The 72,089-nt window shown below is 40.4% G+C and overlaps 1 protein-coding gene across 1 annotated transcript; it reads left to right on the forward strand.

The window, feature by feature from the left end:
- The first annotated feature begins 16,921 nt into the window (after nucleotides 1–16,921).
- On the forward strand, nucleotides 16,922–21,778 carry LOC147449465 (uncharacterized). The gene is made up of 3 exons (XM_086521572.1): nucleotides 16,922–17,161; nucleotides 17,255–17,356; nucleotides 21,686–21,778. The coding sequence occupies exons 1-3, from the start codon at nucleotides 16,922–16,924 to the stop codon at nucleotides 21,776–21,778; spliced, it is 435 nt and encodes a 144-aa protein (XP_086377698.1).
- The last annotated feature ends 50,311 nt before the right edge of the window (nucleotides 21,779–72,089 follow it).

Here is a 72,089-nt window from a genome sequence, read left to right on the forward strand (position 1 = left end):
TCTCATATGTTTAACACGCCTATCTAGCACTAAGTCTGGTTCTACTATCAATGTTCCGTCATCTTTCAACTTAGAGTTTTCCTGTAAAACATGATGCACGTTAGGAACATACTTTTTCAATAAACTCACATGGAATACAGGATGCACTTTAACATGAGAAGACAATTCCAATTTGTAAGCTAATGAACCAATGTGCTTCAAAATTTTAAATGGCCCAACAAAATCTAGAGACAATCTTCTATCCTTTCCAAGAATCAAATGAGACTTCTCAGGAATGACCTTTAAGAAAACCATATCACCAGTTTCATACTCCATAACACGATGTTTCTTGTCATAATACAATTTATGTCTCTTTTGAGCTTCTCTAATATTCCCCCTGATTTTGTCCAACTCGCTATCCATTTTCTCAAGCATATCACCTGACAGTTCTACCTTATTTCTCGAGTTAAGAAAATTAATAGGTGTGGGACAATTGTAGCCATACAATACCTCAAACGGATTCATCCTAATAGATGTATGACATGAATTGTTATATGTAAATTCAACCAAAGTTAGATATTCATTCCAATTAAATTGATTTTCATTGACATACGTTCGTAACATATCTTCTAAAATACAATTCACTCTCTCCGTTTTCCCATCAGTTTGAGGATGAAAACCAATAGACATGCATAACTAGGCGCCTATAGAGTCAAAAGTCGCTCTCCAGAAATGAGAAATGAACTTAGAATCTCTGTCAGACACTATACTCTTGGGCATTCCATGCAAACGAAATATCTCTTTCACAAACAAGCGTGCAATGGTCAATGCAGTATCAGTTATTTTTACAGGAAATAAGTAAGCTTGTTTTGTGAGTCTATCTACTACCACAAAGATCGAATCATACCCTCCACGAGTAGTAGGAAGTCTAATGATAAAATCCATGGATATAGACTTCCACTTCTGTAAAGGAATGTCTAAGGATTGAAGGTCACCAGGCATCCTCTTATGTTCAATCTTAACTTGTTGACATTGAAAGCATTCACGCACATAATTCTTAACATCCAATTTCATACGCGGCCAAAAGAATGAACTTTTAATCTTTTCATATATCTTATTCAGTCTAGGATGACTAGAAAAAGGTGAATTATGCCACTCATGCAGAATTTGACTCTTAAAAGCAGAATTTGCAAGAATACACAAGCGGTCATAATTAATACAGATTTCCCTTATACAAGTGATATCTGTTCTCATACATCTCACCAATATTTTCATGCAAGAATTTCAAAATAGGCATATAAAAAGAATCATTTTCAACTTCAGCATGTATATCATCAATCAAATTAGACCGCACAACAATCAACAAATTACACATAGGTCTACGACTCAATGCATCTGCAACTTTATTTTCTTTTCCACACAAATACTTCAAATCAAAGTCATACTCAGCCAGCAATTCAATCTATCTTCTTTTTCTGTTATTTAACAATGGTTGAGTGAAAATATAATTCAAGCTTTGATGATCAATACGCAATTCAAATTTTACACCAAGCAAAAGATGACGCCAATGCTTCAATGCATGAACAACAGCAAGCAACTCTAGATCATGTGTTGCATAGTTCAATTCATGTCGTCTTAATTTTCTAAACTCATATGCAACTACTCTTCCTTCTTGGGTCAAAACACAACCTAATTGTTCACCACTAGCTTCACAAGACACAACAAATGATTTGCCCATCTCAGGAACTTTTAAAACACAATTTTCCGCTATTTTAGCCTTCAGGTCTCAAAAGCAGTCTCACAGTCAGAAGTCCACACAAAACCTTTGTCTTTCTTGGTCAATTCGGTCAAAGGACTTTCTATCTTAGAGAAATCTTTAATGTGTGCTCTCTCATATTGTGCCAGACCCATAAAGCTTCTTACATCCCTTACTGACTTAGGTGTTGGCCACTCTACAATAGTCTTAACTTTATCAAGATCAGTGTGAATCCCCTCTTTAGAAATCACTCTTCCCAAATACACAATATGATCCTTTGCAAAAGAACACTTACTTTCTTTGGCATACAATTTATGTTCACGCAAAACTTCAAATGTTTTCTTTAAATGTAATGCATGATCTTCTTCATTCTTAGAATACACAAAAATATCATCCAAGAATACCATAATGAAGTCATCAAGATACCAATTGATACCAATGCTAACATCATGCATATCAATGTTCATGATATAGAAATAATCTTTATGCTTCCGACTCTTCAAAGAAAAAAAAAAACAAATTTTCTACTAACTCTTTCGGGAAACTATTATTACCACTAGTTAAGTCCACAAGTCTTTTAACTTCTCGATTTAGTTTCAAGTTTAATTTCCCAATCAATTTAGACGATAAGAAGCAATGAATACTATCCAAATCAATTAAGAAATTCAAATTTAAATCTCAACTTTTACGCATAAATTTGACCACAGAAGCTTTCAAAGCACGTATCAAAGACATAAAACATCACAAAGAAGGGGTAGATGACTTACCTTTATCGTACGCATTGCCAAAAGTCTCCAATTGAGCCATCTTGGTACGTATTGTCTTATCGGTCACCTTGCTCGAGCATTCGAAAGTTTGGTGGTCGTGTTCTCGATAATGAAAGTATAATCTAAATCTTTGAGTTCTATAATCCACGCTTCTAAATCTTCGCATAGTTTTCTTATGCCATCAAACTCTTTAAGCTTAGCATTCGTTAAGAATGATTTGCTTGTTGCTTCTCCCATATCGTCATCGTTTCTTTTTCGCAATGATGACCTCTACACCCACCACCACCATTCCCACCATCACCACCGCAGGTGCCCCCGTGCCGCCACAATGATTATTGTTTCCTGGTGGAGTAGCATCGTTTTCGCCTTCATGTTTACCATCAAGGTCCACATAGATATCAGACTCTCATGATGCTTTGCCCCGCAGAGCCTCAGCACGCTCCCGATTCGCTTGTTCCAGATCTTCTCATAGTCGCCGAATCAGGTCTTCTTGCTCCTTCATCCTCCTCTCGTATCCTTCCATGTCCAGAATCAACCGCTTGCTCTGATACCAATTGTCACAGAAACAGAGTAATAGAGATAGACAGCAAAAGGTAGAGAAAGAGATCTTTGTATTGATGAATCTTTGTAGACTTTTGATACAACAGAGGAGAAATTCAATATGGGCGCACTCCGTTGTACGGAGCTCGAACCTCCCGACCACCCCTGAGCTTCAATCCGCTTGCATGCAGCGTCTCACTCGCACTCGCAGAAGAGGAGATCTATGAATGATCCCCAAATGCACCATCCGTCGTGCTTTTATTCTTCTTTTCGTCAAAAAGCCTGCGACTTCTCAAAATAGCCGCTTTTAAGGCGTTCAGTCAACTCGATTTTCTCACCAAGTATACCTGCGAGAATAAGATAAGAACGTGATCGTTAAGCGATCTCTGAAGGTTAGATTTTTATCATGACACTTTGCACAGATTCTGTTTCACACATTGATTCCTGCAACGCCTACAAAATAGCCAAAATAACATACTCATGCAACCAATTCAACATGATAATCAAAGTAACAAAACATAATTATGTACCTTTATAATCTCAATTGCAATAGTCTACCATAAAGAAACAAATCCACTTCTTGGTTGATAGCAGGGAGAGTTGTATGATATTGTCTGTCTGCCTGTCCCTGTGTATACTACACTGCTGCTGCCTTCTGTTTGTTTTCATCATAACTTTTACAAACAAACTCAGAAGAGAGCAATTATCCAGGTACTCAAAACGACTGGAATAGGTATGTCTACAAGGCAACTCGGACAGAATTGCAAAAAACGTCTTTCTTTGGTTGAAAAGAAACTTTTAGATCGCGACTCTTAAAACCTCTTTTTTTGGATCTCCACTACTTTTTCAACTTATTTTAAGCCTACCCATGCATTTTAAGCTAAAACACATAAATATAAAACACTGATGTTAATAAAAATCTCAATTTTACTTTTCATAGACAGACTATCTGTTATTCATTAATCTTTATCAAATACGTCTTTAGTGTATTATTTAAAGAAAAGAATATATGTTCTCTCTTAATATCTCAAACTCATTCATATAAGCTCTATTTAATAGACTATTCAACAATCTTTCAAATCGTGCTAAACGAAAGATATGTTCTACTACATTCTTTTCTACTTTAAGAACTTCAAAGATTAGTCCTATTACACTCCATATGGGATCGATGAGGTCGAACCCCTTACTACAACCTCAACGACATCTCCCACAACATACACATTCTTGGACTCCTCTCCTTCCGCACCCCACCTTAACCAGGTGGCTTCTAGTAGCTACATTCTCATGCGATTAGTCGTCGATACATACACTGCTTCAAGCTTCTCTATCGTCCTTCAAGAAGAAATCCATTTTGACGTCCCGTCTGAGCCGGTAGAAGATATTCTACAAATATCTCTCGTCAATGCCCTATCATCTAGGGAAGGCAACTTATAGCATGTACCAATTGAAGCCGAGTTTCAAGCAATGGAAGAAGCTCATACTTAGGATCTAGTTCCATCCCTAGAACATCATAACATACTCACGTACAAGTGGATTCAAAAAAAAAAGTATTTTGTCAATGACACAATCGAGCGCTACGTCGAAACCCATCTTGTCACTTGCGGCTATACAAAGAGATATGGAGTTGATTATTTGGACACATATTCCCGAATTCTTGGCATGAATGTATTTAGGCTTCTAATAACTATAGCCGCAAAGTGAACTTTGCCCTTGCATCACCTTGACATTAATACTATATTTTTGCACGATCTTCTCTCTGAGCTTATTTACATGACCCAACCACCACACTTTGGAATCCCTACTATCTTTATTATGTTTGCAAACTAAATAAGCGCATATATGGCCTTAAATAGTTTTTTCAAAAATAAAACACACAATTTTTTAATTGCATGTGGTTAGGAGAAACTCATTGTCGACTTCAACATTTATATATGGCGTACAAGCGATAGCCTTGCCATTCTTGGTTTATTTGTGGATGATATCGCGTTGATTGGCACCACTGAAACAATGGTACTTCGTGCTATCGACTGTCTTCAACGAGAATTCCCTATTAGCTACGACAAGGAACCCATGACGTACTTCTTCGACATCAAATCTTCCTTGATCCCTATGGAAAATGGATTGAGCTCACTCAGATCAAATACATCAAAGATATTCTCAACTATATTGGCATGAGAACTTGTTCCTTTGAATTAATCCCTTTCCCTTTGAAACAAAACTTAGCATGTGAATTCCATGCACACACTCCCACCGACGAGATCTGTTGGCCCTCTCTTCATTTTCCTAAATTCTATGGCCAGCTTCGCTATCACATTTCATGCACCCGGTCACATTTTATCTAGAGCTATGTCACAGCCTTGCAAAGCACACAAGCAAGCCACAAAACACACAATTCATTACCTGCTCATCACCAAACACTACATTCTCATCAATGCTTATGATCCCACTACACCCATCTCCAATTGGGTAGGGGATGATCCTTGTTGTTTTTCTAGAGATTCTGTATTTTAGGTACACCCATATCTTGGCAAGTGAAGCAGAAATCTTAAATAGACTTTTCATTGATTGAAGCAAAATACGTTGTTTCCGCGCCTTGTTCTAGGAAATCATGATGGATTTATGAGCTCATTTAAGAACTTCAGCTCCCATACCCCATCTTTGAAGGACCAATTATCTTCTACTACGACAACCAATTTGTAATCTCCCTCGCTGCTTTCCCAAGTTTCTTCAGCAAACAAGCATTATGGATTTATGAGCTCATTCACAAACTTTAGCTCCCATACCCCATCTCTAAAGGACCGATCATCTTCAATTGTGATAACCAGTCTGCAATCTCCTTGGTTGCTTCCCCAAGTTTCTTCAACAAACTTAAGCACACAAAAAATCAATTATCACTTCATCAAGGAATTGGTGGCCACATGATTTCTTCGGATGCAATATGCGCCCACTACACAAAATTGGGTTGATTTTCTCACTAAGTCGGTATCTGCTACATCATAGACGACGTTCTATCGTTACTTGTTGTTGAGATGTAGAGAGAAAGAGAGAGAGACGAGACAAGAGACACACCATATACGCTCTCAAAGATTGATTCATATTGAGGACAAGATACAAATATATAGGTGAGACCAAGTTCAGTAGAATGAGCCATATATAGCTCCAACACCCCCACTCAAACAAAGGTCTCTAGCTTTGGATGAAAAAACCCTTGGGGAGTTAACGGGAAAAACCCAAGCCCCTATACAATGTGAAATATGAACCAACGGTGATGATGTGAAAGTGAATTGTGCATCTATGTACAAATATTCAAGTGACTTAGATATCACAAGGTGCAAATGTGGAGTGTGCATAGTGCATGGTACCTATAAGATTACAATGTCATATGTACAAAGCTATTACAATAGCAAAGAAGCTAATCTACAAAGAGTGAGGCCGAAGCAACTCCAAGCTCCGAGCGCAAGAGGATGAAACGTGACTCATTGAGGCCTTTGGTCAAAATGTCTGCAATCATCTGGTCACTTGGACAGTGTTCAACCATAATGGTTCCTTTGCGTACTTTATACCTGACATAATGATAATGGACAGCAATGTGCTTTGACTTATTATGTTGAACATAGTCTTTTGCAAGACTAATAGCACTTTGGTTGTCACACCGCAAGGGTGTGCTAGAAAGAGGAGAGTGACCAATATCAACCAGCATTTGTCAAAGCCAAATAAACTCACGAGCTGCAAGTGATGCCGCAACATATTCTGACTCAGTCGTAGAAACTGCAACACAACGTTGTTTCTTGCTGGTCCAAGAAACAAGACAACCATTTTTTATAAAGAAGCAATTTCCACTATTTGATCACATAGATAAATGTGAGCTTGCCCAGTCTGCATCTGTGTAACCCAAAAGAGAAAGAGATTTCATAGAATCCGATGTGAGTTGTCGTCGATAGACTAAACCAAAATCTGTAGTGCCTTTCAAGTATTTCAATACACGCTTTGCAGCCGACCAATGCTTAAGAGAAGGACATGCAAGATGTTGTCCAAGATAATTAGCAGCAAACAGAATATGAGGACGAGTGTTCATGCCAAAAAACTGAAGACATCCAATCAAGTTAGCATAAGGTTGATTTGTGACAAGTTGACCGCAATTGTCAGAAGTATTCTTCGTAGAGCTCGCAAGACAAGGTGTGTTGACTGAATGTGCAAATTCCATACCAAATTTTTGAATAGTATTTGCAATAAACATTGACTGTCGAAGGAATAAAATACCTTTTGTATGGTTCCGTTGGATTTGAATGCCAAGACAAGAGTGAATCTCTCCAAGATCCACCATATAGAATGCAGAAGACAATAACTTTTTCACTTGCTGAAGAAATCCCAAATCATTGGAAACAAGGATGGTATCATCCACATAAAGAGCAAGAATCACAAAACTGCTATCTTGGCGTTTTATGTATAAGTTGGGGTCTGACGAGCAAGAGATGAATCCTTTAGAGGTGAGAAAAAGATCAAATTTTGTATACCAGGCTCGCGAAGCTTGTTTGAGACCATAAAGTGCCTTATGGAGTTGAGCAACAAGGTCTCCTTTACCTGGAATAACAAACCCTGCTGGTTGTTCCATATAAATTTCCTCTTCCAAGTCACCATTAAGAAAGCAGTTCGCACATCCATTTGATGAGCTTCTAAATCAAATTGAACAGCAAATGCCAATAAAACTCGAACACTTGTAATGCGAACAACTGGTGAAAAAGTCTCTTGATAATCAACACCAGCTACTTGGGAGTAACCTTTTGCAACTAAACGCGCCTTGAACTTGTCAAAAGATCCATCTGCTTTTACTTTTGTCTTATACACCCACTTTCATTTAATAGCTGTACGACCAGGAGGTAATTCAGTTAGTATCCATGTACCTTTAGAGATAAGATAATCGTACTCTGCTTCCATAGCCTCTTGCCATTGATCCTTTTGTGGTGAAGAGATAGCTTCATCATAAGTAACGGGATCTTCAGAAGTAGAAAAAGCATTATCAACAATATCGTCATCATAAACATGACATGACCCATGTTCAAAATCAATAGGCAGATAAACAAAAATATCAATATCATCATTCGCAACATTTGGAATGGATGGTTGTGAAGAGGAAAGTTGCTCTGTAGGAAGAGTTTCATCTTCTGAAAGAAATGGAAAAGTTTGAAGCAATGATTTAGTATCATCAGAATCATCCATGGACCATGAGCCTCCCATAAGCTGTTCGTTAAAAGTAGCATCACGACTCACAATTACTTTCTTGGAGGAAGGGTCATAGAATTTGTAGCCTTTGGAAGTGTCAGAATATCCAATAAAAATAACTTTAAGACCAGGAGCATCAAGCTTTGTTCGTGTTTCTTTGGGAACATGAATATAAGCAATGCATCCAAAGGTTCGAAAATGAGATACAAAAGGAATGTCACCTATCCATGTTGTGATGGGTATCTTACCAGAGGGTGCAGTAGTAGGAAGATGATTCTGAATAAATGCTGATGTCAAAGTAGCTTCAGCCCAAAAAACACGAGATAAGCCAGAATGAATCAGCATACATCTTACAGCATTGAGAATAGTGCGATTCTTTCGTTTAGCAACACCGTTCTGTTGAGGCAAATATGGAATAGTGTGTTCATGATGAATTCCACTGTTAGCACAGTAACTCACAAACTCTCGAGAAACATATTCGCCTCCATTGTCACTACAAAGCTTCTTAAGGCGACGACCAGTTTGAAGTTCCGCAGCCTTGTGGAATTGTTTGAAAACAGATAAGGCTTCAGATTTTTTTCTAAGTAGAAATACAGTCGTGTACCTTGAGAAATCATCAATGAAAGTAATGAAGTAGCGATATTGTGATCTCGAAGAAGGTAGAGGTCGACATATATCAGTATGAACAAGATCCAATATGTCATGAGAATGAGTTGTATTTGAAAACGGAAAGGGTTTAGGATTGTGTTTCCCAAGAGCACAAAATTCACAAATTCCCATATGGGGATGGGCTTTAAGATCCATGCCATGAACAAGATCACGACGTTGAAGATCAAGGAGTTTTGAGAAATCAGCATGAACAAAATGGTGATGCCATACTTTGCAATCATGATCACCTGGAGCAGTGACAATATTTGCTACAGCATCGTTGAGAGAGAGTTCAAACAAATTACCGTTTCGAGGAGCAGTGGCTATAGTCTGTCCATCTTTCTCAATTTGGCATTTGGTATGATCAAATCCAACAAACAGACCAAGATCAACAAGTCTAGCAATTGAAAGAAAATTACGTTGAAGATCTGGTACATGTAATACTCCTCGCAAAATTCGAGTGGAAGAAGATAAGGTACCAAGATATAAGTCTCCAATACCCTTTACTTGATAGGTAGTATCATCAGCAAGATAAACAACACGTTGAACTGGCCGTGGATGATGGTTATGGAGCCACTTAGACTGATATCACTACAAGAGGCTATTCATATTAGCGACGCTCACACAGCGACGCTCAAAAATCAAAATTCCCAGCGTCGTTATGAGCGTCGCAAATTTACAAGTAAATTTTCAATGCTCATAGCGACGCCGGCTGGGCTAAAAAAAATAACAGAGAGAACCCAAAAACTCAGATCTCAGATCTGAGTTTTTCGGTGCCCTCAAGCAAGGAGCAGGTAATGCTCTCCCTCTCTCTCTCTCTCTCTCTCTCTCTCTCTCTTTCTTCTCCACACACACACACACACGAGGAGAGGAAGGAGAGCCAGGTATGCTCCTTCCCTCTCCTCACTCTCAGATTCCCTTCCCTCTTTCTCTCTCCCTCCCTCTCTCTCTCTCTCTCACACACACACACACACACATAGTGTTTTTAGAGAGAGAGAGAGAAAGAGAGAGAGAGAGAGAGAGAGAGAAAGAGTACAAACATAAACAAAAACGCACACGCACATACATAAACAAAGAATGCACACACACATTGAGAGAGGAAAAGAGAGAGAGAGAGAGAGAGAGAGAGAGCATGCATAAACAAAAAATGCACACATTGAGAGAGGAAAAGAGAGAGAGAACATGCATAAACAAAAAACGCACACATTGAGAGAGGAAAAGAGAGAGAAAACATGCATAAACAAAAAAACGCACACATTGAGAGAGAAAGAGAGAGAAACTAATTTAACGTCGTAGGAAACTAATTAAAATTAAAAGACCTAAAGATCTAGCCGACGAGGAGTTGAACTCAAGACCTATTATTCAAGAGGGAAATGGCATAACCAATCGGTCATACTTGGCATGGGTGATAGAAAGGTTATACCATTTATCTCTTTTTATTGGCACACACATCCACACACGCACACACACACAAGAAGAAGAGAGTTATAACGTCGTAGGAAACTATCATAAAAGACATTAAAGATTAGGTTAGATGTAGATTTACGTTAAATTAGATTTAGGTTTATTTAAGTTAAATTAGATTAGATTTAGGTTTATTTTTAGTTAGATTTACGTTTATTTACGCTAGATTTAGATTTACGTTAAATTAAATTAGATTTAGGTCTCCATAGACTACGATGCCTGCATGAAGCGGGTGAAGAAATCCCTCAATGGAATATAGGGTATTGCTGCCTTCACTCATGGTGGGCTCCGTCGATCCAAAAGTACTAGTGAAATGTCTTCAGAAGATAGGGAAGAAGGTGGATCTTTAGGGCGGCAAGAGTCACTACATCCCCGACACAATGACCATCTAGACAACCTCTAGTCATTCAACAGCAACTTCAATGTTAGTAACAAGAGCAAGAACGGTCCAAAGGGCCAATTGCTGTCGTTAGATGTGGATGGAGATGAGGCAGCGTCACCGCCGGAAGTTAACTCTCACATCTTTAGTGATGAGAATGCCAACTCTTGCCGAGTTATGTGGAAAATTATGTGTTAAATCAGTTTTAAGGTTCTTATAATCCCTGGTAGTTTAGTTCTTTGTTTTTAATATAACATAATTTACGTTAGATTTAGATTTATGTTATATTAGATTAGACTTAGGTTTATTTAGGTTTACCCACACACACACACACACACACACACACACACACACACACAAGAAGAAGAGAGTTTTAACGTCGTAGGAAACTATCCCAAAAGACGTTAAAGATTAGGTTAGATGTAGACTTACGTTAAATTAGATTTAGGTTAATTTTTAGTTAGATTTACGTTTATTTAGATTTACGCTTATTTACGTTAGATCGAGTCCACGCATGAATTACTTACAGTTTAGGGTTTAGAGTTAGACGAACAGTGAAAAGATCTACTGTGAAAAGATGTTAAGATGTTGTGAAGTGCTACAGCTAGAGAAGAAGCAAAGGGGTTTTGTCCACTACATGCAGTATCATGTAGACGTGGGTCTGTAGATTTCTTGTACCCACAAATATAGGTATTGACCAATAAAGACGAGATTATAACCCGGTGGTTCTGATCTCCGTGCACCTCTAGACCGAGGTGTTCGGGGATTGGACATGACTAGAGAATGTGAGGTAGAGAGAGAGAGAGAGATAGATAGATTGAATTATCGTCCATGGAGGTCATATATGACCTATAGGACCAGAACAAAACAGTACAAAGGATTTCGTCTCATACATATCAGTTAAGGACTGAGAGTCCATCGAGTGGGGAGAAAAAAGATAAGGTGGAATGAACAAAAGTCTACGATGAGGTAGGTGAGGAGGAGGGGGCCGGTTTGGGAGCTCGAAACTCTTGGATGATGGCTTTGCCTCCTCGGTAAACTGCCCATTTCCCTACTGTGCGCGCTTCTCACATCTTTTGGAGTTTTGTCTTCTTTTGTTTGAGTTGGGTGGGTGTGAGATCTTCGGCAAACCAAATTTTTGTGTCCTTCAGAAGCTTCGATTGCTCAAGGAGCTTGACTCGATCCGCTTTGCTCTTGAAGGTAAGAATTGCATGGTTGGTGCGATGCTCGTGAGCGAGAGTGGTGATTGTCGTTGGATCCAATTGTATCATGGGGGTTGTTGTTCGGATGCGATCGAAAGACTTGTGGAACTTGGGGTCCTCTTTTCCTTGCCAATCGCTCGGGAGTCCGCCAATGCGGACATTGAGAGCAATAGCATCTTGTCGTTGTTGTTCGCGTAGCGTAGACGCCACACGAACTTCGACTTCGCAAAAAATGACATCCTGTACTTGAGTTTTGACCTTCTCTGTGAGGGTGACTTCCGTCTTCGTATTGAGCTTGATTTCCTTTTGTTCCGTCTTCCCCTTGTTGGAGTCCTCCACTGTGGTGAGGCGAGACTCGATGGTTGCGAGTCTTTCCTTCAAAGCGTCATTTTCCTTGCGAAGTCTTTCGACTTCATGTTGAAGCCGGGCCATGCTGTCCACCTTTGGGGGTGTTGCCACGACGCCGGCGAATGTGGGCTTCACGCGAGAAGAGGCCCGAGTGGCCATGGTGGGCAGTCTCTCAAGAGAAAAAATCACCTTCAAAGGCTTATAATCAATTTTAATTAAAGGAGCTCTCTCTGTGTAGCAGGTCGAGACTCGGGTGAGCAGAGGCTGAGACTGGCGGGCTTCAACATGGGCAAGACTGAGACTGAGACTAGCGAGGCTGAGATTGGCCGAGCCTGGGCATGGGCCGAGACTGGCGAGGCTGAGATAGGCTGAGATTGGCTGGGGTGAGCAGGGGCTGAAATTGACGAGCTCTACAGAGAGCGAGAATGCACCCGAGCAGAGGTGGGCGGGGTTGCTACTAGAGATAGAGAGCAGGGCTCTGTGGCCTCCCCTAGGACTGCCCCCTCACCCAAGGGAGACCGGAGACACAGTAGGCCGCTCATGAGAGAGAGAAAGAGAGAGAGAGAGAGAGAGAGAGAGAGAGATAAGACAAAAAATGCCAATAGAATATTAAATTTGTTGTCCAGGTTATAAGATTTTTATCCTCATTATGAGTAGTGACGAGGATGTGAAACCGTCCAACCGAAACACCTATCTCTCAACAAGGGCCTTATGTCCTTGTAATCAATGCAAGCATGTTGTGCAACGGACAAGACGTGTTTCTTTGCAGCACGTTCGCGAATTCGGCGAGTTCGATCCATCTATTATAGATCAAGTTGTTGCCAATTATAACTCATCGGACTCTGACGCTGGCCAACAAGCAGCAATCTTGCAACCCAATAGACATGTTCGCAGGCGCTTTGGTCAAGCAGCATATGTGAGGCCACAAGATGTAGCCTCTGACAGCTCGGGGGATGATCATGCAGAGCACATTCCCAACGAGGCAATGTTTGAGCCCGAGATTGATGAAATGATCGAGACGATCATGGATTCAGAAAGGCTTATCTATGATGATATGAAAAGTGAAGCCGATACGCCATTGTATAATGGAGCACGTATGTCTAGATTGAAAGCACTCCTGGTTCTTCTCAACAAGCAGGCAAAGTTTGGATGGAGTGACACTAGCGTCACAGCCCTTTTCAGGTGATCTATTACAATTAGTTTACTTTAATAAAACTCTAAATGTAAAATGATCTGATAGATTTTTACACGAATGTATCGTATTTTTATGTTGTGTAGATTGCTTAAAGAGCACATACTACCAGCTGACAATGTGATGCCAGATTCCCGAGATGAAGCAAGAAAGATTTTGCAAAACTTGGGGATGGATTACAATTCTATCCACGCTTGTCCTAATGATTGCATTCTTTTCAGAGGGGAATACATAGACATGGAGAAGTGTCCGAAATGTGATTCCGAAAGATATCGAGTAGATCTCCACGGGACAAAAATTCAACAAAAGGTTTTGCGACATTTTCCTCTGCTTCCTCGCATCAAGCATTTCTTCGAATGTAAGTCCATGGCTACCCTAGCATCATGGCATGAGGAGAATAAATCTTCGGATGGTGTGCTACGAATTCCTGCAGATTGCGCAGCCTGGAAACATATAGATGAAACATGGTCGGATTTTGCCAAGGAAGCTCGAAATTTGCGCTTAGGCCTGGCTATGGATGGCTTAAATCCATTTGGTCAAAGATCAACATCTTACAGTGTATCGCCCGTTGTCATCGTCAACTACAGCATTCCCCCGTGGTTGACTACGAGGAAGGGGCACCTATGGCTAAGCTTGATTGTGCCAGGGCGATATAAAGTGAAGAATATGGATGTGTATCTTCGTCCACTATTGGAAGAGCTACAACAATTGTGGATTCAAGAATGTGGGTAATCAACTATGGGACCATCTGAACGGCAAGAAAGATACTTTGGGAGCTAGAGTTGACCTTAGAAATGTGGATCGTATGGAGCAATATTGGCCGCAAACAGCATCTGATGGATCGATAAAACTCCCTAAAGCACCATGGATTTTCACAGGAGCCCAAGAACGCAAAGTAAAAGAGACCATTCGATCTTTGCGGACCCCCACTGGCGTAATGCACTCGCTCCGAACGTGTCTTACTAAAGAAGGAAAGCTTACCGATTTGAAGTCACACGATTGGCATAAAATGTGTCAGGTACGTTCATAGTGGACTTTAATATCATTGCATAAAATGTGGACTTTAATATCATTGCTACACATACTTTACAGTTTATTTTACCGGTTGCCATTGAGGGATGTTTGTCTCTCGACATCCGTAACACAATCTACAAACTTGCAAAGCTAGTGCAATGGATCTCACAAAAGGAGATCAACGTAGACTCCATACCATTCGCCAAACTAAATGCTGCGGAGCTTGTGTGCATGTTTGAGAAACATTTTCCTACTACCATGCTAACCATTCAGGTGCATCTTCTTGTTCACATAGTTGATGAGGTGGAAATAGCTGGCACAGTTCATTCCAGATGGATGTTCTTCTTAGAACGTTTCATGAAAACGTTTAAGGGATATGTGCGTCAAAAGGCACGTCCGGAGGGTAGCATGGCAGAAGGTTGGTTGGTATCAGAGTCCCTAGTGTACATTGGAGAGTGGCTTGACGGATTTGATAAAGCCCGGGACACGCTATGGCGAACCATAGATGATGAGCGCATATCTGGGATTGTCATGTGCAATCTCGGTGTTGAGAAGAAGATGACGGAAGATCTAGAGGCTAAAATCAACCGATTTTGCATGCTTCACAATCCAGTGATGCAAAAGTGGATTTCACAATATGAGGATGCAAAGCAAGAGCGACAAAGGGCACGAATCGAGTGGAGACGGGGAAGACGACCACCGATGCACTATCCGACGGTTCTGGAGAGCCTACCAACCTTCATGAGCTTAAGATGGTTGCACAACCAATTGAAAAGCGCACAACAATGCGGTGACAAAGTGATTGAGGAAGAGTGGGAGTACTCTCGGGGTTGCGCGACCAAGGTAAGTTTGCAATGTACGACTAGCTAGTGACTTTATTCTAAACGTTTGAACGGCCACTCATAATCTTTGTTCGTTGTAGTATAAGTCATACACAGCAGCATGGTGTAAAGGTCGACATTTTAGGGTGGAACGAATCGACAAAAAGCGTTTTACTCAAGATTGTGGAATCATGGCAAAATTTGAACAGTCTAGTCGACGACGTTTCTCTGATGCAGATCCTGTGGTGGTGGAACTCACTTACTTCGGCATGCTGCAAGAAATTTTGAGGATCGATTACAGAGGATTTTTTGTCGACTTGTTCGACGTGCAATGGTTCAAGATAATCATGGAGGGTCGCAACGCTACTGTGCGTAGAGAAGAGTCTGGTTTTCTTGAGGTGGATTCTACTAAGAAATGGACTGACCTAAGAGACACTTTCGTACTACCCGAGCATTGTGAACAAGTAAGTATGTAAATAGTTAACATCCCCCTTTTTTAAGTTATGTGCTTGAAAGCTCTCATGTAAGTTATGTGGCTCTGGCAGGTAATATTTCATCCTACAAAGTCTACATCAAACTGGTGGTATGTCATAGAGGTAGCCCCTCGTAGTGCAAGGACGTATGAAGGCTACCATGTGCCAATCACAACGACATCAATGGACGAGATCAGAGAAGATGCTCAATCAGAAGCCGCTGCGGTGGTGCCAGACGAGCATCAAGATGCTACTACTCTATATGCGGTGCATGCAGAGGAGCTACAAAATGAAACAGAGGATATGTGTTTAAACGGAGAGCTCTATATAGATATAGGAATTTATGCTGAGTTATGCGAGGATGAGAGAGAGATCTCTTAAAGCCACAAATATTGTATTTGAACAATTTTGCTCCGTGTTGTAAAAGCTCTGGCTCTCTAAGTACCTTCCATGGTGTATAACGCTCTTTTCTACTCGCGCTCACATCTTTTGATTGAAAATTCTGAGTTTACGACTTGCTTCTTCTATCACTCAATTCATTGCGTTATTGTATTTATATGCGTCATTACGTCATTGTATTTAATGGTCTTTGCATCATTGTCTTGTGGGGATTCCGCCGCCAATGCCTCCACACCGCCTCGTGTTCGACGAGGCTCTTTACCCTCCCCTTCTTTGCCCGCCCCCACACCAGCCAGAGCAAGCCATCTACGCCAGGTTTTGCACGGCTGACTGTTCCTAGCAGCTACACACCTCTACCTACTCCGCCAGGAGCCACCCCACTCGACACTCCTCGCTTCGGGGCCCAGACGTCGGTGGAGACACCTGACGTCCGTACCCCCATCGACACGCCGCTAGAGACCCCTGCCGGGACACCCAGGTTCACGCATCACCGGCTAGAGGGCTTTCCTTACTCCGTCGACTTCAGCGGCGGCATCATCATGGATGATGACGGCAAGAAGGTGATCTCGCGCATGCGTGTTCTTTGCTCTCAGCTGTTTAGACACTACATACTAAACAAATGGAGTGAAGTACCAAGTGATTTAAAAAACAGAGTCATCAGCATACTTCATGATGAGTTTCCCGTTCCAACACGGGATCAGCGCTTCAATGAAGACCTGATGAAGATTCGAATGCGCGAATACTGCAAACACAAGCGTTTCGAAGTGCAAAAAGCAATCAAGCATGGGTGGAACAGGCCAGATTGGCTGGCCAAAGAAGATTGGAAGAATGCGAAGAAAGCAGCGCGCGAGAATCCCGACAAGTGGAAGCAACAAAAGGATGCAGCCAGAGCGCGAGTAGAGGCAGGGAGCTCGCACCACTTGGGGAGCGGTGGATGGGCATCATTTGAGGCCGATTTTGTAAGTGTTTTCGCATTGCTCTTTATGTGCGATAGTTTAGGGTTTATGAGTTTTTTAATTCTAACATAATGAAATCTTTGTATGTTTTGACAGTGGTCGATGACAGGACGTGATCCCACACCGTACGAGCGCGAGTACACAGGCAGGAAGGGCTTAAACGCCCTGATGGACATTCTCAGTTCTCGCGGCGACATGGTTAGTATTAGGGTTTACTCTTTTCTATTTTTTGTATTGTTTTATAAATGTCGTTATATGTTTATACTTACTGAAAGCTGTCTTATTGTCTTTTTTTGCAAAATCCGACAGATACGCCGCTTGGACGCGATGAGACGTCTGACTAGACGACGTCAGTTTAGCCGTAGCTAGATAGCATTAGTTTAGGGTTTCTCATAGCTTATGTATCATGAGACGGATTTTATACGTCTTTTTGAACCATGTATATTATTACATTTGTCACCGCAGTTCATTTTTCCAATCAATTCTTTATGCCTATGATGTTGTACAATTGTCATTATTACATTTTCCAATCAATTCATTTTGCCTATGATGTGTACAATTGTCAATTTTACGCTTGTCAATTTTGCAAACAATGCATCTTGTGGGTGACTATTTTGGGTCTATTATCTACCCTTGCACTTTTTTAAAAAAGTGAATCAAGTATAGTATGGTTGATGGGTGGCAGGGCATTCAATGCCCTGTCACCAAAAAAATTTCTCTCGGGCGTCGCTATAACTTTCGCTATTTATGGCTCTGGACCATCGCTATAGACTTTTGTGTAAACGTCGCTATAACCGTCGCTATGAGCGTCTCTATATAGCGACGCATATAGCGACGCCTATAGCGACGCTATTAGCGACGCCTATAGCGACACTATTAGCGACGGTTTTAGCGACACTGGGGGTTATAAAAACCCAGTGTATTTCCGTCGCTAACAGCGTCACAAGAGCACACAACCTCTTGTAGTGTATGTCATATTTCCTGTAGCACCAGAATCGACAATAAAAAGTGATCCATCACGTACATGAAGTATTCTGTCTGGAGCAACTGAACATAGGACGCAGCTTGTTTCTGGTACACTGTTGTTTCGATGTTCAGTAGCATATTCTCTATTCCGATATATGTCGAATGGACACTTATAGCACATATGAGTGGGATGATCAGATCGTCCACAATATTCACAAGAAGAAGAAGAAGAGTCTCTAGATAAACATGGTTGTTTTGTGGTAATATTGTGTTCTTCATCATATTTACGTGCCCAACAATCATCTTCAGTATGGCCATTTCTGTTATAGTAAGAACATTGCTTATTAGGAAATCTGAGACGAGAGAAAATATTACCGCGATGGCCACCTCTCTGGTTTACTCGTTGAAATGGAAGCTCTCGAGCATAAAAAGCACGTTCCATCTGTTGTGACTCACTCTCCTCTTCTGAAATCATAGTTGTATCGTGACCAGCATTCCGACGTTCTTGACGTTGAGAGTATTCAATTAAAGACATGCAAGCTTGGTCGAAATCAAGACCATCTTTATTAGAGAGAATAGTAACAATGTTATCATAAGAAGAGTCCTTCACCGTATCAAGGATAAGTGTAATCAGTTGCTTTTGTGGAACAGGATCACCGGCAGCAGCAAGTTGATTAATAATAGATTTGAAAGATTCAATATGTCCCGTCATGGCAGTACCAACTTCATATTGTAACTTATTAAGCAACCCTCTCAAATAAAGTATTTCTGTAACATATTTCTTCTGAAAGTTTAATTGCAATAAGATACTTCCATACGTCGTGGGAAGTAAGCAATTCATACATATCAAGCAAAAGGGAATCAGTAAGAGCAGAAAGAATATACTGACGAGCTGCTTTATCACGTCGTTTCCAATCCGTATAGGCAACATTCCAATCTTCAAATATAGGTCCTTCAGTGATAAGCACGTTATCATTATCCGTATCAACAGGCTGAGGCGGACAAACACGATTTCCAAGAACAACATCGGAGAGTTCATCGCCTTCAAGAATTAACAACATCTTTGCTTCCCAGCCTGGAAATCCTTGATCTTGGAAAAGAGGAACAGAACGTTGGCCACAAGGAAAGCTATTGACGAGAATATTCATAGCCATATCTTGTTGCGAGAAGACGTATAAGATAAGATTGTAGAATCTGCACACCATATATGGTGAAGACCTCAATTGAGAATGAAAGAGATATGAGTACTGCGTTCTGTCAACGATAAACGTAAGAAGGATGCTCAAGGAACGTCCAAAGGTGAGAGACGTCACCCAAAAAAGGCAGGGTAAAGGAGACGTTAATAATAAACGAGTTCTCAAAATAGAGTGGCGTGAGATGCAAGATTGACGGCCACAATACGAATAGCAAAAAGCTAAATCTTCTCGAAAAAGTTAACGCCAAAACAAGATAAACGATCGTGGACGCTTCACGAAGAAGTAGGACGAAGAAAGCTGCGTCAAGCTCAATTGTAGTAAAAACAGCATAACTTTCTGCTGCGAACTCCGATTGACGCAAACCTAGAACTCAAATCGAAGAGCTCAAGGAGACAAACAAGTTTTGGATGAAATATGCCATTGCGCTTTTCCCGTTTCTCCAAATTTTGAGCAGAACAGCAAGAAAAATTGAGATGAAGTTCAGGGTGTAATCAACGATTAGCTTGATTAGAAATAAACGCCACATAAAACACTAATCATATTCTTCTTAGCACAAAACAACCACAGTTAACAAGAATCAACGCTCAAAAATAAAATTTGTAGCAATTTTGAATCTTACATGCAAATCGCACACATATTGTTGTGTCACCATGAATTGAATCGGCGCGTGATCGTTACCGCTCTGATACCATGTTGAGATGTAGAGAGAAAGAGAGAGAGAGAGACGAGACAAGAGACACACCATATACGCTCCCAAAGACTGATTCATATTGAGGACAAGATACAAATTAATATATAGGTGATACCAAGTTCAGTAGAGTGAGCCATATGTAGCTCCAACACTTGTGCCAACTGCTTGCCCACCTCATTGAGAGGGGGATTATGCTATGCAACAAGGTGTTCATTGTTATGGGGGGATGTGAAATAACTTTTACTAATTCTGTATAAAGATGAAACCTCTATAAGTCCTGAATCCTCTCACCCACTAGCCCCAATCAAGGGGCCCCTAACTTAGCTCAACTACCCTTCAATCTAGCACCTACTTAAACAACACCTTTTGCCTACAATGTATATAAGAACGTGATGATAGTTCAATCAATGTGCAGGTCTTTTCTCTCTTATCATTACATTGAGATCTTGAGTCTCTCTCTTTGAGTATACTTCAGTGTTTTTATTCAAGCTTTGATTAGGTTAGGTTATTGTTTCATTTTTAGCCTTTGTTCCTATTATTCTCATAGTAAATGCATTAATTTCAAGGCATGCCAAATCATGACAGACTCGGTCCCAAGAAAAAGTAAAGCTGACTATATCTTTGGCGTTAGAGTACAATTCAAGAATCGTAAGCTCAGCTGAAGACCATCCTCAAACACTTCAAATCAATATATCTTTAACCACCATTCCGACTATAAGTACATCAACACCATTAGACATGAACCTACAAAACGCCACAACTTCAAAGTGCTATAACTTTTCGATGGTAGCTCTGTTTGATGAGTTGTAAGAGAGGGTTCACAAGGGCATCAAATGCCACATAATACATCTAAAAACTGCATTTTGATCATATCCAAGCATCGAAGTGTAAATGTAAGAGAGGGTTTTCAAGTGCATCGAAAGCCACACAATACATCTAAAACATGCACTTTCATTAGATCCAAGCATTCTAACCATATAGCACCAACAGCATGGACTTAGATGAAAACCACATATAGCCTACACCTTTGCTTTCCCTTGCAAGTGCTTGCAAGGGAAACCACATATAGCCTACACCATGTAGCACCAACACCATGGATTTAGATGAAAACCACATATAGCCTACACCTTTGCTTTCCCTTGCAAGCACTTGCCTTCAATAGTCACTGAAACACATTGCCATGCTTCCACAAGGAGTTTTGGACAAATTCTCACAATAATTCCCACATTGTGACTTACCTCAACATCATGAGCTTCTGTGAGGGAGGCACCGCATACCTAGCTAGGTAAGATTGGGGCAGGGGACTGCTGGTTCCGGTGGGGGGGGCGGTGGTCCTCTATCCCTAGTAGTACTGAGACAGGTATGCGGTGCCTCTCGAGTAGAAGCTCATGATGTTATTAGCCACAATTTTCACATTTTCTTGCATTGAGCGTCTATCGTGACGAAGCCTCTCATTCTCATGCATGTATGTGGCAATGAAGCCTCTCTCTCTCTCTCTCTCTCTCTCTCTCTCTCTCTCTCTCTCTCCCCACATGCACCGCTCTTCCTTGCCGCCCTCACCACTATAGAGCAGAGATGATAAAAGCTATCACAAGGTACTGAGTAACAACATGGTGGGTTGTACCAAGCAACAAATCGCACAGCTGTGCACATTAAGTCAGGACCGTACGACAGGGCTGGAGCAGGCAGGGTCTGTTTATGCGCATGATTGTGGATAATGAAGATACAATTTCAAAGTGGAATGCCGCGCAAGTGGAAGAATCTTAAGATTCTAGAACAGCAGCATCAACAGCGAATTGTAGACGCGGACTTGGCGTATGGAAGGTTAGGCCTATGTTGGTAACACCGAAACCCACATTTGAGTGTGTGTCATCTCACAAGACATGGGAAATTGGGAATCCTCATGATACCATCACGTGTACGTACCATTATATACCGCGCCGGAAGCCTTTACGTTGAAAACGGACTTGTGGCTAAGGTTATCTGAGGGAGATTGGTTGAAAAATCGGCCTCTGGAATGAGTGCATCAGGGGAAGTTCCCAGCTGTCACGCTTTGTTGGGATCAGTGGAGAGTCATTGAAGGCATCATGTGCGCGCGCGCGCGCGAGAGAGAGAGAGAGAGAGAGAGAGAGAGCGAGAGAGGAGGCGACGAGGCGTAGACTGTAGTGTTAAACAAACACGCACACACAGATAGACAGAGATCAGAGAGCGAGAGAGAGAGGGGATTTGCTATTGTGCCACAATGATTAAGGAACTTACTGTGTGTGTGGGCGCAAATTGTAACATAATACGTAGTTCAGTAGCTCATCAGCTCGTTAACATCAGTATCCACCTCCGAAACAGCAGCATGCAAGTAGACACATGCCCGGGCATCCAAGGGGCCACATCACGCGCAACCTTCTCTTCCCGTGCACGTCCGTTACATGCGTCCTCGAGTAACCACCCGATTTCCCATCACTGCATGTACAATACTCATGTATATTTCCCCTTACAGCATGTATATATTTCGCGTCATGTATATATCCCACCACTGCATGTATATTAATCATGTATATTTGCCATCACTGCAGAGCATGGAGAAACCCATGCAGGCTTGACAATATGCAAGATGAAGCTCTCTTAACATCCTACTTATACCTTGACAAACTATTTTACTTGAGACAGACATTGCTCTTGCTACTTGAACGCAAAAGAATGTACAAATTAAAGTATGACATGGGTTGTCCGAAGATTACCTTTTTTTTTTTTTCTTGGACACCTCATGTAATAGCAGCATCTCAAGTTATTTACCCCAAGAAAACCAAAATAGAGCTTCAATTCATTTAGGAACTAGGCACGGTTGTTAGCTTTAGCGTGTAGGAAAAACTACCATACCAAGGAGGCCGCGAGGGTGTTGACATGGCACTGATGCGTGTTAACGGATCAAAACATGCTTAGTTTGGTTTAGAAATGTACAAATGTCGAGTGTTTTAAGTGGAAAATTCATTTTGCTTAGAAAGTTGAACGCGGACGATCTCGACCAAAAAAAGCAAGTTTTATGCGTGGCCTTAAAAGATGTATCAAAAGTGCTTGACAAGTAGAAAAAGTGTTGGACGTTCAAAAATTATCTTTATAAAAAAAAATGGATCCCCCACCAGGTTTAACAATGCACATACTGACGCCCATACAACGTCAATAATTTGGCATCAGTAATGAAGTCATCTCTTGTGGTGCAAAATGATGTTCAACATGTAAATTTAGCCAAAAGGAACTTCTCCATAAATTTAGGGGGTTTTCAAGGTTGTTTAGGATTTTTATTGATAGAAAAGTTCATTTTTGTGCTAAAGATGATAAAAAATAACCTTAAAGTAGAAAACAAAAGCTCCAAATGAAACGCCAAAGACTACAACGTGCTCAACTCCACCTTTTTGTACTCCCTTCATAGACCCTTGGCCCTCCTATAGGTGTCCCCTTGATTGCAAAGTTAGCTTAGGCCTTGCTTGTGGCCCTACCATTGGCTTGACATTATTCCCCCCTTGAAGTAGCGTCTTCATCCTTGAAAACAAAAGTGGAGATGTCTTCTTAAAGATACTAATGTTTCCCATAGTGGCACTGCCCACCAATCCAACTCTCCCCTTGATCGATATGATGATAATCAAGAATAGGCTCAAGAGGTTGACAATGAAACCAATAAGAATATTTTAATTGTCGACATGATTATCTCGACCCCCTTTCTAAGCATTTTTGTAAACAACTTTTATGCAAAATCGAATGAGTAAAATAATATGTAGATTCCATTTATAACTCACATAAGTCTTTAAACGAGATACCACATTTTAGACTTTTTGAAGGTACTAGAACATGTGAGAGTACCTTGATCTTCTTTGCCAACATCTCTCATCAGCATAGTTCTTGTATCTATCTTATCGATTAGCAATATTCTGCATCTATATATAATCGTGGATGGATTCCTTGACTTGCTAACATGCCTCATCATTATCCAACCCCACCATAATTGGCGATAGAGGTTGAAAGCATTCATAAGCATGAAGAGACTAAACCTAGTCGTAGCATGCTTTGCATCATGATTATCAAACACCAAACTAGAGAGGTAATCTTCCCAACTGGATTCGTCCTGGTTAGCATACTTCTTAGCATATCTTCTAGCACTTGATTAACACTCACAAGCTACCCATCCATCTCTTGATGATCGGCACCACTTATATTTGATATATGTTACAAACAATTTATAGATAGTCCTCCAAAAGTGACTCATAAACAAGGGCTCACCATTACGCACAAAATTGTGGGATAATATTTATAATTGATACAGATTATTAACAACCAACCTAGTTAAAGAGAACTTGATTGGAATAAACTTTTAAAGTTTAGTCAATCTATCTACAAGCACCCATATCGATCCATGATCGTATATGATGATTGATAATCTCACAATAAATCCCATAGAGGTACTACACATGTGGTGTTAAAAAGCTTCATAATCTATCCAATTTATGATCTTGCATGCCATTTGAAATATTCCTTTGCTAAACTCTAGGTCCCATAATGCCTAGTGTGTATGCATTTAACAAAAGCATATCCAAGCCTCTATTTCCATGACTAATGACTTGTAGTTGCCAATGCTTATGATGGATGCTATACTCATAGCATGCATGAAAGATGAGGGAATAAAATGTGTAAATAGCTATACAAAAAGTAACTAAACCTTTTCCACTATAATCACTTGATTGCCTTGGTAATACATTTAAACCATAATAGATTCTGAAGATAAATCACATCTAGACACAAACAATGAAATATTCTTAGTAATAGAACATAGCCTTGTTATATGCTTAATAGGTATGGAAATTTGCACCTAAAAGGCTTAGAACAACCATTTGTTTTTGTTACTAGTAGTACCTATTACATCAACAAGTCTTACTAGATATCCAACAATTTATGGCCACTGAAGTTGTTCCCAATACTACGTGTTTGAAATGGCTCAAAAAAGAGGATTTGACCGGCACCTAGGGACTCTAGCATTGCAACATATACTTGAGGAAACAAACACGAGTATTATTCTTAGAGACTCATATTCTTCTCACATGAAATATGTCTCATATAGGGATGTCTATGAACATAACATCTATCAAGTACGAGACACACATGGGTGTGGAGGTAGCTTGAAACAATCAGTTACAAGAGTGAGATGGACCTTCGTACATCTTGCTCCACACTGGCTAGACCAAACTTTATGAGTTCCTTTGAAGTCCTAGATGATGTTTTATATCTTGTGACTAACAACATGTGCCAAATGGGACCCTATCTTGTAGGCCTATCACTATTTCATAGAGAGTGGAACCTCAATCTTATGCGAATGAATAGTTAATATGAAAAAGAGGAAGCTTTTGAGGTGGTATTGAGTACACCACCTAACATATTTCTTTGCTTATACATGACCTTATCATGTATCTAAAGAGCTAACTGAATGAAAGCATTGCAGGACATGCATACATCTCACTTGTAAACCTTAATCAAAGCATATCCAAAAAGAAAAGTAAATAAATTATATGTGTATTATGAGGTGAAAGATACCATATACTTACCTTGAGGACCAGGAAGGTCACCTAATAAAATTGTAACCTATCACGTGAGTTCAACAGAACGGTATTTAAAGTTCTTGAAACTTACAGAAATATATATACAAAAGAGCATTATTTTTTCCATTTTTTTAAAAAACTTACAGATTTTAAAAGAAAAGGGTACTTTATATTCTTAACAAGATTCAAAGATAACGGGTTTTACACACATGTCTTGAACGCACGTGATATAGTAGTTTTACACATAGTGACCCCCCCGAGCCTTGAGGTCAAAGGAAAGTTTCAATCGTCAAAGCTACGTTACAAAAGCACGAGCTGTCTCAAAGATCCAATATTTGTTTGATCTGTTAAACACTAAAAGTAGAGATTATTGAAGATAAATTTTTTTAAACTAAGAATAGTTGGTGTTTTCTTGGAGTCTGAACCCCTTAGTCAGATTCTGAAAGGAAACTACTAAAACCATTTTGTGGCTGATTAGACTAGCATAATTTACCGTGGTACCAATATTGATTTTAAGCAACTTGGTAAAGTGAACTTAAATACTACCCCTTGGAATTTGAGAACTTATTTCCTTGAAGGTACAAGTGTGAAAGAGGCCATTCAAGTGACCATCAACACTTATGCAATAATTTGCTACGAACAACTTGGGTCTAACCCAAAAAAAACGATCTCGAAGACACACTTGTTGCTATAGACAAGGGAGCCTATATCCTCTTAAGTTGGAGAGTTATTTACAAATGATCATATATTGAAATAATCATATCTCCCCGTTGGAAGAAGAGAGACTTCCAACACCAAAAAGAAGGTAGTCATATGTACTAGATATCATTTGGTTTTTGAAACAACAGAATGCCTACATTGATGCTCTCTTAGAAGAGTCATGTTATCTCATGGAAAAGATACTTTGATAGTGAGACCATGCGTATTCTCTATAGAAATTAATCATAATCTGTAGTGTAGGAACCTTATGCATATAACCAGTGATAATGAATGCTTTCAATGTAGTCATGTGCAACAGGCACAAGAAAATATACTAGTATTAATATCTCTTTGATTAGAAGGTTATTATTAGTATCCCCTACAATACTTTGAACATAATAATATCAATAAAATCATTGGAAACAAATAAGGTCTTACCTTATCTTAAAGAACATGTGATTCTAGTGCATGAACACATCAAATTGAGTCCACCTTGACTATTAAGTGGAGAATGATATTCGTGAAAGTGTATCTAGGGTTAGAGTGGAAGTGTAAACATTGATTTAGTGAAATTAAGTCCACCTTACTGGCATTCTATACATACAAGTTGAAAAAACAGAGTGATAAGGCACCCTTGGTGACAACAACGGCCTGAAAGGTTTGAGTCGATACATTTAAGTGCCTAACACTGTCCGAAACTAATTTTGAGACATTCAAGAATGAGTTGAACTTGTCATACAAGAATGCCAACTCCCCAAACCTATGTGACATTTCCTTTGATCATAAGTTAATGAGAATACCTTGGTAGGGAGTATAAGTCTTGCTTCTCATTATGTCCTTCAAAGGACTTTTTCTTTGAACATTAGGAGATGCTTCCAAATTGAAGGTTAGAGACATGAAAAAACAAGAAGAACTCAAAATTGTCTGGCCTTGCTGCCCATCTATGGCTAGTTGTCTCGAAATCTAGACCTAGCGTTGTGATACGTACAACATAAGTCCTCTTGGCACCAAGTGAGACCATTTAGAAATATTACAAAGTCCCCCCAAGTTTACATACTAATAGCATATCTCAAACTTTGGAAACTACTACGTGGATATACATAAAATATAGCCTTGATTCACATAATAGCATGTTAAAAATTTCATTAGGACTTGTTTGGGGTTTTCTTGGCCCTTTAATCTTCCTGAAGCTTAATGATAGTGTTTGAATAGTGGAGCAATAGGAGGAAGCCATGTGGACAAAAATGTTGGATCTACCAGCCCCTAATTTCTAGGGATCAAAATTGGAGTGTAGGCTTTTCTTTCTGGACGCCACAAACTCGACCTACTCGCAGGTAGTTTCCTAGCGCATCGCAGAAATGGACTAGATGCCAACATGATTTTGAAGCTAAGTACATTTTTTTTTTGCTATTTCTTTTACTCTCTCTCACTTATTTTTCATATTGCATCTGTAAATATCTCTATATGACCATTTTAAATTAAAAAACCACTTATTAATTTTATTTTATTTTAAGAGAGAGAAACAAAGCACACAATCATGGCACATCTTTCACAGCCTCCCACAGTTGCTCAACAGCTCACAAATTTACAACAATCTCTCACATATGAATGTATGCGCAGGCAAGATCTTGAAGATAAATTATTGCATTTTGCACGCATAGAATCTGCACCGCCACCCAAGCAAAACAAAATTAGCAGAAAATCCTTCACTATCAAGGATTTTGATGGCACTAAAGATGCTAGCATGGGTTAGTCAATTAGGTGACTATTTTCATGATGAAGACTTTCCTGAACGTGAAATGGTAAAGTGTGCATCAAATCATCTCACCAATAGCGCTACATTGTGGTGGGACACCACCAAACAGCATGGTAAAAGACCACATACCTGGCATGCATTCAAAAAGCTATTTTTACCTCAATTACTGCCCACATAGTATAAAACTAAGGTACGACGCCAGTGCGATTTAATTTGTCAAGGTCAAAATGAAGATATCCAAGGTTACACTGATGGGTTTTGGAACTGTTTAATTCAATGGAAAGCTATTGAACATGTCAGACGCAGCAAATTGAAGCATAAGTATATATCAGGCTTGGCACTATAAATTGGTTTTGAGGTAGATATGTTTGAATTGGATTCACTGTCAAAGGCTATTAATTTGTTTGTTACACTGATGGGTTTTTGGAACTGTTTAATTCAATGGCAAGCTATTGAACATCTCAGACGCAGAAAATTGAAGCGTAAGTATATATCAAGCTTGGCACTATAAATTGGTTCTGAGGTAGATATGTTTGAATTGGATTCACTGTCAAAGGCTATTAATTTGTCCCTTAAGGTGGAGAAGAAGAAAGGTGGACAATCCTCTCACACCGAACAAACTGCTAATACTAACCGTATCAAGAGAGCTTCTTTCTCTCCTAACTTTGACAAGAACAAACATCAAAGCCATACCTTTTTTAAGAGAAGGAGATATTGACAACTTTGAAAAAACTTCTCAGCCTTATGGTAACGACAACAACAACATGTAGCAACAAGGAAACAGAAATTCTTCCAACCAACGTCCTGCTCAAAATTCTAATGGTAATAAAAAGGTGAAGTGTATCAAATATTTTTAGTGTGGTCACTATGTAGATAAGTGCCCAAAAGGTCCTGCTAAAAGCAATGGAAAATTCAGTGGCCACTCGAATGGAGTCGCTCAAAATCCAAGCCAAAAACTCTTCAACAACAACTACCCCAATGGTGCTACTATTAACCTCATCAAAGATGCTAATCCTGAAAACAATGAAATGGAAGCTAATTACAGTGAGGGATATCATCTTGAGTATGATCATGATGACAACCCATCTTCAGGTACTCCTATATCTTCTCACACTGTTTTTAAAGTGCAAGGCACACTCAAGGGTGTCACCATTCTCTTTGATGATGGTATTAGCCATGATTTTATTTCTACACTGGTGGCAACAACAACTCTTTCTCTCTGAAATTTCTTCACCTCACAAAGTCAAAACTATTTTTAATAATCAACGTTTTAATTGTAAAACCCAAGTCACTATTGAATTTTGGATTGGAGAATTTACACAAACACGTATATCTCTGGTAGCACCATTGGATGGTCTTGATAAGATCTTGGGAATGTCATTTCATCATGAATTTGATCCGTTGATTAATTATAAAACACGTACCATGTCTGTCACTCATAATAAAAATAAAAATTTCATCCAAGCAGCACTAGCTCATCAAAGATTTCCACTTCTCTCTCACACTCAAGCTAAAAGAGCCATTCAAAAATAAGGGAAAACAATTCTGGTGTTGGTAAATCAAACTTCCATTGAAACCAAAACCTCACATAACTCTTACTTTTTTATTCTTTTTCCACATTTTTAGAATTGTTTCATGCATGATCTACCACCTGGAATACCACCTTCACACCTAGAAGACCAAAAAATTGATATTATACTGGGTAGCGAACCTCCTTGTAGAGCACCTTACCATGTAAACCCAACTGTACACAGGGCGATACAAACTCAAATCACTAACTTGCTTGATTGAGGACTTCTCAGACCCAGTAGCTCACCATACAAAGCTCAAGTACTTCTTGTTAAGAAGAAAAATGAAAATTTTCGTATGTGTATTGATTACAGGTCTTTAAACAAGATCACCATCAAGAATAGGTTTCCTTTTCCTAGAGCGAATGATCTATCAAACAAACTAAAATGGGCAAACATCTTGAGCAAAATTGACCTCAAATTAGGGTATCACCAAGTCAAAAATGTTTGATCAAGATGTCCACAAAATTGCTTTCAGAACACAAACGACTATGAATTCCTTATCATGCCATTTGGTTTGACAAATTAAATGCACCAACCACATTCACACGCATGATGAATAGAATTTTTGTTCACCATCAAGACTATGTGATTGTATTTTTTGATGATATTTTGGTATTTAGTAAATCTGAGCCAGAGCATAGAACACTTAACATGTGTATTTAATCTGCTTGAACAAAATCACTTGTATATGAATCCTGAAAAGAGTTCCTTTTTTCAATCTGAAATTGAATATTTGGGACACATTGTATCGGGAAAACAAAAACATGTAGACCCTAAGAAAATTGAATCCATTCAATCATGGCCTAGACCCAAAAAAATTGCATGAACTTTGTTCTTTTATTGGTCTATGCAGTTATTATAGGAAGTTTGTACGTAAATTTTCTTATAAATCTCATTACCTCACTCTCCTGTTAAAGAAAAATTCTCCTTATGTATGGTTTGATTTGCAAGGAAGTTCCTTTAATGCAGTCAAGAATGCTTTGATAAATGCACCAATATTGCAATTGCCTAATTTTGATACACCATTATTTGTCGTAGTCGGTGAAGCTAGTGGAAAAGGTATTGGTGCAGTCCTTATGCAAGATAACATCCACTCGCATTTGAAAGTCGTAGTTTAAACCATTTGAAGAAAAAATTAGTACATATGACAAAGAGTTGACTGCTTTTGTACATGCTTTAAAAATTTGGAAACACTATTTAGGATTTAATCATTAGAACTGATCAACAAAGTATCAAGTATTTATTGTCTCAACCCTTAATAGATGATGGACATATTAAGTTGGCTTCCTTCATTCAAAGTTTTCAACCCAGCATTCAATACCAACCTAGTAAGGAGAATGTTGTAGCTGATGCTTTGAGTCTAAGACCCTTTCTTAATAACCTATCAACCATTATATGTAATTCATTTGATTCAATGCCTAACACTTATGCAGAAGATGATGACTTCAAGACCACATGGTTGAATATGATTGACAACTCTGTGCACGTATTTTTGGAATACACTATTCAAGAAAACTTTCTATATTTCAAACAGAAATTGTGTGTAGCTAAACCATTTTGTACATTGATCATTGGAGAGTTGCACAAACCACCCTATATTAGACATAGAGGATTTGCTGCTACTTTTCAAAACTTATGTCGTGATTCCTACTGGCCTACAATGAAAATTAATTTTAAATACTATATTTCAACTTGTTTGGTTTGTCAAAGGGTCAAAGCAGCCAACAGGTAAGAAATTGGGACTTTACATTCTCTCCCTATTCCTGAAAAACCTTTGGAACATATTTCAATGGATTTTGTCACTAGATTTTCACTCAACTGTTCACAAGCATAATATGATTTGGAATGTAGTTGACCTTTTTTCTAAACAAGCATACTTCATTCCTTGTAAGAAAACACTCACAACACATCTAGCTCCACTTCTATTTCTTCAAGCTGTCTTTCCAAATCATGGTTTGTCTAAAGTTATGATAACTGATTGAGATTCCAAATTTTGTAGTGCTTTTTGGACTACTGTTTTTGAAAATCTTGGAGCCACACTTGATTTTACTCCTGCATTCCATCTTGAGTCCAATGGTCAAATCAATGTCACTAATCGCACTATCAATGAATTGGTTAAATCTTATGTTTCTTCTCAATCTAGGAAATGGGATGATTATTGTATATTCTACAGTTTTCATATAACAACACCACTCACACTGCCACATGTAAATCTTCATTTGAAATTGTGTATGGTCATTCTCTAGCTACTCTTGCTTCACGTCATTCCAATATTATGCATGCCGCTGATGATTTTATTGCTAAATTTTATGATATTCATGCAAGTGTCCATACTTCCATTAACCACTCACAAGAACTTTACACTAAGCATGCTAATAAGCACCGCACGACACACCAATTCATATAAGGTGATTATGTTATGCTTCACATTGAAAAACCAAGGATAAAAAAATGTTGATAGTAATGTTTTCGTTGAACGTGCTCCTCGTTTTTATGGTCCTTTCAAAATTTTTGTTGTGATTAATGATGTTTCCTTTCATTTAGACCTACCTTTACGTTGGCTCATTCACAATGCTTTCCACATTAATCTTTTAAGACCTTCAGAGGACCCCTACCTACACAACACATTTATGAGGATCCACCTTCACTTGTGGACCAAGAAGAACAACTCATCCCTACACAAATGGTTGATCAGGAGGCCACCACCACACGCATTGGCATGGTTTATAACCACTATATTTTGACCTTAAAAGGCCACCCTCAATAGGATGCCAAATGTATGCCTGATTTCTTTTCCTTTAGCTGCCTAGACCTTCTCCACACTTGCTCACGGTCCGATTGATTCTTTAGTGAGTAACTAAGGACAAATGCTATCCTTGGTGGGAGGGATGTTACAAAATTGGGCACCCTCCTATTGCATGTGGTTAACTGCAATTGGGATAGCTCCCTTAATGGTTAATTATACTACTTGAATTTTACTAACAATGAGTGCATGATGGTTTGTAGATTGGAACTTTGGGAGTTGACGAAGAGGCACAGGGAAATAATAATTCTCTCTGTCATTTTATCCTAGCACATTATTTTAGATATTTTATCAATAAGCCAGTATGGTTGCTTTGTAAATATGACATTGAGAACTCACCCTAAGAGGGTCATGCAATAAGTAGTGTGTACCACTCATAACTAAAGTGGGGCTAAAGTGTAAAAGAGGGGCTTAATTTTCTTAATTTTCTCCTTTCCTCTCTTGTAGACTATGTTGTGTTTCTCTGTGTACTCCATGATTATATCTACATCTCTTACACCCCTATTACAGTCTTCCCTTGTCAATTTGTTCTCTTGTGTGTGTGTGTGTGTGTCTATTGTCACAGTCTAGGTCTGTGTGTGTGCTTGAATACTGAAAAAAGAGACTGGCAGGTTGATGATGATGTTTGTGAGAAAGTGTTTAATTGTTTCAAGAAACCACTCTCCCCTTCTTTCCAGCAATCAATGCGCTCCAAGCACATGAAATGTTCGTGGGGAGAAAATCTACTCTCGGGAACACTCATGTAGAAATCTTTCTCCTCATGAATGGTTTTTCGAGTTGCTGCCATGAAGGAATCCATGTAATTATGTCCGTCTGGGAAGGCAAGCATATTGATGAGGGGAGGAGAGGAGTAGTCCACTTGGAACTCGTTCTTATGACGGGTTCATTGTATCACGAACCCCAACATAGATTTCAAGAATAGAGAGGGATTCGTCTTGATGCATTTCAAGGAAGTGGGTAATGTTGTCAAGAAAGAGAAATTCTTGACTGTCGACTATAATTGGATGTAGGGTGCACAAGAGAATCTCTCGGATCTCATCTTTGATGTCCTCCCTTTCTAGGTCTTGGTCAACTTCTTCCAAAGGAGGCTTACGTTGAAGACATAGGAGGGCCAATGAAGCCTCTTCTTGGCTAGACATCTTCTCCTCTTTGGGTTCCACCTCCTTTACAAGTATCCTCAAAGAAGGCTTGTTAGTCACTTGTTTTACCTTTTCCCTTGATGTTTACCTTTTCCTCTGTCACTATCACAACGATCACCATGTCCCACCTCATAAATCACGTGCCGATTTCCCCCATGCCCAGTTCTATGAGGTTTTCCTTCTCTTCCTCTTGGCAATGTTCCTTGGTGAGCCCTTTGATCACCATATCGAATCTGGAGCAGAAACTACTGTCGTCTTTGAAGCTGTGCTTGAGGAGATCAACTGGCACCCACAAATCTTCTTAATCCTCAAAATTGATGAAGTAATTTTCTATATGTGTCTCCATGTAGGATGTAACCACTTCAAAGTCATCAACATGTAGGTCGGTGGTAGCCTCCATGTGAATGGATACCTAGAACACGGTGCTAAGCTTCTGCATCATGTGTCCTAGGTTGTGCGCAAGGAGTTGGGCAATGAGTGCTTGATTAGCAACATCCATTCTTATTGGAGGAGTGCAACATACAATGGCATGTGCTTGGGGATGGATAAAGTAAGGAAGCAGTGGAGAAGATGAGAGAAGCTCAAAAGCAAGAAAGTGACTTTAAAATAGGCTTTGCAAGTCACTTATAAAGGAGACAATTAAAAATAGGACACTTTTATAAACTTAAAAATGCAATAGTGATTAAAATTTAAACGTTCTCTTTTGCAAAAAGCATGGGCTATAATGCATAGTATTACCATCCAAACACCATAGTTTGAAACATCTTAACTTCACCACCCACCACGACTCTAAAGTCACTTAATTTAACACCTCTAAAACTAGAAATTAGACATTCTCGGATCACAAAAGTAGACAAAAATGTATCATGTTAAAATGAGAGTATACATTGCAATGGTAGTTTCTTGCTTTACATCTAGAAAAGAGGGCGCCCTTACAAATAAATACCCTCTCCTTTCTCCTACACAGAGGGTTGTCGCCGATTAAACATGTGTAGTCCATCTTGAGCTCAAGCCTAAGCGCCAAGTACTCCCTTAGATTTGCCATATTTCAATTAGTATTGATGGCCACATCCCACACTTCCCTCTATTTGCACACATGCAATTCAACTTGCTCCATATCAATGATGTCCGAATCGAGTGCTTCACATTCACCTCGCATCTGCTTCCATTTCCGTTAAGAGAATATAATGGTATTTGTTGCTTCACAATGTGGTATCGGATGATCATTTTTTTTGTTACAACCATGCACTTTTTGGTATCCCCAGTGTGTTGAATAGTCTTTGAGTCCCGAAAAAATGAAAGGAAGGAATTCACTATTGCTTTACCCCTTAGCAATCCACATAGTAGGTGTGCGATGAACATCGTCTACCTTGAACAATAAAACAAAAGGATACAACGACATAAAATATGTTAATGTTGTTGGATGTGACCCGTACGAGCACTTCATTGCATTGAAGATTTCATTTTCAATCTGATGCCTGATCAATACAATAGAGGTATTGTGAGGAGTTTGTGGCCTAAGTGTTTTCAAGGTTCCGTAGCCGTTCCTTGTCGTTGAGACTACATACTTTGCATCAAAGAAGAAGATGGACCGTTCTTAAAGCTCTGACACAGTTTATCTAGAATATAGCAATGAGTTGGACTCAATGTGGTGAGCCTCAAAAGTTCCAAAGAGCGCCTCTAGAGGCTCCCATTTCATAATTCTTGATGGGAAAATATTTTCACAAGCCAAACACCATGCCCATAGAATTTCCTTATTAGCGACTTCATGCCAAAACATAATGTTTTCTACAAACAACACTAGAAATACCTATAATTAGTAGGAAAGCACTTGCAATGATGTTGTGGACTCGTAGTTGAGAAGCTTTGTAGATGTGTTGTACCTTCACTTGCTTGCTTCTACCCGCCACTTGCTTTATCTTCAATATATGACCCTTCCACTGATGGGACTTTAGCCCAATGAATCAATGAGAGACTTTGTAGACTCCCTTTGTGCTTGGCCGCATTGTCACCTACATGCTTGTCACAAAGGTTGTGGGTACCCAATGGCCATTGTCGTCTTGCTCGTTGCTGTAGTGGAATGAGCCTATCTTTGAATGATCTCTACGACTCATGCTATCCAAGTTTCTTGCACTATGCAACTTGAAGGTTCCTAAAGCCTAAATATTTTTATGCTCAACCTCTCTAATCGTAAAGCTTTACAAATTGAAGATCCCTAAACCTTAAGCTTGGGTAGATGAAGCTCTACAAGATGTATGTGAGCCCCGAAGATGAGATTGGAGAATGGATTCAAGCATGAGAGGAAGACCTCCAAGAAGGGGAAAATGGATTGTATTATAAGCTCTTCATAGCCAAAACTCATAGCTATGCTTGGGAGAGAAGGGGAAGGTAGATTGGAGAGAGAGGAGGCCAGAAAGGTACTCTTTCAATTGGAGAGAGAGTGGAAACCGAGATTTTTGGTTATAGAGAGAGGAGGGGTCAGATCTGGTACATAGAGAGAGAAGGAGTGATCATGAGTGGAGGGAGAGAAAAGTAGACATGAATGCCAAATTAATGAGACGAGGGGATGTTTTTGGGGCTAGCCCACTTTTTGAGGGTGGCCCTTTCACTCTAGCGATTAGTATTTAGATTAATAAATAGGCCTCAATCTTTTATTTTTGAAGATTTTGCAATTTTCATGTCCATTCTCAGTCACAAATTTAGCTTTCCCTTTCACATCTGAACTGTGTTGTGACTGGTGTATTGGGAAGTCTTCAATATTGCCTGGTTGCTGATCCTCAGCCCCTTGGTCTCTCGGCTGCAAATCCTTATAGTGGTTTGGCTGGTCTGTCTTGGGCTGATTGCCCCCTATGGCAGCTGATCCACCAGCACCAGATCCTGAAGAAGGAAATGGAGGAGAGTCCTTATCGTCATCATGTTTATCTACTGGTTCATCCTCCCTCTCTTCTGCTTTCTCAGAATCCTTATTGAGGTCATTCTGTTTATCAATATAGTCCAGAATAACTTGATTTGCCAAAGCACTATTATATTCAAAAATCTTATCCTGCAAATCACTCTGCATTGTTCCCATGAGCGCCTTTAGATTATCTATATATTGAAAATGGAATTTCCTTCTAGATTCATAATATCAGCCAAGTTATTGTATATGTATCTCTCTGTGAAAGAGGCTCTCAATGCAGTGTGGTTGGTTAGTAATGAGTTGAAATCAACTCTCTTCATCCTTAGCATAGTCTCAAATTTGTCAACAGCTCTCTCAGTCTCTTCCTTTTATCCTTCATTTAACTGCCTCAGCTCAAATGCAAGCTTTAACAACTTACTTTCCAATGTCTGAATGTCTTGGCTCACTGATTTTCAAGAACACTATACCGCAATGATTGTGCCCCTATATCCTTTTTCAACTTCTCAACTTGATAAGTCAACATTGTTAGATGTTGGGATGGGTTTTTGACTCCATCCGTACTTGGTCATGAGCATCACGAGAAGCTTCCCAGTAAAGAAACTGCCAGACATACAAGGCTTTAAAAACACTCTGAGACTTCAACTTGGCAGTCTGTTGAATCACATTACGAGACAGAATCTGACATAGGTTGATCAAAGTTGTGGCATCTAATCTCTTTCCAATAACATAGCAAACAGTTTTTCTGAGACATATGTGGGGTTATTTTTAGACTCACAACTTTAGCCACAAACCGATAAGCAACGGGACATCCACACCTGCTACTAGAACCCCTTGTGCACTAGCCTTACAATTTTTCTTGGGTGCGTCATCTTCCTTCAGAGCTCCACTTATCTGTTCTACAATTTCCACAGTTGGCTTCGACTCGTTTGGCATCTTGAAAGAATAAGCAATGTCGTCCATAGTTGCTGACACTTTCCTACCATACACTACAGTGGTGCCTTCATCAGCATTGAAGGAATCAAGAACTTGCCTAATGATAGCTGTGTCAAACTCAATTCTTGTCGCTTGCACAACCACATGTAGATCCCACAATCATATCAACGCTTCTGCTTGCTCGGTAAACACATACCGCTGTATCTTACTATGGGAAATAATTGGTAGGGAAGCTTTGATAGAGGTGATAAGTGCCAAAGTTTCTTCTAAAGTGTCCTGCATCTTCTCTGACATTTTTCTTCTGCCCATACAATGTGAAGACGATGACTATTTGGAAGAAGAAGAAGACTTACCCGAATATTCAAATCCATATCCTGATGTGTCTGGTATAACGACAAACAACAATTGACAGTTGCTTCTAATGAAGAAGTTTGTGGTTGTCGGGAAGAGGCTTCAGAGCTTGGTGATGGCTAATGTGTAACAGCAAGCAAACATCGTGCAGGAGTCTTATGAGAAAAAATGCCTACTCGCCTTACTGTTATATGCGTTCGTGCACTTAAAGCTCCACTACTTACCGTTCCTAGAGCTGATAGTGGCTCTTACACTTTACTGATTTTTCTACTGACATGGTTTTGTTGTGCTGAGACTTTTCTGACCCTTTGAATAGCTCTGGTACTAGTTGTACATGGAAAAGGCTTAAAATAATTGATTCTGAATTTTCATGGTCTTCAGTTCCCAAAATACCAATATCATTATTCCTGGAAGTCTCTTTGTCATCTACATAATATAGCTTGATTTTGGCCCCATTATACACCTGGCAGTAGTAACCCAGATCAATCTTTCAGCTTTATAGTACCATTGGAAAACACCCAATCAGCTTCATATGGACCAATCCAAGCTATCTTCAAGTTTGGTTTCTTAGGACCCAGTTTCGATTGATAGAGCAGAACCAAATCTCCTTTCTAAAACTCTCTAACTTTGATACGTTGTTGGACACATTTTTGACACCCCGTTTTTTGTAAATTTGTACATACAGACATGACACCCGATGTCAAAAGTGTGTGTGGGATTTCTTTTTGTGGGTTTTTTATCTTGCTTTAGCAAGCACATATACATGCACTGCAAGTCGCTAGTCTAGTAACAGCTGTCGGGCTACTGTAAGTGCCCGTGAGTGAGTTTTTTGAAGCGAGACTTGTATATAACTTAAACTCATGTACAAAATTAAAAACGTTCAGCCAAACATCAGAAATTTTCAGGTTTTGGGTCGTTGTGGCTTCTTGATGCTTTTGGATGCAGTTTTTTGCCCCGACTAGCCTTCTCTACGCGTAGTCGTGCTGGAACAGCTTTCTGTTCGCGTCAATTTTTCTCATGGCGGAGTATGGAATCAAATTTGTTCATCTTCAGCTTTATTTCCAGTCATTTTTCAAGATTTCTCTCAAACTTTAAAGTGCCCTGCCCAATTGGAGTTGTGCTCTTCAGGTTACGACTAGTTCTTTGCAGGGTTATGTCTATGGCAGCCTAGTGGCAAATTGTGTGTAGACAGATTCGGAGGGCATGTATCTATGAATTGTGGAATTGATGTTGAAGTGGTGGGTTTGTAATGTTTGATTGTGAAAGGAGAGGATCTTGTTTTCATATGCATTTGTTGGCGTGTGCTGTAAATCCATGCTTTGGCAGGGTTTTGCTCCTATGTGACATAGTCTCTTAGGTGGGCGACGGCTAGTAAGTTCCCAAGGGTCTACTTCTATTGGACTTGTGGTGTTTCAAAGGAGTTTCTAAAATATTTTGTTGTTATTTTTGTGCTCTTTCAATGCTCTTGGGTGACATCGCTATAGAGGTGTTTCAGTTTGCTTGTTTCCCAACAACGTCTATCATGCCAGTGTTGCCTTCTTTGATGAACAATCTCTTATTCCAGCATAGCCTTCTGTCTTAACTCATCCAATTGTGTTAACTCCTCCCGTCTCTGTTTAAGATTGGAATTAAAATCCAATCCATATTCTACTGCCATCCTGAGACTGGGAATTACAAATTCCATAAGCACGACAACTTCAGTGCCATACACCATTCTAAATGGTGTTAGTCCAGTGGTGACCCTATAAGCTATCCTATATGATAGAGAGCAGTCTAGAGTTTAGATCCCACTCGTGTGGCTCCTTCTGCACAATCTTAGTGAGGATAGTCTTGACAATTTTATTACTACTATACAAGTTCGAAGATGTGAGATACGTCATTCAAAAAAGCAAGGAAAAGGAGACGTCAATTATAAAAGATTCCTCAAAAAAGAGTGATGTGAGACGCAAGCTGGACGGCCACAATATGAATAAAGCTAAATTTGCTAGAAAAAGTTAACGCCAAAATTAGAAAAATGATCGCGGACGCTTCACAAAGACGTACGACAAAGAAAGCTGTGTCAAGCTCAATTTGCAGTAAAAATAGCATAACTTTCTGTTGCGAACTCCGATTAACACAAACCTAGAACTCAAATCGAAGAGCTTGAGGAGACGAACAAGTTTAGGATGAAAAGTGCTATTGCTCTTTTCTCCTTTCTCCAAATTTTGAGCAAAAGACCCCCAAAACTTGAGACGAAGTTCACGGTGTCAAAAAACAAATCAACAAGAAAACGTAATCAATGATTTATTATATCGATTAGCAATAAACACCACAAAAAAACACTAATCATATTCTTCTTAACACAAAACAACCACAGTTAACAAGAATCAATCCTCAAAAAATAAAATTTGTAGCAATTTTGAATCTTACATGCGAATCACATACACATACTGTTTTGTCACCATGAATTGAATCGACGCGTGATCGCTACCGCTCTGATACCATGTTGAGATGTGGAGAGAGAGAGAGAGAGAGAGAGAGAGAGAGAGAGAGAGAGAGAGAGAGAGAGAGAGAGAGAGAGAGAGAGAGAGAGAGAAGAGACACACCATGTACGCTCCCAAAGACTGATTCATATTGAGGACAAGATACAAATATATAGGTGAGACCAAGTTGAGTAGAGTGAGCCATATATAGCTGCAACAATATGATGTGTATCAGCTTCTTTCTAAGGGAGGATTCCAAGACAAACAGACTCAGAATCTGAAAAAGACTCTGATTATTAAGAGTTTGAAGTTCACCATCGTTGGCGGATCACTCTACTACAGACTGGGAGTAGATGGGATTCTTTGAATATGTATGCCTATGGAAGGGAGAATACAAGTTATTTCAGAGGCATATGATGGGGATTCTGGAGGACATTTCTCCATTGATATTACTTACAATAAGATTTTGCAGGCTGGATTGTGGTGGCAAAATTTAATAGCTGATGTTAGTAGCTTTTGTAAAACATGTGATATAAGCCAGAGGATGGGCAGACCCACAGCAGCAAATATGACTCCTCTAACTCTAGTCTAGCCACTGGGTGTATTTATGAAATGGGGTCTGGATTTCATTAGTCCATTCAAGAAAATTACTCCAAGGTAGATTAGGTATATATTGATGGATACTTGTTATTTCACCAAATGGATGGAAGCTAAGGCTCTTCCGGACAATACTGTGAAGTCCACTACACTTGTCAACGAACACACTTTATAAATGATACTATGGATATTCTAATAGAAATGCTCTCAGTAAAGCATCGAAAATCAACACCATATTATCCCAGATGCAATGGGCAAGCCCAGCCAACTCTTTCTTTTTGGAAGCTTTCTCACTAAAGTGTTAAGCTAACCTTTGCCTTTTGAATTTACACCCAAATAGTTTTTTTTGCATTCGTTTTTCGCGTGGTCGGCGACTCCATTTACTCGGGTTTGCCAAACACCCATTCCGTCAAACCACCTTCGGAACCCCGTGCTACCGGCTCCAAACTTTGAGAATTTTGCCATGTCTCGACTACCTCATGCGTTGAAAAAATTATTCCAAAACGGGGAAAAGCCACCTGACGATCCTTTTCCTTTGTCCTTGCTTGTGAGCTTGAACTGGTCTGTCTTAATGTCCATGACTTCGAGTAGCAAACCGCAAAAATCGACTAGCCCCATGCATTGCATACAAAGTTCTAGAACTTTGGCGAGCTCAAAAAAACTTTTGTCGGTGCGCCTACCAACACGGCCCGGCGAGCACATACCCGACCCCCTGCAAATATTCCATAGGCCATAACTTACCCGTTTGAGCTCCGAATGGCAAACCAAAAATATTGGCATGCTCCACAGCTTGAACTTTACATGTGTATCCAATGATCTCCATTCTCTGCACCTGTCTGTACTTGCCCTGTCCGTCGGAGTGTGCAAAGCCTTCTAATTTTGGACTGGCATATCTTTCACACCGAAGCCCCGTTTGACGAGCCATCTGGACGAGCTTCTAGAGCATCTCAAATACCACCTTTCGAGACACATTTCTTGCATCTCGAACACCTTGACCTGCAGTCATCATTATATCACTTTGGATGTCCCGCCCTAGCCTTTAAAAACCGTCTTAAGCATACATTTCCGCTATCCTGGCCTGCCCACGACCTTCATTCCTTCTTTAGCCCTTTGTCATGCACCTGCTAGCACCCATAGCTGGGCATAGAGTGCGTTCTCGCACATACCAACTTTGGCTGCACCAACATCTTCTCCAACCAGATATGGCTATGACTATTCTTGTCAACGGCTTTCCTTCTGGCCAGCGTTCTCTCCCTCCTTTGCAAGGCCAAGGATTTCCAGGGTGGAAAGCAAAGATGCTGTTAATTCTTGAAGGTGATGAACTCTCTGATGTTGTCCTTGAAAATCGTGTTTGTCTGCCTCAGCCTATTGATACAGAGCATGATAACGTGCTTTTCACTGAAGGACCTATATTTGAAGATTGGAATATTGCATATACGGATTGGCAACGACATAATAAAGAAGCTCGTCGGTATATTCTTTCTTCTCTTAGTGATTCTCTTTTGCTTGATATGGATGAACTGCCTACTTCCCACGATGTATGGAAGTACCTTATTGCAAACTTTTAGAAGAAATCTGTTACAAAAATACTTTATTTGAGAGGGTTGCTTAACAAACTACAATATGAAGTTGGTACTGCCATGACGGGACATATTGAGTCTTTCAAATCTATTATTAATCAACTTGCTGCTGCCAGAGATCCTGTTCCACAAAAGCAACTGATTACACTTCTCCTTGATACAGTGAAGGACTCCTCTTATGATAACATTGTTACTAATCTCTCTAATAAAGATGGTCGGGATTTCGACCAAGCCTGCATGTCTTTAATTGAATACTCTCAACGTCAAGAACCACGTAATGCTGGTCATGATATAGCTATGATTTCACAAGAGGAGACTGAGTCACAACAGATGGAACGTGTTTTTTATGCTCGAAGGCGTCCGTTTCAAAGAGGAAATTGCAGAGGTGGCCGTCGTGGTAATATTTTCGCTCGTCTTAAATTTCCTAGTAAGCAATGTTCTTACTGCAAAAGAAATGGCCATACTGAAGATGATTGTCGGACACGTCAATACGATGAAGAACACAATATTACCACGAAACAACCACATTTATCTAGAGACTCTACTTCTTCTTCTTGTGAATATTGTGGACTATTTGATCATCCCACTCACATGTGCTATAAGCGTCGATTCGACTTAGATCGTAATAGAGCATACGCTACTGAACATCCAAACAACATTGTACCAGAAACAAGATGCTTCCTATGTTCAGTTGCTCCAGACAGAATACTTCATGTACATGATGGTTCACTTTTTATTCTTGATTCTGGTGCTACAGGAAATATGACATATCAGTCTAAGTGGCTCCATAACTATCATCCACTACCAGTTCAACGTGTTGTTTATCTTGCTGATGATACGACTTGTCAAGTAAAGGGTATTGGAGATTTATATCTTGGTACCTTATCTTCTTCCACTCGAATTTTGCGAGGAGTATTACATGTACCAGATCTTCAGCGTAATCTTCTTTCAGCTGCTAGACTTGTTGATCTTCGTCTCTTTGTTGGATTTGATCTCTTTGTTGGATTTGATCTCTTTGTTGCATTTGATCATACCAAATGCCGAATTGAGAAAGATGGACAGAGTATAGCCACTGCTCCTGAAAATGGTAATTTGTTTGAACTCTCTCTCAATGATGCTGTAGCAAATGTTGTTACTGCTCCAGGTGATCATGATTACAAAGTATGGCATCACTGTTTTGTTCATGCTAATTTCTCAAAACTCCTTGATCTTCAGCATTGTGATCTTGTTCATGGCATGGATCTTAAAGCTCATCCCCATATGGGAATTTGTGAGTTTTGTGCTCTTGGGAAACATAATCGTAAACCCTTTACTCTTTCAAATACAACTCATTCTCATGACATATTGGATCTCATACTGATATATGCAGACCTCTACCTTCTTCGAGATCACAATATCGCTACTTCATTACTTTCATTGATGATTTCTCACCGTATACGACTGTATTTTTACTTAGACAAAAATCTGAGGCCTTATCTGTTTTCAAACAATTCCACAAGGCTACGGAACTTCAAATTGGTCGTCGCCTATAGAAGCTTCGTAGTGACAATGGAGGCGAATATGTTTCTCAAGAGTTTGTGAATTACTGTGTTGACAGTGGAATTCATCATGAACACACTATTCCATATTCACCTCAACAGAACGGCTTTGCTGAACGAAAGAATCGCACTATTCTCAATGTTGTAAGATGTATGCTGATTCATTCTGGTTTATCTCGTGTCTTCTGGGCTGAAGCTACTTTGATAGCAGTATTTATTCAGAATCATCTTCCTACTACTGCACCCTCTGGTAAGATACCCATCACAACATGGACAGGTGACATTCCTTTTGTATCTCATTTCTGAACCTTTGAATGTATTGCTTATATTCAAGTTCCCAAAGAAACACGAACAAATCTTGATGCTCATGGTCTTAAAGTTATTTTTATTGGATATTCTGACACTTCCAAAGGTACAAATTCTATGACCCTTCCTCCAAACACGTACATCTCTGGTAGCACCATTGGATGGTCTTGATAAGATCTTGGGAATGTCATTTCATCATGAATTTGATCCGTTGATTAATGATAAAACACGTACCATGTCTGTCACTCATAATAAAAATAAAAATTTCATCCAAGCAGCACTAGCTCATCAAAGATTTCCACTTCTCTCTCACACTCAAGCTAAAAGAGCCATTCAAAAATAAGGGAAAACAATTTTGGTGTTGGTAAATCAAACATCCGTTGAAACCAAAACCTCACATAACTCTTACATTTTTATTTTTTTTTCACAATTTTAGAATTGTTTCATGCATGATCTACCACCTGGAATACCACCTTCACACTTAGAAGACCAAAAAATTGATATTATACTGGGTAGCGAACCTCCTTGTAGAGCACCTTACCATGTAAACCCAACTGTACACAGGGCGATACAAACTCAAATCACTAACTAGCTTGATTGAGGACTTCTCAGACCCAGTAGCTCACCATACAAAGCTCAAGTACTTCTTGTTAAGAAGAAAAATGAAACTTTTCGTATGTGTATTGATTACAGGTCTTTAAACAAGATCACCATCAAGAATAGGTTTCCTTTTCCTAGAGCGAATGATCTATCAAACAAACTAAAATGGGCAAACATCTTGAGAAAAATTGACCTCAAATTAGGGTATCACCAAGTCAAAAATGTTTGATCAAGATGTCCACAAAATTGCTTTCAGAACACAAACGACTATGAATTCCTTATCATGCCATTTGGTTTGACAAATTAAATGCACCAACCACATTCACACGCATGATGAATAGAATTTTTATTCACCATCAAGACTATGTGATTGTAAATCTGAGCCAGAGCATAGAACACTTAACATGTGTATTTAATCTGCTTGAACAAAATCACTTGTATATGAATCCTGAAAAGAGTTCCTTTTTTCAATCTGAAATTGAATATTTGGGACACATTGTATCGGGAAAACAAAAACATGTAGACCCTAAGAAAATTGAATCCATTCAATCATGGCCTAGACCCAAAAAAATTGCATGAACTTTGTTCTTTTATTGGTCTATGCAGTTATTATAGGAAGTTTGTACGTAAATTTTCTTATAAATCTCGTTACCTCACTCTCCTGTTAAAGAAAAATTCTCCTTATGTATGGTTTGATTTGCAAGGAAGTTCCTTTAATGCAGTCAAGAATGCTTTGATAAATGCACCAATATTGCAATTGCCTAATTTTGATACACCATTATTTGTCGTAGTCGGTGAAGCTAGTGGAAAAGGTATTGGTGCAGTCCTTATGCAAGATAACATCCACTCGCATTTGAAAGTCGTAGTTTAAACCATTTGAAGAAAAAATTAGTGCATATGACAAAGAGTTGACTACTTTTGTACATGCTTTAAAAATTTGGAAACACTATTTAGGATTTAATCATTAGAACTGATCAACAAAGTATCAAGTATTTATTGTCTCAACCCTTAATAGATGATGGACATATTAAGTGGGCTTCCTTCATTCAAAGTTTTCAACCCAGCATTCAATACCAACCTAGTAAGGAGAATGTTGTAGCTGATGCTTTGAGTCTAAGACCCTTTCTTAATAACCTATCAACCATTATATGTAATTCATTTGATTCAATGCCTAACACTTATGCAGAAGATGATGACTTCAAGACCACATGGTTGAATATGATTGACAACTCTGTGCACGTATTTTTGGAATACACTATTCAAGAAAACTTTCTATATTTCAAACAGAAATTGTGTGTAGCTAAACCATTTTGTACATTGATCATTGGAGAGTTGCACAAACCACCCTATGTTAGACATAGAGGATTTGCTGCTACTTTTCAAAACTTATGTCGTGATTCCTACTGGCCTACAATGAAAATTAATTTTAAATACTATATTTCAACTTGTTTGGTTTGTCAAAGGGTCAAAGCAGCCAACAGGTAAGAAATTGGGACTTTACATTCTCTCCCTATTCCTGAAAAACCTTTGGAACATATTTCAATGGATTTTGTCACTAGATTTCCACTCATCTGTTCACAAGCATAATATGATTTGGAATGTAGTTGACCTTTTTTCTAAACAGGCATACTTCATTCCTTGTAAGAAAACACTCACAACACATCTAGCTCCACTTCTATTTCTTCAAGCTGTCTTTCCAAATCATGGTTTGTCTAAAGTTATGATAATTGATTGAGATTCCAAATTTTGTAGTGCTTTTTGGACTACTGTTTTTGAAAATCTTGGAGCCACACTTGATTTTACTCCTGCATTCCATCTTGAGTCCAATGGTTAAATCAATGTCACTAATCGCACTATCAATGAATTGGTTAAATCTTATGTTTCTTCTCAATCTAGGAAATGGGATGATTATTGTATATTCTACAGTTTTCATATAACAACACCACTCACACTGCCACATGTAAATCTTCATTTGAAATTGTGTATGGTCATTCTCTAGCTACTCTTGCTTCACGTCATTCCAATATTATGCATGCCGTTGATGATTTTATTGCTAAATTTTATGATATTCATGCAAGTGTCCATACTTGCATTAACCACTCACAAGAATTTTACACTAAGCATGCTAATAAGCACCGCACGACACACCAATTCATATAAGGTGATTATGTTATGCTTCGCATTGAAAAACCAAGGATAAAAAAATGTTGATAGTAATGTTTTCGTTGAACGTGCTCCTCGTTTTTATGGTCCTTTCAAAATTTTTGTTGTGATTAATGATGTTTCCTTTCATTTAGACCTACCTTTACGTTGGCTCATTCACAATGCTTTCCACATTAATCTTTTAAGACCTTCAGAGGACCCCTACCTACACAACACATTTATGAGGATCCACCTTCACTTGTGGACCAAGAAGAACAACTCATCCCTACACAAATGGTTGATCAGGAGGCCACCACCACACGCATTGGCATGGTTTATAACCACTATCTTTTGACCTTAAAAGGCCACTCTCAATAGGATGCCAAATGTATGCCTAATTTTTTTTCCTTCAGCTGCCTAGACCTTCTCCACACTTGCTCACGGTCCGATTGATTCTTTAGTGAGTAACTAAGGACAAATGCTATCCTTGGTGGGAGGGATGTTACAAAATTGGGCACCCTCCTATTGCATGTGGTTAACTGCAATTGGGATAGCTCCCTTAATGGTTAATTATACTATTTGAATTTTACTAACAATGAGTGCATGATGGTTTGTATATTGGAACTTTGGGAGTTGACGAGGAGGCACCGGGAAATAATAATTCTCTCTGTCATTTTATCCTAGCACATTAGTTTAGATATTTTATCAATAAGCCACTATGGTTGCTTTGTAAATATGACATTGAGAACTCACCCTAAGAGGGTCATGCAATAAGTAGTGTGTACCACTCATAACTAAAGTGGGGCTAAAGTGTAAAAGAGGGGCCTCCAACTTTTGGTATAAGAAATCAAAACCAAATACCAAACTCCACAAGAGATGCCGTGGAGTTTGGGGCTGCAATCTTAAGGCCTTTTTGTGTATGTTCTCTTAATTTTCTCCTTTCCTCTCTTGTAGACTATGTTGTGTTTCTCTGTGTACTCCATGATTATATCTACATCTCTTACACCCCTCTTACACTCTTCCCTTGTCAATTTGTTCTCTTGTGTGTGTGTCTATTGTCACAGTCTAGGTCTGTGTGTGTGCTTGAATATTGAAAAAAGAGACTGACAGGTTGATGATGATGTTTGTGAGAAAGTGTTTAATTGTTTCAAGCAACCACTCTCCCCTTCTTTCCAGCAATCAATGCGCTCCAAGCACATGAAATGTTAGTGGGGAGAAAATCTACTCTCGGGAACACTCATGTAGAAATCTTTCTCCTCATGAATGGTTTTTCGAGTTGCTGCCATGAAGGAATCCATGTAATTATGTCCGTCTGGGAAGGCTAGCATGTTGATGAGGTGAGGAGAGGAGTAGTCCACTCGGAACTCGGTCTTATGACGGGTTCATTGTATCACGAACCCCAACATAGATTTCAAGAATAGAGAGGGATTCGTCTTGATGCATTTCAAGGAAGTGGGTAATGTTGTCAAGAAAGAGAAATTCTTGACTATCGACTATAATTGGATGTAGGGTGCACAAGAGAATCTCTCGGATCTCATATTTGATGTCCTCCCTTTCTAGGTCTTGGTCAAATTCTTTCAAAGGAGGCTTACCTTGAAGACATAGGAGGGCCAATGAAGCCTCTTCTTGGCTAGACATCTTCTCCTCTTTGGGTTCCGCCTCCTTTACAAGTATCCTCAAAGAAGGCTTTTTAGTCACTTGTTTTACCTTTTCCCTTGATGTTTACCTTTTCCTCTATCACTATCACAATGATCGCCATGTCCCACCTCATAAATCACGTGCCAATTTCCCCCATGCCCAGTTCTATGAGGTTTTCCTCCTCTTACTCTTGGCAATGTTCCTTGGTGAGCCCTTTGATCACCATATCGAATCTGGAGCAGAAACTACTGTCGTCTTTGAAGCTGTGCTTGAGGAGATCAACTGGCACCCACAAATCTTCTTAATCCTCAAAATTGATGAAGTAATTTTCTATATGTGTCTCCATGTAGGACGTAACCACTTCAAAGTCATGTGAATGGATACCTAGAACACGGTGCTAAGCTTCTGCATCATGTGTCCTAGGTTGTGCGCAAGGAGTTGGGCAATGAGTGCTTGATTAGCAACATCCATTCTTATTGGAGGAGTGCAACATACAATGGCATGTGCTTGGGGATGGATAAAGTAAGGAAGCAGTGGAGAAGATGAGAGAAGCTCAAAAGCAAGAAAGTGACTTTAAAATAGGCTTTGCAAGTCACTTATAAAGGAGACAATTAAAAATAGGACACTTTTATAAACTTAAAAATGCAATAGTGATTAAAATTTAAACGTTCTCTTTTGCAAAAATCATGGGCTATAATGCATAGTATTACCATCCAAACACCATAGTTTGAAACATCTTAACTTCACCACCCACAACGACTCTAAAGTCACTTAATTTAACACCTCTAAAACTAGAAATTAGACATTCTCGGATCACAAAAGTAGACAAAAATGTATCATGTTAAAATGAGAGTATACATTGCAATGGTAGTTTCTTGCTTTACATCTAGAAAAGAGGGCGCCCTTACAAATAAATACCCTCTCCTTTCTCCTACACAGAGGGTTGCCGCCGATTAAACATGTGTAGTCCATCTTGAGCTCAAGCCTAAGCGCCAAGTACTCCCTTAGATTTGCCATATTTCAATTAGTATTGATGGCCACATCTCACACTTCCCTCTATTTGCACACATGCACTTCAACTTGCTCCATATCAATGATATCTGAATCGAGAGCTTCACATTCACCTCGCATCTGCTTCCATTTCCGGTAAGAGAATATAATGGTATTTGTTGCTTCACAATGTGGTATCGGATGATCTTTTTTTTTGTTACAACCATGCACTTTTTGGTATTCCCGGTGTGTTGAATAGTCTTTGAGTCCCAAGAAAATGAAAGGAAGGAATTCACTTTTGCTCTACCCCTTAGCAATCCACATAGTAGGTGTGCGATGAACATCGTCTACCTTGAACAATAAAACAAAAGGATACAGCGACATAAAATATGTTAATGTTGTTGGATGTGACCCGTACGAGCACTTCATTGCATTGAAGATTTCATTTTCAATCTGATGCCTGATCAATACAATAGAGGTATTGTGAGGAGTTTGTGGCCTAAGTGTTTTCAAGGTCCCGTAGCCGTTCCTTGTGGTTGAGACTACATACTTTGCATCAAAGAAGAAGATGGACCGTTCTTAAAGCTCTGACATAGTTTATCTAGAATATAGCAATGAGTTGGACTCAATGTGGTGAGCCTCAAAAGTTCCAAAGAGCGCCTCTAGAGGCTCCCATTTCATAATTCTTGATGGGAAAATATTTGCACAAGCCAAACACCATGCCCATACAGTTTCCTTATTAGCGACTTCATGCCAAAACATAATGTTTTCTACAAACAACACTCGAAATACCTATAATTAGCAGGAAATCACTTGCAATGATGTTGTTGACTCGTAGTTGAGAAGCTTTGTAGATGTGTTGTACCTTCACTTGCTTGCTTCTACACGCCACTTGCTTTATCTTCAATATATGACCCTTCCACTGATGGGACTTTAGCCCAATGAATCAATGAGAGACTTTGTGGAGTCCCTTTGTGCTTGGCCGCATTGTCACCTACATGCTTGTCACAAAGGTTGTGGGTACCCAATGGCCATTGTCGTCTTGCTCGTTGCTGTAGTGGAATGAGCCTATCTTTGAATGATCTCTACGACTCATGCTATCCAAGTTTCTTGCACTATGCAACTTGAAGGTTCCTAAAGCCTAAATATTTTTATTCTCAACCTCTCTAATCGTAAAGCTTTACAAATTGAAGATCCCTAAACCTTAAGCTTGGGTAGATGAAGCTCTACAAGATGTATGTGAGCCCCGAAGATGAGATTGGAGAATGGATTCAAGCATGAGAGGAAGACCTCCAAGAAGGGGAAAATGGATTGTATTATAAGCTCTTCATAGCCAAAACTCATAGCTATGCTTGGGAGAGAAGGGGAAGGTAGATTGGAGAGAGAGGAGGCCAGAAAGGTACTCTTTCAATTGGAGAGAGAGTGGAAACCGAGATTTTTGGTTATAGAGAGAGGAGGGGTCAGATCTGGTACATAGAGAGAGAAGGAGTGATCATGAGTGGAGGGAGAGAAAAGTAGACATGAATGCCAAATTAATGAGACGAGGGGATGTTTTTGGGGCTAGCCCACTTTTTGAGGGTGGCCCTTTCACTCTAGCGATTAGTATTTAGATTAATAAATAGGCCTCAATCTTTTATTTTTGAAGATTTTGCAATTTTCATGTCCATTCTCAATCACAAATTTAGCTTTCCCTTTCACATCTGAACTGTGTTGTGACTGGTGTATTGGGAAGTCTTCAATATTGCCTGGTTGCTGATCCTCAGCCCCTTGGTCTCTCGGCTGCAAATCCTTATAGTGGTTTGGCTGGTCTGTCTTGGGCTGATTGCCCCCTATGGCAGCTGATCCACCAGCACCAGATCCTGAAGAAGGAAATGGAGGAGAGTCCTTATCGTCATCATGTTTATCTGCTGGTTCATCCTCCCTCTCTTCTGCTTTCTCAGAATCCTTATTGAGGTCATTCTGTTTATCAATATAGTCCAGAATAACTTGATTTGCCAAAGCACTATTATATTCAAAAATCTTATCCTGCAAATCACTCTGCATTGTTCCCATGAGCGCCTTTAGATTATCTATATATTGAAAATGGAATTTCCTTCTGGATTCAGAATATCAGCCAAGTTATTGTATATGTATCTCTCTGTGAAAGAGGCTTTCAATGCAGTGTGGTTGATCAGTAATGAGTTGAAATCAACTCTCTTCATCCTTAGCATAGTCTCAAATTTGACAACAGCTCTCTCAGTCTCTTCCTTTTATCCTTCATTTAACTGCCTCGGCTCAAATTCAAGCTTTAACAACTTACTTTCCAATGTCTGAATGTCTTGGCTCACTGATTTTCAAGAACACTATACCGCAATGATTGTGCCCCTATATCCTTTTTCAACTTCTCAACTTGATAAGTCAACATTGTTAGATGTTGGGATGGGTTTTTGACTCCATCCGTACTTGGTCATGAGCATCACGAGAAGCTTCCCAGTAAAGAAACTGCCAGACATACAAGGCTTTAAAAACACTCTGAGACTTCAACTTGGCAGCCTGCTGAATCACATTACGAGACAGAATCTGACATAGGTTGATCAAAGTTGTGGCATCTAATCTCTTTCCAATAACATAGCAAACAGTTTTTCTAAGACATATGTGGGGTTATTTTTAGACTCACAACTTTAGCCACAAACCGATAAGCAACGAGGACATCCACACCTGCTACTAGAACCCCTTGTGCACTAGCCTTACAATTTTTCTTGGCTACGTCATCTTCGTTTAGAGCTCCACTTATCTGTTCTACAATTTCCACAGTTGGCTTCGACTCGTTTGGCATCTTGAAAGAATAATCAATGTCGTCCAGAGTTGCTGACACTTTCCTACCATACACTACAGTGGTGCCTTCATCAGCATTGAAGGAATCAAGAACTTGCCTAATGATATCTGTGTCAAACTCAATTCTTGTGGCTTGCACAACCACATGTAGATCCCACAATCAATCAACGCTTCTGCTTGCTCGGTAAACACATACCGCTGTATCTTACTATGGGAAATAATTGGTAGGGAAGCTTTGATAGAGGTGATAAGTGCCAAAGTTTCTTTTAAAGTGTCTTGCATCTTCTCTGACATTTTTCTTCTGCCCATACAAGGTGAAGACGATGACTATTTGGAAGAAGAAGAAGACTTACCCGAATATTCAAATCCATATACTGATGTGTCTGGTAACGACAAACAACAATTGACAGTTGCTTCTAATGAAGAAGTTTGTGGTTGTCGGGAAGAGGCTTCAGAGCTTGGTGATGGCTAATGTGTAACAGCAAGCAGACGTCGTGCAGGAGACTTATGAGAAAAAATGCCTACTCCCTTACTATTATATGCGTTCGTGCGCTTAAAGCTCCACTACTTACCGTTCCTAGAGCTGTGTGCACCACCAATGACGTGGCATACATGCATTGGCTAATACTTTCCATGTTCTTTGAAATGATTATCACAGACAGTCCAATCATCCCTTTTCCCCATAAAAACTGATAGTGGCTCTTACACTTTACTGATTTTTCTACTGACATGGTTTTGTTGTGCTGAGACTTTTCTGACCCTTTGAATAGCTCTGGTACTAGTTGTACATGAAAAAGGCTTAAAATAATTGATTCTGAATTTTCATGGTCTTCAGTTCCCAAAATACCAATATCATTATTCCTGGAAGTCTCTTTGTCATCTACATAATATAGCTTGATTTTGGCCCCATTATACAGCTGGCAGTAGTAATCCATATCAATCTTTCAGCCTTATAGTACCATTGGAAAACACCCAATCAGCTTCATATGGACCAATCCAAGCTATCTTCAAGTTTGGTTTCTTAGGACCCAGTTTTGATTGATAGAGCAGAACCAAATATCCTTTCTAAAACTCCCTAACTTTGATACGTTGTTGGACGCATTTTTGACACCCCGTTTTTTGTAAATTTGTACATACAGACATGACACCCGATGTCAAAAGTGTGTGTGGGCTTTCTTTTTGTGGGTTTTTTATCTTGCTTTAGCAAGCACATGTACATGCACTGCAAGTCGCTAGTCTAGTAACAGCTGTTGGGCTACTGTAAGTGCCCGTGAGTGAGTTTTTTGAAGTGAGACTTGTATATAACTTAAACTCATGTACAAAATTAAAAAAGTTCAGCCAAAAATCAGAAATTTTCAGGTTTTGGGTCGTTGTGGCTTCTTGATGCTTTTGGATGCAGTTTTTTGCCCCGACTAGCCTTCTCTACGCGTAGTCGTGCTGGAACAGCTTTCTGTTCGCGTCAATTTTTTTCATGGCGGAGTATGGAATCAAATTTGTTCATCTTCAGCTTTATTTCCAGTCATTTTTCAAGATTTCTCTCAAGCTTTAAAGTGCCCTGCCCAATTGGAGTTGTGCTCTTCAGGTTACGACTAGTTCTCTGCAGGGTTATGTCTATGGCAGCCTAGTGGCAAATTGTGTGTAGACAGATTCGGAGGGCATGTATCTATGAATTGTGGAATTGATGTTGAAGTTGTGGGTTTGTAATGTTTGATTGTGAAAGGATAGGATCTTGTTTTCATATGCATTGGTCGGCGTGTGCTGTAAATCCGTGCTTTGGCAGGGTTTTGCTCCTATGTGACATGGTCTCTTAGGTGGGCGACGGCTAGTAAGTTCCCAAGGGTCTACTTCTATTGGACTTGTGGTGTTTCAAAGGAGTTTCTAAAAGATTTTGGTGTTATTTTTGTGCTCTTTCAATGCTCTTGGGTGACATCGCTATAGAGGTGTTTCAGTTTTCTTGTTTCCCAACAGTGTTTTGGTGCCCGCCACCGAGGATCTTCTTCAAGTGACCTTCAATTGACAGCTTTGATGGCTATGGTGACATAGTTTCCAAAGTTATATGGTCATGTAGGTGAGTATGCTGATGAATTCATTGAGAAGATGTTTGATCGCAAATAAGGAAGATCCGATGATTATGCTCAAGATTTTGTTCTTTTTCTTGAAAGAGGATGCAAGGATATGGTATGATGAGTATGAGTTTTGGTTGAAATCATCTCAACCTCTACAGGTGATGACTTATGATGCATTAAAGAAGGCTTTCCTTGAGAAGTTCAAGAAGGTAGAGGACCCAACGGATGTATGGAACTCCATTGCAGGGCTTATACAGGGTGATAATCAAAATGTAAATGCCTTTGTCAAGGAGTTCAATGCCTTGTGGAGCAGATGGTGTGTTTCTTTGGGAAGTGATGCTCCTCCTCTTATGCTTAAGAAGTGTATGTTTATGCAAAGTTTAAGGGATGATTTAAAGTTAAAGGTAGAGCTTAAAAGTCCAATTACATTTGAGGATGCAATACGGATTGCAAAGCATAAAGAATGGAAGTTAGAGAGAATGCAAGAGCTTGGATTGCAGGGTGATGTGGAGCCAAAGGTTTCTCTATGCATTGATGTAGGTACAAAGAGTGCCTCTAGTGCAGTATTATGTCATGATGGTTCTCTTGAGGAAAAGAATCAAGTATGTACTAAGGAGAAAGAGGCTAAGAATAATGCTCTCATTATGCCATCCTTGTTGTTTAGGCCACTTAATGGTGCTTTACATGCCCAAGGTGATGCTCCTACCAATGTAAAAGTTTATGAGAAAGACAAGGATGCAGTTAGGGAAGTCTTAAATAAGGATCATGATGAGAATCAAGTTGTAGATGCCATTGTTGATGTGTCCAATGTGAAAGATGAGCATGTGGGTGATGCAAAAGTGAATGTTGAGTATCCCTCTCTGTTATGTGAAGTATTGAGAATGATTTGCAAGTCAATGAGGATACTTATATAGAAGTAAATGATGTGAATGAAGAGATCTCTCAAATGCATGATATTGTTGAGTCTTTTCCACTAAATTATGTTGCTATTGAGCATGTTGTGGACCTTGCTAATGAGGACATTTTCTATGAGGACTCTCGTACTTGCATCTATGATGATGTATGTAGCCATGCCTTGATCAAGAAGGAGAATTTGGAGGTTTTTGAGTATGGAGAAAGCCATAAAAATATAATATGGATGCCTAATGATGAAATGGTTGATGCTTCTTTGCTTGATCCTTATGCTTGATCCTTAGCTATGTGTAGAAGATGTCTTACCTATCAAGCATGGTAAAGTTGAATTGGATGAATGGTTAATGAAGAGTGGGGAGAATGAGATGTATACCCATGAGGATATAAAAATGGCTGAGGTAAAAGTTGAAGACTTTTTGGATGAGATGTTAAAGGCTTCATTGCATGCTATAGTAATGAAAGAGTCTCTCTATGTGGTATCAACTGAGAGTACGTTATGCTCAATGAGGATTTGGATTCTACATATGGTTTATGCTTTGATATTCAGAGTGGGAGAGTTGATATGGCTGGTGTTTCTTCATGAATTTTTTGCTTATGTTGCATGGGCTTTTGATCCAGGTGGACAACATGTCTATGCTACTGCTGAGCATGAATGCTCTAGCAGACTGGGGGGTTGGCAAACTATGTTGGACGCATTTTTCACACCCCGTTTTTTGTAAATTTGTACATACAGACATGACACCCAATGTCAAAAGTACATGTGGGCTTTCTTTTTGTGGGTTTTTTAACTTGCTTTAGCAAGCACATGTACATGCACTCCAAGTCGCTAGTCTACTGATAGCTGTCGGGCTACTGTAAGTATTCGTGAGTGATTTTTTTGAAGCGAGACTTGTTTATAACTTAAACTCATGTACAAAGATGAAAAATTTCAGCCAAACATCAGAAATTTTCAGGTTTTGGGTCGTTGTGGCTTCCAGATGCTTTTGGATGCAGCTTTTTGCCCCGACTAGCCTTCTCTACGTGTAGTCGTGCTGGGACAGCTTTCTGTTCGCGTCAGTTTTTCTCATGGCGGAGTATGGAATCAAATTTTTTCATCTTCAGCTTTCTCGCCAATCATTTTTTAAGCTTTCTCTCAAGCTTTAAAGTGACCCAATTGGAGTTGTGCTCTTCAGGTTACGACTAGTTCTTTGCAGGGTGATGGCTATGGCAGCCTAGCTAGTGGCAAATTGTGTGTAGACAGATTCGGAAGGCATGTATCTATGAATTGTGGAACTGATGTTGAAGTTGTGGGTTTGTGATGTTTTATTGTGAAAGGAGAGGCTCTTGTTTTCATATGCATTGGTTGGCGTGTGTTGTAAATCCGTGATTTGGCAGGGTTTTGCTCCTATTGGACATAGTCTCTTGGGTGGGCGATGGCTAGTAAATTCCCAAGGGTCTACCCCTATTGGACTTGTGGTGTTTCAAAGGAGTTTCCCAATGATTTTGGTGTTATTTTTGTGCTCTTTCAATGATCTTGGGTGACATCGCTATAGAGGTGTTTCAGTTTGCTTGTTTCCCAACAGCGTCTATCATGCCAGTGTTGCCTTCTTTGCTGAACAATCTCTTATTCCAGTATAGCCCTCTGTCTTAACTCATCCAATTGTGTTAACTCCTCCCGTATCTGTTTAAGATTGGAATTAAAATCCAATCCATATTCTACTGCCATCCTGAGACTGGGAATTACAAATTCCATAAGCACGACAACTTCAGTGCCATACACCATTCTAAATGGTGTTAGTCCAGTGGTGACCTTATAAGCTATCCTATATGATAGAGAGTAGTCTAGAGTTCAGATCCCACTGGTGTGGCTCCTTCTGCACAATCTTAGTGAGGACAATCTTGACAGATTTATTACTACTCTCTGCTTGCCCATTGCATCTGGGATAATATGGTGTTGATTTTCGATGCTTTACTGAGAGCATTTCTATTAGAATATCCATAGTATCATTTATAAAGTGTGTTCCTTGACAACTGTAGTGGACTTCACAGTATTGTCCGGAAGAGCCTTAGCTTCCATCCATTTGGTGAAATAACAAGTATCCATCAATATATACCTATTCTACCTTGGACTAATTTTCTTGAATGGACCAATGAAATCCAGACCCCATTTCATAAATACACCCAGTGGCTAGACTAGAGTTAGAGGAGTCATATTTGCTGCTGTGGGTCTGCCCATCCTCTGGCTTATATCACATGTTTTACAAAAGCTACTAACATCAGCTATTAAATTTTGCCACCACAATCCAGCCTGCAAAATCTTATTGTAAGTAATATCAATGGAGAAATGTCCTCCAGAATCCCCATCATATGCCTCTGAAATAACTTGCATTCTCCCTTCCATAGGCATACATATTCAAAGAATCCCATCTACTCCCAGTCTGTAGTAGAGTGATCCGCCAACGATGGTGAACTTCAGACTCTTAATAATCATAGCCTTTTTCAGATTCTGAGTCCGGTTGTCTGGGAATCCTCTCTTAGAAAGAAGCTGATACACATCATACTGTTGCAGCTATATATGGCTCACTCTACTCAACTTGGTCTCACCTATATATTTGTATCTTGTCCTCAATATGAATCAGTCTTTGGGAGCGTACATGGTGTGTCTCTTGTCTCATCTCCTCTCTCTCTCTCTCTCTCTCTCTCTCTCTCTCTCTCTCTCTCTCTCTCTCTCTCTCTCTCTCTCCATCTCAACATGGTATCCGAGCGGTAGCGATCATGCGTCGATTCAATTCATGGTGACAAAACAGTATGTGTATGTGATTCGCATGTAAGATTCAAAATTGCTACAAATTTTATTTTTTGAGGATTGATTCTTGTTAACTGTGGTTGTTTTGTGTTAAGAAGAATATGATTAGTGTTTTTTTGTGGTGTTTATTGCTAATCGATATAATAAATCATTGATTACGTTTTCTTGTTGATTTGTTTTTTGACACCCTGAACTTCGTCTCAATTTTTGGAGGCCTTTTGCTCAAAATTTGGAAAAAGGAGAAAAGAGCAAAAGCACTTTTCATCCCAAACTTGTTCGTCTCCTCAAGCTCTTCAATTTGACTTCTAGGTTTGTGTTAATCCGAGTTCGCAACAGAAAGTTATGCTATTTTTACTGCAAATTGAGCTTGACACAGCTTTCTTTGTCGTACGTCTTTGTGAAGCGTCCGCGATCATTTTTCTAATTTTGGCGTTAACTTTTTCTAGCAAATTTAGCTTTATTCATATTGTGGCCATTCAGCTTGCCTCTCATATCACTCTATTTTGAGGACTCTTTTATAATTGACGTCTCCTTTTCCTTGCTTTTTTGAATGACGTATCTCACATCTTCGGACTTGTATTGAGCATCCTTCTTGCATTTATCGTTTGATAGAACACAGTCGTCATATTTCTCTCGTTCTCAATTGCAGCCTTCACCATATATGGTGTGAAAATTCTGCGATCTTATCTTATACGTTGGAGAGGGGAAATGCGGAACACACCCGAGACACAAACAGCTGCCCCTATATAGCTCAGGGTATTCAGAGCACCCTTGTCCTCTCGAAAACACCTTCAAAAAACATGATTCTCACTAGCAGGGCCTCCCCTGCACTTTGCCCAACGCACACACGCTCTGCACAATCCTCAGAAAACTACCACACCAATCTTGCCCGCTTCCAGCTCTTCCACATCTCAACACCTCTCTCTCTTTCTCTCACACACACACAAGGGTCCCGGGGGGCGTACACGCTCACACACACCGCCACCACACACCTTGGAGATGAGCAAAGAAGAAAAGGGGGGAAGGGGGAAAAGACGACGCCAAAACGCAATGATAGCTTTCCTTCAATGAAAAACACCACGTACAAGATCCATATGGCATGCTCTTGGTCGCACCATGGCCAGCACTTGCTTCATCTAGAGGGTCGCACACATCCCTCGAAACTCGATTCTGTCGGCACATTCCTCGACGAGAACATCCACTTCTGGCTTCACTTTTGACAGAAGACCCTTCTCTTGGCAGCCCTTGCTGGCTTCTTCCTTTACAAGGAGCTCGCTCTTTTTGCACTGCTTCACCAACCGCACCCTGCGTGCCGGCTTCGATCGCCGAACGCACGAAACCTTTCTTCCTCTTCCAATTCTCTTTTTCTTTTCCTCCTCAACAGGAAAAAGACTCCACTCGAAAAAACGCTGCCCTCGTTTTCTTCTTTCTTCCCTCTTATTCCCAAGGCAAAGAAAAAACATTCTTTATTTGGCAATGAAGACAGGTGCCACTGCCCTCTCTTTCTAAGCCTTCCCTTTGATTTTTTTTTCCCTCTTCCTTATGACTTTACTTTCTTTTCCTTTTTCCAAGTCCAGCCAAGCTTTTTACTTTCCATTTATAGCCAAGGGGACTCTTAGCACCTGATTCGCATGCCGTCCGTGCACCACATGCTTGAGTTCGTGGAACACCCCTCTTGTCAAGCTACACCCCAGCCAACTCTTTCTTTTTTGAAGCTTTCTCACTAAAGTGTTAAGCTAACCTTTGCCTTTTGAATTTACACCCAAATAGTTTTTTTTGCATTCGTTTTTCGCGTGGTCGGCGACTCCATTTACTCGGGTTTGCGAAACACCCATTCCATCAAACCACCTCGGAACCCCGTGCTACCGGCTCCAAACTTTGAGAATTTTGCCTTGTCTCGACCACCTCATGCCTTGAAAAAAGTATTCCAAAATGGGGAAAAGCCACCTGACGATCCTTTTCCATCGTCCTTGCTTGTGAGCTTGAACTAGTCTGTCTTAATGTCCATGACTCCGAGTAGCGAACCGCAAAAATCGACTAGCCCCATGCACTGCATACAAAGTTCTAGAACCTTGGCGAGCTCAAAAAAACTTTTGTCGGTGCGCCTACCAACACGGCCCGGTGAGCACATACCCGACCCCTTGCAAATATTCCATACGCGATAACTTACCCGTTTGAGCTCCGAATGGCAAACCAAAAAGATTGGCATGCTCCACAGCTTGAGCTTTACATGTGTATCCATTGATCTCCATTCTGTGCACCTGTCTGTACTTGCCCTGTCCGTCGGAGTCTAGAAAGCCTTCTAATTTTCGACTGGCATATCTTTCACACCGAAGCCCCGTTTGACGAGCCATCTGGACGAGCTTCTAGAGCATCTCAAATACCACCTTTTGGGACACATTTCTTGCATCTCGAACACCTTGACCTGCAGTCATCATTATCTGATTTTGGATGTCCCGCCTTGGCCTTTAAAAACCGTCTTAAGCATACATTTCCGCTATCCTGGCCTGCCCAGGACCTTTATTCCTTCTTTATCCCTTTGTCATGCACCTGCTAGCACCCATAGCTCGGCATAGAGCGTGTTCTCGCACAGACAAACTTTGGCTGCAACAACGTCTTCTCCAACCAGATATGGCTATGACTATTCACAGACCAAATTTGGCTGCACCAACGTCTTCTCCAACCAGATATGGCTATGACTATTCTCGTCAACGGCTTTCCTTTTGGCCAGCGTTCTGTTCCTCCTTTCCAAGGCCAAGGGTTTCCAGGGTGGAAAGCAAAGATGTTGTTAATTCTTGAAGGCGATGAACTCTCTGATGTTGTCCTTGGAAATCGTGTTTGTTCGCCTTAGCCTATTGATACGGATCATGATAACGTGCTTTTCACTGAAGGACCTATATTTGAAGATTGGAATATTACGTATACGAATTGGCAACAACATGATAAAGAAGCTCGTCGGTATATACTTTCTACTCTTAGTGATTCTCTTTTGCTTGATATGTATGAACTACCTACTTCCCACAACGTATGGAAGTACCTTATTGCAAACTTTTAGAAGAAATCTGTTACAAAAATAATTTATTTGAGAGGGTTGCTTAACAAACTACAATATGAAGTTGGTACTGCCATGACGGGACATATTGAGTCTTTCAAATCTATTATTAATCAACTTGCTGCTGCCGCAGATCCTCTTCCACAAAAGCAACTGATTACACTTCTCCTTGATACAATGAAGGACTCCTCTTATGATAACATTGTTACTATTCTCTCTAATAAAGATGGTCTTGATTTTGACCAAGCCTGCATGTCTTTAATTGAATACTCTCAACGTCAAGAACGACGTAATGCTGGTCATGATACAACTATGATTTCACAAGAGGAGACTGAGTCACAACAGATGGAACGTGTTTTTTATGCTCGAAGGCGTCCGTTTCAAAGAGGAAATTGCAGAGGTGGCCGTCGTGGTAATATTTTCTCTCGTCTCAAATTTCCTAGTAAGCAATGTTCTTACTGCAACAAAAATGGCCATACTGAAGATGATTGTTGGACACGTCAATACGATGAAGAACACAATATTACCACGAAACAACCACATTTATCTAGAGACTCTACTTCTTCTTCTTGTGAATATTGTGGACTATTTGATCATCCCACTCACATGTGCTATAAGCGTCGATTCGACTTAGATCGTAATAGAGCATATGCTACTGAACATCGAAACAACATTGTACCAGAAACAAGATGCGTCCTATGTTTAGTTGCTCCAGACAGAATACTTCATGTACATGATGGTTCACTTTTTATTGTTGATTCTGGTGCTACAGGAAATATGACATATCAGTCTAAGTGGCTCCCAAACTATCATCCACTACCAGTTCAATGTGTTGTTTATCTTGCTGATGATACGACTTGTCAAGTAAAGGGTATTGGAGATTTATATCTTGGTACCTTATCTTCTTCCACTCGAATTTTGCGAGGAGTATTACATGTACCAGATCTTGAGCGTAATCTTCTTTCAGCTGCTAGACTTGTTGATCTTGGTCTCTTTGTTGGATTTGATCATACCAAATGCCGAATTGAGAAAGATGGACAGAGTATAGCCACTGCTCCTGAAAATGGTAATTTGTTTGAACTCTCTCTCAATGATGTTGTAGCAAATGTTGTTACTGCTCCAGGTGTGTTACCATATACATGTGGTAGTGATGTGTGTGAACACACTAGGACCGCCGGGGCATTTTTTCCCTCTTTAGGAGGTTTTTTCCCCCGTGCATTGTATATACGCCCATCACTCTAGGGCTATCTATCTTTCCATTGCACACTAAGTAACACACTCTCTATTGTGTGCCTTGAGCTTCCTTCGTCTTCTCCAAGCTGTGTGTGTTTCTCTGCAACCCTAATTCCAACAATTGGTATCAGAGCAGGTCACGTCCTCCCGGGCTTAGTCGCCAGCTGCTCCAGCACACGCCTGCTCACTTTCTCCGATTTCAGTGAGCTTTGGCGAGCGTTCGCAGGTCGACAAATATTTTGGGGGAGGTCGAAGAGCTCGGTCTGCTCAGAATTTTGATTTGGGCTCATTTCGGCCTCCGTTTCCACTACGGGCAGTACTGCACAGGCTATTTCGTCATTTTGTGCAGATTTTCTGTCAGTGCCGTCTTCTGCATAACAAGTGCCTTATAGTCTTCTACGGTTTGTGCTATATAGCACAAGTTGTTCCCGCTCCATTTCTCCTATTTTCGGGCAGTTTTCACATCAGGTGCAGCATTTACCATGGCTGACAACAACAACACAGATGTGTTCAAGATGTTTGCTGCTGAGGACAGGTTGGATGGGGACAACTACCCTATGTGGGCTTATATGATGCAACATGTTCTTGTGTCAAAAGGTGTCTGGAACATTGTGCAGGGCATTGATGTACGTCCTGGTTCTGAAGATGTAGGCGATGTTGAGGATGTTGCAGGTCTTGCTGCAAGGATTGCAGCTGTTAGAGTTGTTTTGCCTACAGCAGAACAAGCTCGTTGGGATGTTAAGGATGCGCAGGCTCATGCATTGATTGCGTTGTCTGTGAAGCGCACCATTATTCCTCACATCCGTTCAGCAAAATCTGCAAAACAGGCTTGGGATATTCTAGCAGGTCTTTATGCAAGCCGCAATGAGGCTAAAATTGCTTTGCTGCGTAAAGAGCTAGAGTCGAAGATTATGCATGAGGAAGATGATATGGACACTTTCCTTGCTAGTGTCAAGGATATCAATGAGCAACTCATTTCTGCAGGTGAAGTCATTTCTGACAGTTCCCTTGTGCAGACTGTTCTTGATGCCTTACCAGATTCCTACCAGACTTTTGCTAGTACTTGGAGACTGATGACCCAAGGAAATCCTGAAGTTGTCAAGTTTGATGCATTATGCACATTGCTGTTGCAAGAGTCACTTTCTAGAAAAAACAGGACTAGGCAGCGTGCAGTTGAACAGGCTTTTATTGCTTCTCAAAGAAAGGGTGGTAACAGTAATGCAGCCACTTCTTATGGTTCTGCTGCGAGTGGCAAAAATTCTGTTCCTAATGCTTCTGCTGGCAGCACTTCGTCTGGCAATTCTGGTGATAAGGGCAAAAAGAAGATGTGTTGCCATTATTGTAAAGCCAATGATCACTTGATCAAGTCGTGTCCTAAGTTGAAGGCCAAAGAGGCTAAGAAGAAAGAGGGTGGTTCCACTGCAAATGCTGGTTCCACTACAAATGCAGCCATTGTTGAGTCTTCTGTGAAAGGAGATTGTGATGCTGATGTTGATGCAGAATGGGCTTTTAGCGCAGAGTGCACTTACAATCCTGCTGTCCATGATGCATGCTTGTTAGTTGCTGCAGATTCACATGTGTGGTATTTCGACAGTGGTGCTACAAAGCACATTACCTCACATCGTGAATTGTTTACCTCTCTCGAGTCTGTCCCTCATGGGAATTCAGTCACTTGTGCCAACAACGCCTCTTATCCAGTTCAGGGAGTTGGAAAGATTGTGCTCACTGCTGCTAATGGCAGTTCCTTCACACTTGTTGATGCACTTTATGTACCTGGGATCAAGAAGAATCTATTGTCTGTATCCGCACTTGCTAGACTTGGACTTGTAGTCAAATTTGTGGATGACAGATGTACAGTTCATGATCTCAGTTTTGGTGATGAAATTGTTGCATCTGGGCTTTTGTGCCGTGGGCTGTATAAGCTCACTTTGTATGACAAGTGTGGACAAAATTTTGCAAATGCTGTTGCAGATTCAAGGGCTATTTCAGATGCAAAACTTTGGCATGCACGTTTTGGTCATCTGAATTTTGCCAGTTTGCTGCGTTTGCAGAAATCTGATATGGTTGCTTCTTTGCCGCCTCTTGAAGCACCTATCAAACATGTTTGTGAAGGCTGTATTCTGGGTAAAATGCAGCGTTCTAAGTTTCCAAAGGATGGTTCAGTTAGGGCCACATGCAGGTTGCAGCTTGTGCATAGTGACGTTTGTGGGCCCATGCCAGCTCCGTCCTTGGGCAATTACCTGTACTTCGTGACTTTCATTGATGATTACTCCAGGCATGCGTGGGTATTTCCGCTTAAAGCGAAGTCCGAAGTTTTTATGTGCTTCAAACAATTTTTGGCTATGGCTGAAAATGTCTCAAAATGTACTATGGGCACCCTCCGTTCCGATCGAGGGGGGGAGTATATGTCTCATGAATTTAATGCATTTCTGGCTAGTCGTGGGATAAAACACCAATGTACAGTGCCTTATACACCTCAGCAAAATGGTGTTGCTGAGAGGAAAAACAGGTCACTAACGGAAATGGCACGATGTATGGTCAAAAGTCAAGCTCTGCCGCATTCTTTTTGGCTTGAGGCCATCATGTGTGCCACTTATGTACTTAACAGGTGTCCTACGAAAGCTTTGCAGTCTATTACTCCATATGAAGCATGGCATGATAGAAAACCTTCTATTGAGCACATGCGTGTTTTTGGCTGTTTGGCATATGCTTTAGTGCCACAAGTGCAGCGCAGAAAATTGGATGATAAGGCTGTCAAATGTATTTTTGTTGGTTATAGTGCTGAAAGCAAAGGTTACAGGTTGTATCATCCGCAAACAAAACGTATTTTGGTTTCACGGGATGTAGTGTTTGTGGAAGATTCTGTTCAACCCTTGCTGTCATGTACTAGAGACAGTAATGTAAGCTCACAGGACATTTATGACACTTTGTTGCCTCTTTTCAGTGGTGGAAATACGAATGTAAGTTCCAATGAGGCAAATGTACAGCCTATGGGGGTTTCTGAAAATGTTTTAGAACAGCCTATTACTGATGCAGATGTACATGATGTACTTGATGAGGAAAGGGCTGAAAATGAGCAGGCTAGAGGTATGCCAAAATGGCTGGTGCACACTTTGCGTGACAGTAAATTGGATGCACCTTTATCTAGTCGTACTCGTTCAGGCTCTCACCATGCATCTTATGCATCAGATTGTTATGCTTTGGCTGTGTCTAGTTTACATGATGTTGAGGAGCCTCTGTCTTTTGATGAAGCACAGAATTCAGAAAATTGGATTGCTGCCATGAAATCAGAATATGATGCACTTATAGAGAATGACACATGGACTTTATGTGATTTGCCTCCTGGCAAAAAGGCCATTGGTACCAAGTGGGTTTACAAGTTGAAACGCAAGCCGGATGGTGAGATCGATCGCCATAAGGCTCGACTTGTTGCAAAGGGTTATGCACAACAAAAAGGCATAGATTATGAAGAGACTTTTGCTCCCACTTTTCGTATGACTACTGTGCGTTTTCTATGTGCATTGGCAGCTCATTTTGGTTGGGATGTACATCAATCAGACATTGTTACTGCTTTCTTGAATGGTGACATATTTGAGGAAGTTTATGTAACGCAGCCTCGCGGTTTTGTCATAAAAGGACAAGAGGACAAAGTGTGCAAATGTAAGAAGGCTTTGTATGGGTTGAAGCAATCTCCTCGTGCTTGGTATGAGAAAGCTGACACTCATTTGGTTAAACGAGGCTTTCGTAACAGTCCAACAGAAAGCACATTGTATGTAAAGCGTGAGGATGATGTATTTCTCATTGTGGTTCTTTATGTTGATGATTTGCTGATCACTGGACCAAATGAGAGACATATTGCTGAATTTAAGGCTGATTTGAATGCTACTTTCAAGATGAAAGATTTGGGGCTGTTGCATCATTACTTGGGTATACAGTTTAAGCAGTGTGATGGTGGTATTGCCTTGTGTCAGAAAAGTTACATAGAGACATTGCTATGTAAGTTTGGACTTGAGGATTGCAAACCTATTGCCACTCCCATGGAAACAGGTTTGAAGTTGAGTCTACATGATGCTGGCGATCCTGCTGATGTCACTCTTTACCAAACTGCTGTTGGCTGCCTCATTTATGTATGCAACACGAGGCCAGATATTCAGTTTGCAGTCTCGCAGGTCAGCAGATTTATGCATAGCCCAGGGTCTAAGCATTGGCAGGCTGTCAAGAGGATTTTCCGCTACCTTAGTGGCACTTTACATCTTGGCTTGTTTTATCCCAAGGGGGGATCATTGCCGCCAGACTTACATGCTTTTTCAGACTCAGATTGGGCTGGTTGTTTTGACACGCGAGTGTCCACAAGTGGTTTTTGTTTCATGCTTGGCAGTTCATGTATATCATGGTTGAGCAAGAAGCAACCTACTGTGGCCACTTCGAGTTGTGAGGCTGAGTACAGGGCAGTCTTCACAGCTACGGTTGAGTGTGTATGGCTCAGACGCCTTATGGCTGACTTGGGTGTTGGACAGGACACTGCCAACACTATCTACACTGACAGTCAGAGCGCATTGGCAGTTGCGAGGAACCCAGTTTTTCATGCTCGCACAAAGCACATTGAGGTGCATTACCACTATGTCAGGGAGAGGCTCTCAGCAGGAGAGATCAGCTTGGCTTATGTGCCAACACAGGACAACCTTGCAGATCTTTTCACAAAGGCATTGTCTCGTGAGAAGCTTGAAGCTTTCCGCAAAGCTTTGGGCTTACTCCCCTTTGTGGACTGATCCTGTCCTCAGGGCATGGCACTTCCCTTTACTCATGTGCCAGCTCTCGTTCACCGCATCACTCCAGGGGGGATTTGTTACCATATACATGTGGTAGTGATGTGTGTGAACACACTAGGACCGCCGGGGCATTTTTTCCCTCTTTAGGAGGTTTTTTCCCCCGTGCATTGTATATACGCCCATCACTCTAGGGCTATCTATCTTTCCATTGCACACTAAGTAACACACTCTCTATTGTGTGCCTTGAGCTTCCTTCGTCTTCTCCAAGCTGTGTGTGTTTCTCTGCAACCCTAATTCCAACAAGGTGATCATGATTACAAAGTATGGCATCACCGTTTTGTTCATGCTAATTTCTCAAAACTCCTTGATCTTCAGCATTGTGATCTTGTTCATGGCATGGATCTTAAAGCTCATCCCCATATGGGAATTTGTGAGTTTTGTGCTCTTGGGAAACATAATCGTAAACCCTTTACTCTTTCAAATACAACTCATTCTCATGACATATTGGATCTCATACTGATATATGCGGACCTCTACCTTCTTCGAGATCACAATATCGCTACTTCATTACTTTCATTGATGATTTCTCACGGTATACGACTGTATTTTTACTTAGAAAAAAATTTGAGGCCTTCTCTATTTTCAAACAATTCCACAAGGCTGCGGAACTTCAAACTGGTCGTCGCCTTAAGAAGCTTCGTAGTTACAATGGAGGCGAATATGTTTCTCAAGAGTTTGTGAATTACTGTGTTGACAATGGAATTCATCATGAACACACTATTCCATATTCACCTCAACAGAATGGCGTTGCTGAACGAAAGAGAGCCACCAAGGATGTCTGCACAAGCATGGTTAGAGCAGAAGGAGATGTGCGATGACGGATTGCCTCCAGGGATGAAGAGACTATCTCTATGGTACGAGTTACCATACTAGCCCCGACTCATGATCAATCACTTGCTCGATCCAATGCACATATTCAAGAATGTGGGTAATCTACTATGGGACCATCTAACCGGCAAGAAAGATACTTTGGGAGCCAGAGTTGACCTTAGAAATGTGGATCGTATGGAGCAATATTGGCCGCAAACAGCGTCTGATGGATCGATAAAACTCCCTAAAGCACCATGGATTTTCACAGGAGCCCAAGAACGCAAAGTAAAAGAGACCATTCGATCTTTGCAGACCCCCACTGGCTGCAAAGATATAAAATGTGGACTTTAATATCATTGCTGCACATACTTTACAGTTTATTTTACCGGTTGCCATTGAGGGATGTTTGTCTCTCGACATCCGTAACAGAATCTACAAACTTGCAAAGCTGGTGCAATGGATCTCACAAAAGAAGATTAACGTAGACTCCATACCATTCCCCAAACTAAATGCTGCGGAGCTTGTGTGCATGTTTGAGAAACATTTTCCTACTACCATGCTAACCATTCAGGTGCATCTTCTTGTTCACATAGTTGATGAGGTGGAAATAGCTGGCACAGTTCATTCCAGATGGATGTTCTTCTTAGAACGTTTCATGAAAACGCTTAAGGGATATGTGCGTCAAAAGGCACGTCTGGAGGGTAGCATGGCAGAAGGTTGGTTGGTATCAGAGTCCCTAGTGTACATTGGAGAGTGGCTAGACGGATTTGATAAAGCCCGGGACACGCTATGGCAAACCATAGATGATGAGCGCATATCTGGGATTGTCATGTGCAATCTCGGTGTTGAGAAGAAGATGACGAAAGATCTAGAGGCTAAAATCAACTGATTTTGCATGCTTCACAATCCAGTGATGCAAAAGTGGATTTCACAATATGAGGATGCAAAGCAAGAGCGACAAAGGGCACGAATTGAGTGGAGACGGGGAAGACGACCACCGATGCACTATCCGACGGTTCTGGAGAGCCTACCAACATTCATGAGCTTAAGATGGTTGCACAACCAATTGAAAAGCGCACAACAATGCGGTGACGAAGTGACTGAGGAAGAGTGGGAGTACTCTCGGGGTTGCGCGACCAAGGTAAGTTTGCAATGTACGACTAGCTAGTGACTTTATTTCAAAACGTTTGAACGGCCACTCATAATCTTTGTTCATTGTAGTATAAGTCATACACAGCAGCATGGTGTAAAGGTCGACATTTTAGGGTGGAACGGATCGACAAAAAGCGTTTTACTCAAGATTGTGGAATCATGGCAAAATTTGAACAGTTTAGTCGACGACGTTCCTCTGATGCAGATCCTGTGGTGGCGGAACTCACTTACTTCGGCACGCTACAAGAGATTTTGAGAATCGATTACAGAGGATTTTTTGTCGACTTGTTCGACGTGCAATGGTTCAAGATAATCATGGAGGGTCGCAACGCTACTGTGCGTAGAGGAGAGTCTGGTTTTCTTGAGGTGGATTCTACTAAGAAATGGACTGACCTAAGAGACACTTTCGTACTACCCGAGCATTGTGAACAAGTAAGTATGTAAATAGTTAACATCCCCCTTTTACAAGTTATGTGCTTGAAAGCTCTCATGTAAGTTATGTGGCTCTTGCAGGTAATATTTCATCCTACAAAGTCTACATCAAACTGGTGGTACGTCATAGAGGTAGCCCCTCGTAGTGCAAGGACGTATGAAGGCTACCATGTGCCAATCACAACGGCATCAATGGAGGAGATCAGAGAAGATGCTCAATCAGAAGCCGCTGTGGTGGTGCCAGACGAGCATCAAGATGCTACTACTCTATATGGGGTGCATGCTGAGGAGCTACAAAATGAAATAGAGGATATGTGTTTAAACGGAGAGCTCTATATAGATATAGGAAGTTATGATGAGTTATGCGAGGATGAGAGAGAGATCTCTTAAAGCCACAAATATTGTATTTGAACAATTTTGCTCCGTGTTGTAAAAGCTCTGGCTCTCTAAGTACCTTCCATGGTGTATAACACTCTTTTCTACTCGCGCTCACATCTTTTGATTGAAAATTCTGAGTTTTCAACTTGCCTCTTCTATCACTGAATTCATTGTGTCATTGTATTTATATGCATCATTACGTCATTGTATTTAATGGTCTTTGCGTCATTGTCTACTCTATTCATTCAATATTAAGTTTAAATATTCGTGTGTTTAATGCAGATATGGATGATGAGGAGTTTCTTTCTTCTTTGTCACCGCAGCAGAGACAGTGGTACGTGGAGCGTCATCGCTCTGGCGCATCATCGCGCGTTCCTACTCTATCCGCATCTCCCTCTCTTTCGGAGCATTCGACGCGCTCCGAAGCTTCGGCGTCGACGAGACGATCTTCACACTCGTCTAGACACCGGCGCTCTAGTGGTGGCGGTGGCGGTTGTTGTGGGGATTCCGCCGCCGATGCCTCCACACCGCCTCGTGTTCGACGAGGCTCTTTACCCTCCCCTTCTTTGCCCGCCCCCACACCAGCCACAGCATCGCCATCTACGCCAGGTTTTGCGCGGCTGACTGTTCCTAGTAGCTACACACCTCTACCTACTCCGCCAGGAGCCACCCCACTCGACACTCCTCGCTTCGGGGCCCAGACGCCGGTGGAGACACCTGACGTCCGTACCCCCATCGACACGCCGCTAGAGACTCCTGCCGGGACACCCAGGTTCACGCGTCACCGGCCAGAGGGCTTGCCTTACTCCGTCGACTTCAACGGCGGTATCATCATGGATGATGACGGCAATAAGGCGATCTCGCGCATGCGTGGTCTTTGCTCTCAGCTGTTTAGACACTACATACTAAACAAATGGAGTGAAGTACCAAGTGATTTAAAAAACAGAGTCATCAGCATACTTCATGATGAGTTTCCCGTTCCAACACGGGATCAACTCTTCAATGAAGACCTGATGAAGATTCGAATGCGGGAATACTGCAAACACAAGCGTTCCGAAGTGCAAAAAGCAATTAATCATGGGTGGAACAGGCCAGATTGGCTGGCCAAAGAAGATTGGAAGAATGTGAAGAAAGCAGCGCGCGAGAATCCCGACAAGTGGAAGCAACAAAAGGATGTAGCCAGAGCGCGAGTAGAGGCAGGGAGCTCGCACCACTTGGGGAGCGGAGGATGGGCATCATTTGAGGCCGATTTTGTAAGTGTTTTCGCATTGCTCTTTATATTCGATAGTTTAGGGTTTATGAATTTTTTAATTCTAACATAATGAAATCTTTGTATGTTTTGACAGTGGTCGATGACAGGACGTGATCTCACACCGTACGAGCGCAAGTACGCAGGCAGGAAGGGCTTAAACGCCCTGATGGACATTCTCAGTTCTCGCGGCGGCATGGTTAGTATTAGGGTTTACTCTTTTCTATTTTTTGTATTGTTTTATAAATGTCGTTATATGTTTATACTTACTGAAAGCTGTCTTATTGTCTTTTTTTGCAGAATCCGACAGATACGCCGCTTGGACGCGATGAGACGTCTGATTAGACGACGCCAGTTTAGCCGTAGCTAGATAGCATTAGTTTAGGGTTTCTCATAGCTTATGTATCATGAGACGGATTTTATACGTCTTTTTGAACCATGTATATTATTACATTTGTCACCGCAGTTCATTTTGCCAATCAATTCTTTATGCCTATGATGTTGTACAATTGTCATTATTACATTTGCCAATCAATTCATTTTGCCTATGATGTGTACAATTGTCAATTTTGCAAACAATGCGTCTTGTGGGTGACTATTTTGGGTCTATTATCTACCCTTGCACTTTTTTTAAAAAGTGAATCAAGTATAGTATGGTTGATGGGTGGCAGGGCATTCAATGCCCTGTCACCAAAAAATATTTCTCTCGTGCGTCGCTATTTACGGCTTTGTAGCGTTGCTATGAGCGTCGCTATAGACTTCTGTGTAAACGTCGCTATAACC

This window comes from Adiantum capillus-veneris, chromosome 10, assembly GCF_014529385.1.
Source record: "Adiantum capillus-veneris isolate H3 chromosome 10, ASM1452938v2, whole genome shotgun sequence".
Classification (NCBI taxonomy): Eukaryota; Viridiplantae; Streptophyta; class Polypodiopsida; order Polypodiales; family Pteridaceae; genus Adiantum; species Adiantum capillus-veneris.

Coding starts and splice junctions, on each gene's coding strand:
- LOC147449465 (XM_086521572.1), top strand. CDS start 16,922: ATGAAGATTCGAATGCGCGAATACTGCAAACACAAGCGTTTCGAAGTG. Junction 17,162..17,254: donor CATCATTTGAGGCCGATTTT/GTAAGTGTTTTC, acceptor ATGTTTTGACAG/TGGTCGATGACAGGACGTGA. Junction 17,357..21,685: donor TCAGTTCTCGCGGCGACATG/GTTAGTATTAGG, acceptor ACCGTACGACAG/GGCTGGAGCAGGCAGGGTCT.